We start from the raw sequence: 72089 nt of genomic DNA on the forward strand, positions 1-72089 counted from the left end.
GTGAGCCTACTCGTTAAGAAAGGGGCCAGTCACATTGCTGGCTGCTTCCTGATCCTGGAGTCAGCACACTCTTGTGTCTGGATAGGACTGGAAAGTCCAGCCCTCAGGTTTCACTGCTCATGTGGCAGGGAGCTCTCTTAGTCCTGACCAAATCTGCCTCGTGAAACCCGTGCTAAAGACTGGCATCCAAAATGGAACTCCCCAGCAGACAGGACTTGGACTGCACATAGTATCTTAGCCTATCCTGGTCAGGAGAACAAGCCTTCTTCAGAATGAAGAAATGGCTCCACCTGGATCCTTATAGGACTTTCCAGATTGGGAGCCACACGAGAATCCGTTGTATCTTTGTGATGGAGACACCCACACTCTAGAAAACGGCTCTTTCTGCAGTCTCAACATATTTCCAACAGCCTTCAGGACTCTGAGCTTGGATAAGGTAATGGAGACTGAAGGAGGAAAAGGGGTCCCAGCACAGACACACCTCTATTCCTGCACTTCCAAGGCCCTTTCCCTATTACAGGCAACAACCCCAGCTGAAAGCTGAAGCTGGAATAAAGAAGTTTCTTTATTCAGAGGCCTCCCTGAAAATGGGTTAAGCGTTCCATTCTCTCAGGGTAGAGGCTTCAGGAATTAACATGCATGTCTGGCAGTACAAGCTCCTTAAGCTACTCTCCTATGTCGTTGACCTAACAAAAAGGGCCATTCTTCAAACAATGCCATCCTATAGACTCAAATGAGGGAAAGATGTGGGTTCATATTTTAAAACTGACATTAGCCTGCAGCTGTTCAAAAAGTCAACAAGGAAGCACATAAGAAAAGGGAGAGATTCCTAAGCTTTCTAGACGCTGGTCCTTTCCTTCCAACCTCTGTCCCATATCCACATACTGAATTTAACAGACTTTATTTCGTTACATGGCCTTTTCCTAATAGGCCTGTCGCACAACACAGTAGCAGTCACACAGAAGCCACTGTGCCCCTCGGGCCTCTGCAAATCCTTGTCCTGGGAGAACGGCCAGGACTAAGACATGTTCTCTTTTAGACCTAACTCTGCCATCTACATCTTTATCACACAAAGGCAGCTTCTGGTGCCCATTTTAATTCCTTATGAGTATCAGCCCAAACCCCTGTGACTTATAGTCGGGAAAGACAAAAGGAACATACCCGAAGAGCCCAACCTAGAAAACTTGCAAAGCTGGGGGTCAGGGAACAGCAAAACTTTATAATTGCTGAAACTGTACCAGTGGGTCACATGGTCACATGGGTCAACCAAGACTCATTCTCCCAGGCTTTTTTTGAGTTCTTTTGTATAATTCCGTAAGGTGGGGAGAAGCATCCAAATTGTGAATGGAGCTTCTTGCTGGTGTCCAGAAAAATATGTTTACTTGGGCAAAATTATTGGGAATAATTTACTAATAAGGGAAGACATCAGGAGGACCAAGTCTTCACAGGGCTGGCAAAAAATTGTTAAAATACTCTTAAGACACAACTAACAGGATTCAAGGTTGACTTCTCCAGGCGGAAGCTGATGGCCCACACAGCATGCCTCTGCTTCACCTTTGGTAACAGTATCTTTCCTTAAAAACAGAGTAGGGTTGGGGCGGAAAGGAGATAGGGGACTAGATGCCATGAGAGTCAAAGTGACAAACCCATCCTAGAGCTCTTTTACCTTGTAAATAATGAATAATGAGTTCAGTGATGGCTCTAAGCAGAGGCTTAAGAACAGGTCAGCAGTGATTGAGTGACCCAAGCGACCCAAGGGACAGTAACTGTCACAGCCCTCCCCTGCTGGTTTACAACCTCCATTAGCCATCACAAGAGTTACCATAACCCAGTACTTTAAATCTGTGTTTTCTTGAATGGGGTTCCAGGCAAGGAGACATGGGCTTGGCAGCCACGGTAATCCGGTTCATTGCAGGAAAGCCCTGGGAGTCAAGGGAGCTGGGCCGAGAACTCTGATTTGCAACACCTGCTTCTTCCACTCGTCCCTCTTCTCATCCAGCTTAACGGACTCGATAAGTAGTTCTCCAGGTGCTCACTGCCCTTGGTAAGTGTACAGCAGGGTGAGAAGGGCATTCTTAACACCCAGATTTTCTTGGTCAGCTTATTTTGTTTAAACACACACAGCAGAACATTCCTGATAAAGGGAAAAAAAGATTGCAATTTCCTTACCTCAAAAAGCTAGTAATAATAATAATAGGAAACTGCTCAAAACCAAAGTCTGTAGAACAAAAGAGAAAGACTCAGAGGCTTGTAGAGTAAGACTGAGCACATTAGTTACTCCACTCACAGTGTCAAGTTAAACCACTGTCCCCCTTCCCCACTGTGCACCCCTCGCCCACCCCACCCCCCTCTTCAGCTCTGCCTCTTTGTGCAGCACTGTCCCCAGATGTGGGGACATACAAGTTCTCCTCAAAGCTTTCTGTCAGTTCAGTACTTCACTCCCGGAATAAATTCCTTGGCATCCGGGTTCAGGTTACTTTTGCTCTGAAAGAAGAACCAAGAGATAATAAATCCCACTTTCAAGGTTATTTTCTGCATGCTTCCATTATTACCAGGCTGTTATTGTTGGGCTGCTCTCAATGGCTCCTGACATATAAAGCCTTGACCAACCTCATTTTCTCCTTCCTGCTTTACACTCCTGTTCCCTTCATGACACTTTCATTAGAGGCTTGGAAGTCTGACTCCAAAAATAATTTCTCAATTCACTGACTACCTTAACTCGATGAAAATCAGAGTATTCCGCCAAACCAGTTTGGTTACCACAATCCCTTTATTTTCCCCCTCACTGCTTTCTCTTTGGTGATCCACTCTCTTGTGAAAGTCCAAAACCTGGGACCTGGGCAAACCGCGGGGCACAGTCATTTGGAACATGAGTTCTGGGAGAACTAAGCCACTCACAGAATTCTGACTTTAAGTAAACATGAAAGGCAGGAAATTGGTTTATCCAGTCTTCTAATTTTAAGTGGGAAATGGCCTCTTAGGAGTCATGTTCCTTCCGAAACGAACAGGCAATTTTTATAACCGCATCATTTGAAACTATAAATACAGATTTGAGGAACAGTAAAAGGAAAGAACAACAAGAGCAAATGCTAATTTGAAACCAAACCTCCTCTGTGTTCCAATTCTTACCCTTAATCCCAATTTTACTTTGAAAAGCCCACTGGGGAAAATAAAAGCTGGCGCTGCTGCGACAATCGTGTTTTCACGGCACTTTATGCGGCACAACGCATCTTCGTCGCACCCTCTTATGCGTGTCCGTGGGATGAGTGAAGAAACGGGGGCTCAGAGGCTCCAGAGATGGGCCCAAGGGTATAGGGCCCCAAGGGAAGTCTGTGACTCCAAATCCCATATTCTTTTCACTATGTCTCGTGTGCGTCTGCATATGGCTCTTACCAAAATGTCTTCGGAATCATGGCCATCGCTGACTGACAGTCCATTTAACTGCTGCTGCAACTGTCCCATAGCCGGAGGCAGATCTCGTGAGGGGATAAACCAGTCTTGGTCTTCTTCATCCAGCATCTCCTGGAAACAGCGGTCTAAGAAGTCTTGCTCCTGCAGCTCCTCCTCCACCTAGCAAGCAAAGGTGATGAGCTCAGACTTACCGTCCTGGTGGGACTTGCCCCTTCCAGTTTTCTGCCTCTTTCTTTCAGAGGTCCTTATTCTGCTATTAAGAATGATCTTGTATGAGGTCTACTAAGAATTAAGATGCTTCGAATGACTGGCCAGAGAAAATGTAAGTTTTGGTTTTTTTCAACCACATTCCATCAACAATAAGACTAAGGAAACAGTTATTCAGAATAGCAGAAAGTCAAGGTCTTCATACCTCTTCTAACATCTCAAATATGTGACAAAAATACTTTTCATTCAGACGGCGCTTACAGAAAATCATTTTAAAGTGTGAGATTCTTTTCTCAACCTTGTTAAGAAGCAATTCTTCTTAAATTTCCCATTTTATAAGTATGAAAAGGTACAGGAATTACAGAACTAGACCACTACCTGGGTAGTGGAGATTAAATCAAAACCAACTCCCAGCTTCTGGCCCACTTTTCTGGTAATGAGGCCCCTAAAGGAGAAAAATACTTTCAGAACCTTAGAAAGATATAAAGAACACTTTTTGGCAAACCAATAGAAAATGATGTCATCGATGTAGGTAGCCTTCCAAAGCAAGGAAAAATATGAATATCTAAACAACTCTGTATTTCTTAAAGATTGCCTTAATCTAAAGCAATATACATCTAGCATATTTTACACCTTCTTTGCAGGCATTGTTAACTCATAGTAAAGAGTATGGTTCACTCTGCAGATTAAGTGTGATTTTAACAGGTCCTGGGCTTCACATTTGGCTATCCCTTTCCCGTGGGCTACCCTACATGGTGACAGATTCACAGTTCACTAGCACCACCACCAGAGGGAAAGTCAAGCAAAAACAATCACCCAGACTAGCTCATACAGTTATTCATGAATTCAAAAGTCACCAGTAGCACAAGATGTAAAAATAGTGGCATTACAATTAGCCACACTTTGATCTCAAGTAAATTAGATAGTCTGAAGTACTTAAAGTAACAACAAGCACAACATATTTCCAAGCCATAAGATTTAACACGACTGCTCAAGATCTGCCCTGCCTCTACACAGGAGCATCACAGTGTGCTCCTCCCTATTAAATCTACCCTTACTCACTGGCGCAGCCACAAAAACAGTTACCTGGGCACAGGGATGTGACGGGCAGCATGGTCTATGTGCTGTTCACACAAATCATGACACAGTGAGCTGACGGGGGTGGAAACTGTTGGTTGCCCAGATAAACTTGTTTCCTTCTTTCCAGAGCACCAGGCTTTTCAGTTAAAGTCACATCCCGTCTCCCATGCTGGCGATGGCCACATTACTATTCATCATGTAACAGCCCCCAGAAGGGGTGTGAACACTTTGGCATCACTTGGTTAAAAGGAGATCTCTTCCTCGGCCTTTAGCTCTCCCCATTTCCCAGTGGCTAGACTTTCAGTTATCCTTCAGTTACTCAGCTGATAAATGCCCTGCTATGGCAGAGAAACACCACGGAAGAACCATGTGGTCACAGAATCACTGTCTACCTGGAATGCCTACCTTGGGCTATCAACATCACAGAGATACAAGACAACAGGTTACTGCTGAACCTTTGTTCAAACAGTCTAGCCTTTTCCTACCTAGCACACTTCTCCATCTCAGACACACATTCTGCCAGTCCCTGAATTCCCATGGGGGCAGGGGGGCATGCCAGGCTGGCCTGTCTTCACACAGCTGTTGTTTTGCAGAAGCCTATACCAGATCACCACGGCACGAGAGCCTCTTGTAATCAAAGTGAGAGAAAAGAATAAGGATCTTCCTCCAAAGTACTGTTACTCTGGTGTCTTACCAGCTGAAGAGGCTCCTTGGTCAGCCCAGACCAGGCCTCCATGCATTTTTAAATTATTCTAAAGCCGACAAATCCATTTCTTTCGTTACAGATGGATGGCAAGATATTAAAGCCGTTCCACTTCTTTCTTTACCTGTCTGTTGAAATCTTCTTCATTCTCCATCCACATGTACTCTGCAAATGGGTTTTCCTTCTCATCGTGCCCATTTAATCCTTGGTCCTCTTTGGATTTTACATTAGGTGATGTATTGGCTACACTGGATCCATTCATTATGATAGAATCTAGACAGGAGCAAAAAGCAGGACAAAATGTTACAAGGATCAAGGAAATGAAAATCTACAACATCCAGATTCTTCCAGAAGCTTCTGAAGTTCTAAGTCAAAGTTACTAACTATAGATGAACAGAAACCATTAGCCTGTAACTGTTATAAAATTAACCATATTCTGCAATTATCAACTATGCAGATGTAGAATTCTTAAAGAGTTAAAAGAGGTGCAACTGGGTGGCTCAGTCAGTTAAGCATCCAACTCTTGATTTTGGCTCAGGTCATGATCTCACAGTCATGAGATTGAGCCCCACGTCAGGCTCTGCGCTGAGTGTGGAGCCTGCTTGGGATTCTCTTTCTCCCCCTCTGCCCCCTCTTCTCTCTCTCTCTCCCTCTCTCTCTCTCTTTCTCTCTCAAAATAAATAAATGAACATTTTAAAAAAAGAGTTCAAAGAAAAAATGTCTAGGCTTAGTTAGCCTTTCTAGGCAAGTGAGGGAGGGGGAATCTTTCCAAGCCAACTTTTTTGCAGGTTCTAGAACCTAATTAAGGTCACACAGTTTCGTTAATGTTTAAGTAGGTAGAGAAAATGCATTTTTTTGATTATTTTATTTTATTTTAAGCAGACTACATGCCCAACATGGGGCTTGAACTCATGATCAAGAGTTGCATGCTCTATCAACTGAACCACCCAGTGCCTCAAAAAAATGCATTCTTAATGAACATTGTAAGCAACTGCCCCTTATTCTGATTCTCAAGCTGTTTTTCTATAAATCATATTTCTTTTTAAAAAAAATTTTTTTTAACGTTTATTCATTTTTGAGACAGAGAGAGACAGAGCATGAATGGGGGAAGGTCAGAGAGGGAGACACAGAATCTGAAACAGGCTCCAGGCTCTGAGCTGTCAGCACAGAGCCCGACTCAGGGCTCGAACTCACGGACCGCAAGATCATGACCTGAGCCAAAGTCGGACGCCCAACCGACTGAGCCACCCAGGCGCCCCTATAAATCATATTTCAAAAGGTAACACATATTCAGTGTCTTGATAAACAAAAAAGAGATAATTAAGGTTACCAGTTGTCCAACTATCCAGAGTTAAAGACTATTAACGATGTAGTGCATATAACCTCTCTGATGTCCCCTAAGTGTATGCAGGCACATATACGCACACACTTTCCCCAAGCATCCATTCTTAGAGTAACAGCATGATGCTCTATCATTTGCATTTTCTCATTTTTATGTTAATATCACCATACTGTCTTTTGGGATATTTACAATGTTTCCATGTTATAAAGGTTAGATGAACATCTTGTGTTCATCTTTTTCAATGACTTCCTTAAGATAACTCCTAGAAACTGCTATATTGGAAACGATGTGGTTTTTTAAAAATGTTTATTTATTTTTGAGAGAGAGAGACAGAGCATGAGCAGGGGAGGGGCAGAGAGACAGGGAGACACAGAATCTGAAGCAGGCTCCAGGCTCTGAGCTGTCAGCACAGAGCCCAATGTGGGGCTCAAACCCCTGAACTGCGAGATCATGACCTAAACTGAAGTTGGATGCTTAACAGACTGAGCCCCCCAGGCACCAATGGAAACTACGTTTTTTCTAAGGCCCTCAATTCATTGCCACACTGCCATAAGAATTTAAATTCCCACCAGTAGTAAGTATCCATTCCCCTGCATTCGTGTGTATTGTTATTATTTTTTAAATGTTTATTTACTTATTTTGTGAGAGACAGAGCATGGGTGGGGGGCAGGAGAGAGGTGACAGAGAATCCTAAGCAGGCTTTGAGCTGTTAGCGTGGAGCCTGATGTGAGACTCAATCTCATGAAACATGAGATCATAACCCTAGCTGAAATCAAGAGTTGGACGCTTAACCTACTGAGCCACCCCAATGCCCCAGGTATTATTATTTTTCAAACTGCTGTCAGTCTCATAAGAGAAAACTTGCCATTTATTGTTTATGTTTACATTTCTTTGATTTTTGCTGAGGTTGAATATTTTGAGATATACTTACTGGCCGTTTTTATTTCTTGTTTTGTCATTTTTCTACTAAAGTATTTTGACCATTTTTCTATCAGGATATATACCTTTTATTTGTTGTAAGAACTTGTATTACATTTGTCAAGATTTTTATTTTTCATAAAAGAATTTATAAATTAAAAATACTATATTAGTTTTACTTGCTTAATTTTTTTGGTGGCAGTTTTTGGTGGCCTTAATTTTTGTCTATATCTTGTATGTGTGTCTATGGTTTTTTTTTTGTTTTTTTTTTCAACGTTTATTTATTTTTGGGACAGAGAGAGACAGAGCATTAACGGGGCAGGGGCAGAGAGAGAGGGAGACACAGAATCGGAAACAGGCTCCAGGCTCTGAGCCATCAGCCCAGAGCCTGACGTGGGGCTCGAACTCACGGACCGCGAGATCGTGACCTGGCTGAAGTCCGATGCTTAACCGACTGCGCCACCCAGGCGCCCCTGTCTATGGTTTTTTAAAGTACATACGTATCTTTTTTAGTTGCTTATACTTGGCTTCCAAATCCACACTGATGTGTTTGCTCTCATCTGGAATGTGTCTTTTTCCTGTTCTTTATTTAAATCTTAACCATTCTTCCAAAAGCACTGCAGTCTTTACTCCCTGCTTCCTTCCTCTAAGCTCCTGCACCTAACGAGTGTTAATACTACTTAACGGTATTGTTTCATATGCATAATTTTCCTCTAATTAGAGTTTCAATTTGCAATAAGCAAGAGGGAGGCTCACAATCTCAATCTCCACTCCATCCCCACCTCCATCCTCCTTGGGGCATCTTTGAGTTTTATTTAACAACTTCTTTCTTCATTCATTTCCATCTTGGCAAGATTCATGAAAAAAGTCTTTCTCTATGTCTGGGTGCACTAAAAAATTATTGCTTACTCCCCTTTAAAGTTCTTGCAACTTTCTAACCTGTTATGAACACTAGAAAGTCTAATCTTTTTAAAAGACAAGGTAGAATTGTGAAGAGTAAAGAAGAGATGAAAAACCAACTCACTGATATCTCAAAAAGAATTTCATTTATGACAGAACCCGTTTAATTCACTGTTGGTTTAAAAAAAAATTTTTTTTTGTTTGTTTATTTGAGAGACAGAGAGAGAGAGAGAGCACAAGTGGTGGAGGGGCCCAGAGCGAGGGAGACACCGAATTGGAAGCAGGCTCCAGGCTCTGAGCTGTCTGCACAGAGCCTGATGCCTGGCTTAAACCCATGAACCATGAGATCTTGACCTGAGCTGAAGTCAGACGCTTAACCGACTAAGCCACCCAAGCGCCCCACTGTTGGTTTAAATAGGGTGCCTCGGGGCGCCTGGGTGGCTCAGTCGGTTAAGCGTCTGACTTCGGCTCAGGTCATGATCTCACAGTCCGTGAGTTCGAACCCTGTGTCAGGCTCTGTGCTGGCAGCTCAGAGCCTGGAGCCTGCTTCAGATTCTGTCTCCCTCTCTCTCTGGCCCTCCCCCATTCATGCTCTGTCTCTCTCTGTCTCAAAAATAAATAAACATTAAAAAAAATTTTAAATAAATAGGGTGCCTCATATGAAATACATTGGTTTAACATATTTTAAATAAAGACAAAAGAAATCAATGATTATTCCAAACACTGCTCTATAATAATAATTCTACAATGAAGGAAGGAAACCAATTCTTTATTTTGACCACCACCATTTGCAGCATAACAATGATAGAGGCAAGTCTGCTCTAAATGCCTGGGCAACTGCATAAGTAAGTAGGGTATTCCTAAGCACAGAGACTCTTAAAGAACCTGACCCTTGCTCGGTAGCAGGTTAAACAGTATTATATTTCTGAAGGCTCATTTCGCAGTGGGTTATAAGCAGCACAGCGATTTCTCCCCATCAGTACGGAAATCACTCAGACAGAACCAGTATTCAGTTTTCTAAAATATCTACCTTTCCCTAAAAAAATAAATCCTAAGTGCACATGACCATAAGGAAAAAGAGAAGGCAGAGAAACAAAGAATAGAATAACCTGTCTGACTCAAGAGCACGGTGGAATACAGAGAGCAAACTGCAGGATGCTCTCGCTCATGAGAAAGGGAATGGAAACATACCATAATCCCAACACGGGGAATGTCACCCAATTTAATGCAAATACTTTAGAGAAGTTGAAAACATTGAGATATGGGACTGTTAATATTAGGAAAATGGTTCTCAGTAGGCTATATAGAGTGTTTATTTGCATTTTATACCATTCTATCTGTGTTTTCCACACAATTGGAGAGTTTAGGTTTCTCTAAGTAGAAGGAATGCAACAACTTAATTTGTATAATGTTTAACAATTTATTAAGTACTTTCATATCTATACTCTGACTTCAGGTGCATAATCTGTCCAACTTCACTCTAAAAAAAAAAAAAAATCTAGATAGTGCTATATTTAAGACCAAAGAAAGTACCAGATTCAAAGGTTAAGCAAGCTGATTTGCCAGCTTAGCTCAAGAACACTGGTTTGTGGGCCCTAGTGCCTTAGTGCTTAATGTGCCCCTAGACTTTAGTAGTGAGGGGGGAATGGGGAGCTTTTGCTGGACACTGGTAACTCCTAGGTAAGGCACTTGGGGATACCTTCCAACTTGGGGAAGACACCAGGTAAGACAGGACCATTGCCCATAACTTCTCTGATTTTCCTGCTTCCAGAGTTTCATGTAACATTCTCTTTCTGTTCCCAGCTCCTCTTTAGCTCACCATCCACTATGCTTGCCCTCTAAGTGCACAGTGTTTTTCTAACCATCCTATTTTGACCTTTTATATCCATTATTTCACGTGATCCTCACCCACATCAAGGCACATCATGTGACATCCTAGTGTAGTGGGGACAAAGAAAATACCTCCAAAACTTCCAGAATCGGGGGAAATGCCTGGCTATAAAAGTAGGATCACTGGGGCGCCTGGGTGGCTCAGTCGGTTAAGCGGCCGACTTCGGCTCAGGTCATGATCTCGCGGTCCGTGAGTTCGAGCCCCGCGTCGGGCTCTGTGCTCACAGCTCAGAGCCTGGAGCCTGTTTCAGATTCTGTGTCTCCCTCTCTCTGACCCTCCCCCGTTCATGCTCTGTCTCTCTGTCTCAAAAATAAATAAACGTTAAAAAAAAAATTAAAAAAAAAAAAGTAGGATCACTAATCAGAATGGCTGCCATATTGTCAGCTGTGTTATGGAGAGGCCTATGTGACAAAGGAATTGAATCCTGTCAACACCATGTGAGTAAGCTTAGTTCATCTTCCCCCAGTTAAGCCTTCAGATGAGACAGCCATACTAGCTGACTACTTGACTGTAACTTCATGAGACACTCTGAGTTAGAGGCCCACCTAAGTTGCCCCCAGATTCTTGGCCCACAGAAACTGTGAGATAATAAATGTTTGTTGTTTTAACCTGCTAAGCTTTGTGGTAAGTTATCATGTGGCGATAGATAATGTAGGTATTTGATAAACAATGACGACTAGCTCCACCACACAAATCATCAGTTGCCACATTATTCCTCTTATTTAATCAGCAGACAAATGTGCAGTTTGAAGTAGGTCACTGCTTGAGAAATTCTTCAAGATTTAGACCTCAATAGCAGAAAAAAGAGTTTATGTCTGGCCTGGATCTATACTGCACTATGAAATCTGAGAACTATTTGACATTTATTCCCCCTCCACCTCAGTTTCCCTCTTAAACACATGACAAACATGCTGAAAATAGAAAATAAGAGTTGTCATTTGGGCTGAAGATGGGAAAGCACATAGCACCACACAGTCAAAATAGGGGTACTAAGGTCTGCTAAGCATTCACTTTAGCACTTTGCCATGGTCAAGGGTTCATGTCTAAAATATATGGCTTGAAATAGGGACCTTAGTTCCCAGCCATAAAGAACTTCAGGACTTTTAATGTACGTAGGACATTTCTACAACACGTGCTTCATCAGTTCAACACTTTGAACACTCACAACTTTCAGATCCAATGTGCTCATACCAAATACTAGCTATTTTTTGAACCTGAGATTTTTCAGAAGCTATAAACCTGCATTGTGCCCATGATAACAGCTTGACAGTGAAAAATACTTGGGACTTTCGACTGAATTATCTAGAAAAAGTCTATTGAGCAGTTGCTATAAAAACTAGTGTCTACTATTCTGTTTCCTAGAGTTTTGTGAACTTCCTTCAGTCTGGTTAATACCATTTTTTAAATTAAATATTGTGGATATTAGTTTAAATTCTTATTTTATTTCAAATATGTGACACTAGATTCAGCTTTGGTCCATTCTCAGTTATGTCTTAGCAACTCAGGTCATTAGATGCACTCACTCATTAGTTTTTGAGTGCCTATTTACCTTAGACACTGTACTTTACTGGTGCTTTGAGAGGGTATATGGTTTTCACCCTGGTGATATTCACATTATGACAGGAGAGAGGCAAGCAAATAATTAAGAATAATTATGATCCATGTTACAAAAGGTGAGGTAAAGGGGAATATCAGAAAACAACAGGGGGACCTAATCAAATCCAGGAGTGGGTGGTGGTTATGAAAAGTTTCCCTGAGCAAGAAACACTTTCTTTGATACCTGAAAAATATAAGTTAGCTAGCAATAGCGAGTAGAGGGTATGGGCCAAAGGTAAGAGCCCCAAGATAGGCCACTTTGGCATAAATATTATTTTGAGATTAAAGCACCTAAAACCCACCAGATTCAGGAAAAGCTCTTTAACTCCCCCTCAAGTGCCTAAATTTACCTTGGAAAGGAGAGCCTGTACCAGGAAGAGAGTTCCTAACAAAGATTCCTCTTTACCTAAGAAATTTAAGGTAACAAGGTAACCTTTGTTTTCCAAATAATCCCTCCTTCCTGCTAAAGGTCTTCCTCCCCTTCACATCCTCAGACTCCATCCTAATTCCTTAACTCAGAATGTCATGTAAGCTTCAAGCCACCTGTCTTTAGAATTTCATGTCTGTGTGGATTCCCATACACATGAAACTACATTTGATTTCTCCTATTAATCTGTCTCACATGAATTTATTTCTTAATCCAGCTATAAGAACCTTGGACCAAGGAAAATTTCTTCCTTTCCAAAGAGGAAAACACATGTGCAAAGATTCAGAGGCAGGAAGGAACTCTCAGGAACTACAGTAGGGATGCATACAGTTGGCAGGTCAAAGGAGAACCAGTGGGAAAATGGCAAGGAAGACAGATGAAGTAGCAGAGACAGATGGGGTCAGATCGTGCAGGACATTAAAAGCTACACGGAAGATTTAAAATTTTATCCTAAAAGCAATGAAAGCCTTCAAAAAGGGTTCCCGGCAGCATCACAATAGGATTCAATTTATATTTTGAAATCAGTCAGGCTGCCATATGGAAAATGGATTGGAGAGACTGAGAGTGGATAATAGGAGACCAGTGAGGAAGCTAATGCACTAATCCAGATGGAAAAATGGTGGCTGCTTAAGACTAAGATAATGGCAGTAAGAAGAAAGTAGGCAGATTCTGAAACTATTTTAGGTTGTTTTGGTGATGGACGTGGGGAAATAGAGTGAAGTTAATATCAAGGATAACTTTGGCGCAAGCAACTGGGTGGATGGTAATGTTATTCACTGAACTAAGTAATTCTGTGGGAAGCGCAAACTTTTCTTGGGTGGTGATGAGGAGTGGGGGTAAATGGGGTGAGGAGTTCTATTTTGAACACATTAAGTTTGTAATGCCTCTGAAACAGTCAAATGACTATGTTAAGTAGGTTGTCTATATGCATCAAGAATAGGAAAGTTCTGACTAAATAAAGAAATATGGAGTGGTCGTTTATATAAATTGTAATAGAAGTCACGGGACTAGAAGATATTACCTAGAAAGAGAGGGCAAAGTGAGATTAGAAGAGGATCCAAGACCCAACCTGATGCATGTGAACATTTTTAAAAGTCGGGTAGAGGAGGAGGAAAATACAGAAAAAGAGACTGAGAAGAAGCCATAGAGTTTAGAAGGAAAGCAGAAAAGTACGGCATCACACAAATCAAGGGAAGATAGAACTCTGTATAGTGAGTTGAATGGTAGCCCCCTCCCCCCAAAATATGTCCACATCCTAATCCCTAGAACCCAGGAAGTTACTTTATTTGGAATAAGGGTCTTTGCAGATGTGACTAAATTAAGAACACTGAGATAAGTAGATCATCTTGGATGATCCCAGTAGGCCCTAAATCCAATGATGAGTGTCCTTATAAGAAAAGAAGAGAAGAGAAGGAGGCAATGTGACCACGGAGGCAGAGACTAGAGTGATGTGCCACAAGTCAAGGAATGTCAGTAGCCACTAGAAGCTGAAGAGGCAAAGAACAGACTCCCTCTCTCCTAAAGCCTCCAGAGGGAGTGCAGTTTGGATGACATCTTGAGTTTTTACTTCTGGCCTTCAGGACTGCAAGAGAATAAATTTATGTTGGCTTAAGCTACCTGTTTGTGGTAATCTGTTACAGCCGTCATAGAAAACTAATAAATCCAGTAAGGTGAGCGTGTTGAAGTCTGCTAAAAGGTCAAGAGAAAGGCTGAGGAGTATCCACAGAACTCAGGACCATGGAGGTCTCTGATGACTTTACTGAGAGCAGTTTCCATGAACAGAAATGAGGAGGAAAGTCAAATGGAGGGGATGTGAGTTGCACATGACAAGAAGTATAAGATAACTCCTTCAAGGAGTCTAGCTGCCAAGGAAAGGGACAGGAATGGACAGAAACTAGAGATGTGAGAGGTCCCTGGAAACTTTTTAATGACCGGAGAGTCTAGAGCTTGTTTAAATGTTCATAGAAATGGTCTAATGAAGAAGAGGCTACAAAAGAGGAGAAAGAAGAAATGACTGATAGTGTAGGCCATGGGAAGGCAGGAAGAGATACTTTGAATAGCCAATACATTCCCTAATTCAAAATCTAAATGCCAGGGATTCTTAATTAGTAACAGATAGCTGCATGATGAACATATAGTCAGAACTGAGGAAAAAAGAGCAACAGGAGAGAGATTTTATCCATCACAAAGCCACATGAAACATCCTTACTATGTCGCAGGATATTTTACTTCCCTTGGTGGCAGGGATGCTTATGTACTTGTTGCGGAGGAAAAAAGTTTTCTCTACTTTTCAAGATTCTTATAGCTGGTCTAAGAATCAAATTGACACGAGACAGATTTGTAGGAGAAAATTGGAAGTTTAACACGTATACCTCTTGTAGACATGGGAAAGACCCAGGAAAATTCAGTAACTCACTGAAATGGCTAAAGCCATCACCTTAAATACCACCTCCAGCTAAAGACAAAAGAAATATTGAGAGTGGAAAGTCAGTTATGGAAGGTTACAAGAAAAGCTCAGTAAACACAGGTAAGGTTGTTACACAGATTGAAGTCTGCCTTAAGATTTAAGCCCATGCCTTCAGTCGTTCCCTTTCTCCTGGTACTGAGGGAGACATTCTTACAAATGGAGATTTCCCTTATACTAGTAAATGTCTCTACTTAGTTTTTAGAGCTTCTTCTGGGTCTGCAGTTTCTTAAAAAATAAAACAGTTTGAAACAATCAATATTCCATAGAGGCATATCTTGGGGTGGCAAAATTTGCTCCCCTAAATCCCCCTAAATACAAGTCTCCCTACTTGGACAGCTGCTGGATAAACTACCAAACGCCTTCTAAATTTTTTGCAGGTGGTGTGTGTGTGTGTTGTGCGTGTTTTATCTTAAATCTACATAAGCAATAAAAGAAATATTTCATAAAGCATTTTAAATTCATGTAGAACATATTTTTGTATACCATGTTATACTTTACGCTAAAATAATTTGTTGCCTTGTTCTACAGTCTTCTTTTTAAATGTTTGTGTATTTCAGAGACAGAGAGAGAGAGTGTGTGTGCACGAGTGGGTGAAGGGCAGAGAAAAAGGGGGACAGAGGATCCAAGTCAGTCTCTGTGCTGACAGCAGACAGCCAGATGTGGAGCTCCAACTCACAAACTGCGAGATCATGACCTGAGCCGACCGAAGTTGAAGTCGAACACTTAACCGACTGAATCACCGAAGAGCCCCTTCTTTTAATAAGTAAATAAACCCATCAGGTTTTCTCCATCATTTGGTTAAAGATCAAGGTGGAAAGAAGGCAGGATGAATAGTTCAGCTTTTTTGGGGAATGAGGTGGGAAAAACATGTAGAATATGTACATGGAGATTAAAAACAGGTTCCAAGTCAACCTCTAATTAGAATGATCTTGTCCCCTCTATTTCCGTTTCATTTGTTTTTGGAGAAGCTACATGGACTTTAACAAAAAATAAATAAGTAATCACCTTGCTAAGCTTTCCTATATTGACCTCAATACACAAATGCTCCATTAGTTATTTTTCCTTTGATGCAAGAAAAGGGCTTGCAAATAGAATGTCAATGTGCTTGTTAAGCACACAGAGAAGTGAACTTACCTGCAATTAGAAGCTGATGAGCTGCTTTCAAAAGCTTATTAGCATACTCAAATAGGATTAAGAATGCAGTTAGCAAGTGTCCAGAAGGCATATTCTTAATCAGTAGTTCACAATCTCTAGAGTACATTAGAATCACTGGGAAGCTTTTCCACATCATACCTTTTAGATATTATAATTTGTTAGGCTCAAACCAACGCCCGACATTTGTATTTTTGTTTGTCAACTCCCATAGGTGATTCCGAGTATAGAAAGACTAAAGACTAAGAACAATTCCTCCAATAAAGTGGCAAATTCTATGTGGAATAATCCAAATCCTAATTACCCTAATTCCTACATCAGCAGTTCCCAAACTGGTGAATGCTGTTTGCAAAAAACAAACAAACAAACAAACCAAAAATACAGCCAAGTAAATTCATTGCTCTGAGAAATCCTATTTAACTTTACTACCAAACATTTCCTTAATTAAATAATTGCCTTTATTATTAATTTATTACAATTTTAATCTAACACCTATTAACAACCCACAAATTTTTTGAAATAATACCTCAAGGATGCCTGTGATATTATCCAATTGGAAATGTCTAGAACAGACACAAAATGCACTCCATAAAGCATTTAAAGTCACTTCTAAGGTAGAATCAACAGACTTGCCTACAGTCAGTGGTAAGTTCTCTGAACCCCAGAGGTCTGCCTTCAAGTTCCACTTCCCCAGGTAAAGGCCATCAATTGTCCTCCCAGGATAACATCAAATGGTGGTCATTATAGGGACGCTGAATTCTCCATATCCAGCCAGCTCCGGATAGATATACACTATTATAAAGGCCTCTAAATGTCTTAGACTAATCTGATGATGCTTTAACTTGTCTTTTAAATGCACAGTAATATCAAAATACCAGTATGGAAACCTGAATACAATCTGTGCATAGTATCAGAAATGCCACTATAGAAACCTGAATATAATCTCTGCCTAAAGTCTCCCCTATTTCCACCCCCATTTTACATTTGATTATACATATACTCACGTAAGCATTATTCATTTGTTTGGGGAACAGTCTATTTATACCCTTAGACATTTTTGAGGGCAAGAATCAAGTCTTTACAGCTTCTAGCATGCCTCTGTGTGCCCATCAGGTCCTCAATAAATAATTTATTGACTCATTTTCAGAATGCTATATTCTAAATCTCATTTCCTAGGAAGGAGACCCATGTGCTTAGGGGCTACGATCTGTGGTTGAGCATTCTTCATTGAGTATTAACAGATATTGCCCACAGCCAGTGACAACATAACTCAGGAATCTGTTTTTGACAGGTTAAATTACTCTTGAGGGGGAAAAAAATCCCTACTTCTATTCTAGGAAATATTTTTATATGCTCTTGTTTACTATTTTAGCGTTTAATAACAGCAGGTGGTTATAATAGTCTTCTCAAGAGCTGTAGGCTAGGCATAAAAGCTTGCCATCATGCAATTATCTAAATTGGAAGAAATTCATACCATGGATTCTCAACAAATATCACCAAAAGGGACCACATGCTCATTTTATCTGATATATTTTTGGAAAAAAAAAATTGTCTGCTACAACAAAGTGGGAAGAAAGGAGACAACCACTCTAAATACATACATAATGAGGTTGAGAAAACTGTATTCACTAGAAGTCTTTTCAGGAAAGGTACCATTTTGGGTAGAGAAATTCCTTGAAAATTAATTTAAGGTAGAAGGACAGTTCTTGAAGCCTGCTTCAGATTCATGTTTCCCTCTCTCTCTCTGCCCCTCCCTGGCTCTCTCTCTCCACCCCCCTCTCAAAAATAAATAAACATTTAAAAAAAGCTTAGGAGCTGATGGATTTTTTGGTGTGGAAAGCACTGAAGAGACAGAATTTGACATCTATATTGTAAAGGCAGAGTAGAAATTAGTTGTGAATTGGGAAAGTACTTGAACAAGTTTTCCCAGACGTCTAAGGGAATAAAAGGGCACCACAGGACAATCAAGTTACAAGGAGGAAACAAGTAATCCATCCAAATACAAGGGGAAAAGACAAGAATAAAATAACAGCTGTTCTAAGTACTTCACTAATGTTCTCTCTTTAATGTTCACAACAATCCTATGAGATAGGTGCTGATATTATCCCTGCTTTTCAGATAAATTCCCCACCATTCAGAAATTAAACACCTTGCCTAAGGGATAATATAGTCAGGGCCAGAATCGGGGCTTAAGTTCAGGTCTTCCTATTCCCAAGGTTCACGCTCTTAGCTACTTCCTTAATACTCTTGCACTTCCCACTTTAGCTCCAGAATGCTTATGATATTAAACTCTGATTTTCCTCAAATATTGCTAATGGGAGTAGGGAAACCAGGCTGAAGAAAAATGCTATTTAACAAAAGGACTAGGTCTTTGGAAGGAAAATATGAACAAAGTAATGCTGGTGTAATAAATTATGTTCTCTACCATAAACATACAAAGCTCCACTTAATCTGAAGCTTGCCAGCCCTTTTAGGATGAGAAAGCAGACTCCCAAACACGTATATAATTCCTTATGCACAATTCCAAAATCCAAAAAGTTCTAGAAGCTAAAAATTTTCCATATGCTTTATGTCAAAACTCAGATGACATTAAGACTTGAACTGATGTGAAGCTATACATAGCCTACATTTATCCCACTTAGTGTGAATACTCCTGTTTTGCTCAGAAATACTAATGTGTGTGACTAAGGGTGCTGCAATAGATCACGGGGGCATTACGTAACACACAGAGAAAGCATCTCTCTAAAATTTGAAAAATTCTGAATTCTGAAACTCATCTAGCCAAAAGTTTTTGATCCTCTATGGATTTGTATTCCAAAGTATCTTAAAAACAATTTCCAAGAATGATTAGATCAGAGGTGCTTAGTCTTCAGGATCTCATAGGCCAGTAAATTTTAAAAAATATTTTGAAGATGACATAGAATTGCAATTTTTTTTAACTAAGGATGGTAAAAATATCCTTAGCATCATTTTATAAAAGGATATTTTCAACACCAAAGAACACAGGAAGGCCTTAATTCAATGCAAAAGACAATTCTTTAAATTGAATAAATTTAACTTTATGACAAACACTATGCGGTCCTAATTTTTCTTATTTCACCACAGTCGGATGGAAATTTACTGGAGACCAACACTGTTCTGGTCAGAGGCATAGAGTTCAGCTGGCGACAAAAAAATCACTTCAGGAAATTATTAAAAATGTAGTCCCTCAGGCTCCATCGCAGGAGAAGGTCTAGGGGTGAGCCACATTTATACTGAATTTTAGAAAACTTGTGGGTGGTCTCTGATGTCTCTGGTGTCTCTGACCAGCTTCAGAACCACTGGTCTAGTCTATAGGATCTAGGTCTACCTTTCTTTTCCTCACCCCACTTCTTTTCTGAGGGAATAAGGGGAACAAAACAGAAATGTTTCCAAATAGGGAGTCTGCCGAACCCACTGTTTGTAATACCAGTTATTCCTCCATAGTCAATGCTGGACCAGCTGGTCAACTTGCAAACTGAGGCTGTTAGCAGTGGAACAACAGAAATTAGGTAGTAGACAAGCAAGAAAAGCCTGCTGAAGCAAAACTCTGTGAAAAGGTGTGGCTTCCAGAGTTTCTTTCTCTTCAACTCAAAGATTCAGTGATGCCTAAGTTCAGCACAGGTACATTTGTCTTTGCTGAAAAAAAATAATTAAAAAAATATATGTGTGTATGAATATGTATTTATACATGTATGTGTGTGTGTGTGTGTGTGTGTGTGTGTGTGTGTATCTACCTATTCCTTCATAGCTGTCTTCTCTGTCCAGCTGTCGCTCCAGGTCTATGATTTTGACTTTCATTTTTCCTTAGGGGGGTTACAAAAATTAGTAATATTACATCAAACAACATAATGACAAATAACAAAAACAACTGAAAATCCACGGCATGCTTGATGTTTTATGCAGCAGGCTATATTCTCCAACATTCCAATAAGATAACAACTCATTCCAATAATTTCTTTTTTGGGGAAAAAAATTCTCTTATTCTCTTGTTACTATCTTTAAAAAATAGTAATATAGTAATAGTATAGTAATAGTAAGAATAAACATAGCTAACATCTTTAAAAACACACAAAACTTTCAATAAGCAATCAAAGTTCTGTCCCCGTTAAAAAAAATTAACAAGTAAGTAAGGCTAAATAGTAAATGATGAGGGACACAAAAATGACACATAAATAATTCTTATTCTCATGGGGTTAATCACTAAATCCTATTTGACCAGAATCCCTTATTCTCTAAGATTTGCAAATGAAACATCTCTCATTTGATGTTTGTCTAGGGCTTCAATCATGAAACAAGAATTATTTTATGTCCCTGTGTATGGCCGATTACCTGAATTCAACACTATGCTGGCAGCAAGAGGGGTGAATCTTTCAGGATTTGCTCCATAACCTATGTACTTCTTATACTCCCAAACCAAATTCAGCTTTCTTCTAGAGCTGGAATTCTAGTATTTAGTTAGCATACAGCAGTGGTTCCCAAAATATAGTCCCAGGCCCAACAGCGTCAGTAATACTTGGGAACTTGCTAGAAATGCAAATTCTCAGGCCCCACCTCAGACCTGCTGAATCAGAAACCCTGGATGGGACCCAGTGATCTGTGTTGAAATAAGCCCTCCAGGTAATTCTGAAGCAGGCTCAAGTTGTGAGAACCACTGCCGGTACAGCAAGTAAAAAAAAAAAAAAAAAAATGTGATTCCTCTGTTGGTCCAAAGCCAGGGGTACTATATATTCTATCTTGATATGAAATGAAGACATCCAACTAAAAGACATAATCTCCTCACAACTCCTACCCTCAACCCAACGTATTTTATTTTTGGGAGCTAAATAAAAAACCACACTGCAATCTGAGATTTAGTTGAAAATGTATACTTAATAAGCATCAGTTCCCATCCAGCTTGATTTCACACAATGCCACTTTTACATCTTCTTATATCTAAAGTTCCAAAAAAGAATTTTCATAATGTAAGCCTCAGACACTTCGAGAATTATGTAATAAAACATCATCTAGGTCTGAATATATCAAGCTTACTAGAGAAGAGAAGTGGAATTATTTGCTACATCTTAGAACTGTATTCAACAGGGAATTAAAGTTTAGGATTTTTCATCTTTATACTTCCAAGTTAACACAATTAAACCAGAACTCCCCATTCATTAAAAGATTCTAGCGAGGCAAAGTTTCACTGCATTACTTATTGCTTTCAGTGAGCATAAAGCAGAGCCCTGGGAGGCACATTTTGTATATCTGCAAGGCTGCAGAACTAAACAGTCACATCTGCTCGATACTAAAACAAAGGTCCCTGTAAACCCTCAGATGGTGAGTGTAATATTTCAGTATTAGCTGTGGTAATAAAAAGACACCAAGAACGCCACTATCAAACAAAAGCAATTACATACTGTTCTGTTTCTGTTTATACTAAAATCACTATGTTAAAACTTCACTTCCCCTAATATTGCATTTTAAAGAAGGGGGCAAGACCAGTCTGTAGTTCACAAAGCATCTACTTTCAAAAAGCAGATAATTTCCATGGAACTGTTTCAGAGCACAAATGAAGAAAGCCTTCTAATGATTAGTTTACAGGTAGCTCAACATATTAAACAGAACAAAAATAGCACAAAAGAAAAACCACAGATCGATTTCCATGCTATAACCATACACTTTTAAATAAAACATGAGTAAATAAAATCAAGCAAGTAATTAAAAAACAAAACAAAGCAAAACCAAACCCTGATCAAATAGGGTTCAGTCCAGAAATGCAAGGATAGTCTAAAATTAAGAAATATAAAAATGTATTTTTTCATATTAACAAGCAAAGGAAAAAAACTACATGAGCATCCCTATAGTTGTCAGAAATACACACACACACACACACACACACACACACACACACACACACACACACAATGATTCTACCGTAAAAAATGTTTCTATGCAATGCATAAAAACATTTGGGTAGCAAAATTACAGACCATTTTTCTTCATATTTTGTTTCCTAATTATTATAAAAAAGAATGCGGCTTCTTTTATATTAGGGAGGAATGTTTTTATTTATAAATATTTAAATCTCTTTCTTATTTTTCCTCATGTATGTGTGTCACACGTAGACTACGGGGCTTGAATTCCTGCCCCGTGAGGTTTAGCAGCCCACTTCTGGGATGTGCACTGGACAAAGCTGCCACTACCTTCATTATTTTTGAAGGTTCTCTAGTAGCAACACAGAAAAAACATAATTAGGTAAGCTAAAAAATAAGAAAAGTACGATTACAATTGAAAATCTTATGTATGCATTAAAAAACACTACAAGTGGGGCGCCTGGGTGGCGCGGTCGGTTAAGCGTCCGACTTCAGCCAGGTCACGATCTCGCGGTCCGTGGGTTCGAGCCCCGCGTCGGGCTCTGGGCTGATGGCTCAGAGCCTGGAGCCTGTTTCCGATTCTGTGTCTCCCTCTCTCTCTGCCCCTCCCCCATTCACGCTCTGTCTCTCTCTGTCCCAAAAATAAATGTTGAAAAAAAAAATTAAAAAAAAAAAAAAAAAACACTACAAGTGAACATGAAAAAGAAAGCAGCTACTTAAGCATGGGGTGACCACCTGGAAACATTGATTTCAGTTGTTTTATTGTGCTCCACGTATTTTTTAAATATACAAAATTGAGTAAAAGGAGAAAAAACAACCCTGCCAAACCGTTCTTGGGGCCACTCTTCCAATCTTTGCTACTATTGCTATGTATTCACCTGATATCCTCAGACTCTTCTTTCTCATAACTCCATTTCATTCACTCATTCTACTCAATTTTTTTAATGTTTATTTTTGAGAGAAAGAGCGTGAGTGGGGAAGGGCAGAGAGAAGGAGACACCGAATCCGAAGCAAGCTCCAGGGTCTGAGCTGTCAGCACAGGGCCTGATGCGGGGCTTGAACCCATGAACCATGAGATCATGACCTGAGCTGAAGTTGGATGCTTAACTGACTGAGCCACCCAAGTGTCCCTCTACTCATTTTTTTGAAAAGGTAACACAAACACGATTCAAAAAAATGTTTTTAATTTATTTTTTTTTAACGTTTATTTATTTTTGGGACAGAGAGAGACAGAGCATGAACGGGGGAGGGGCAGAGAGAGAGGGAGACACAGAATCGGAAACAGGCTCCAGGCTCTGAGCCATCAGCCCAGAGTCCGACGCGGGGCTCGAACTCACGGACCGCGAGATCGTGACCTGGCTGAAGTCAGACGCTTAACCGACTGCGCCACCCAGGCGCCCCAAAAAAATGTTTTAAATATACATAAAGGCATATGCCAAAATCCCATTTCCATTTGTATTTCTTCCATTGGTATCTTATACATCGTTTCAGATTTCTTTTTGCAATTATAAGCAAATATGAATGCATATTCTTACTCTACCCTTCTTTCTCAGCACAAAAAACAGCATTCTAAATACATGGTTGCATGCTGTGCCCCTTTTTTAAAAATCAAAATATATCTTAGAGCTCTTTTCCATCAGTACATAGTCTTCCCCATACTTTTCTACGACTGTATAATATTCCAGGGTTTTCATGTACCAGAGTTACTCAACTAGTTCCCTATTGACAAACACTGGAGTCATTTCTATTATGCTATTACAAACAATAATGCCAAGCATAACCACACACACACACACACACACACACACACACACCCCAAATTCATTTCTGAATTCCTTTGAGGAAGTTTATGAAATGGTTCAAGATATTAGATGATTACAAAGTCACACATTTACCAGACTGAGAAGTTAGCCCCTTTTCTAGTTCTCATTATATATAGCGTTATGTAGCAAAAGATGTAACAATTCTGTGAATCAAGCAATTGTACTCTTAGGGATTCATCTCATAAAAATAAAATGACTAAAACACGCATTTCTATAAAAAAATGATGAATGTGCACAAAAGGTATAAAATAAACCCATCAAAATGTGAACCACTGCCGTAGTATGGTGGATGTTCTTAAAATTTCTTTTAACGTTTATTTATTTTTGAGACAGAGAGAGACAGAGCATGAATGGGCGAGGGTCAGAGAGAGAGGGAGACACAGAATCCGAAACAGGCTCCAAGCTCTGAGCTGTCAGCACAGAGCCCAACACGGGGCTCGAACTCACAGACCTCAAGATCATGTCCTGAGCCAAAGTCAGACGCTTAACTGACTGAGCCACCCAGGTGCCCCAGTATGGTGGATCTTAGTATGAGTGCTCTATAGCTTCCCCCTTCTCCATTTTTGCCCATCAATGCTTTCTAATTTTTCAGAATTAATGTACTATTTCTGTAATATAAAATTAAAAACTAAAAAAATGTTAATTCAAATTAAGCTGGATACTTTGTTAGTCTGTCTTATATTTGTACAGTGCTTCAGAGTTTCTAAAGTACGCTTATGTGCATCATTTAATTCTTACACTAACCCTATGTATTTTCATTCTATCAAAACAGAAAAGGAGGCAACAGATGGTTAGGCAGTTGTGCTCAAGGTCATTCAAATAGAAACCTGGCAGAGACAAATTTCAAACCCAGATCTTCTGACTGCAAATTCAGTACACTATCAGAAACATTATTGCCATTTCCTTAATTTTAACAATAACTTGGAGTTAATTACATAATCAGAATTTGACAGATGAATTAAAATTACACAGTATAAGGCCTCAGCCCCTAAAGCTCATATAATCAGATCTTATTGAAGGGAGAACATTAGCATACAACTCCCAAAACTCCAGAGTTAGTATGCATATAAATAAATTACCTAACTGGCAAAATATACATCTAATATGGCCCAAAATGAATGCCTGATAAAAGTAACATCCTCTCACATTGGAAGATTCTTACTTTCAAGACACCCTTTGTCTTTGCCCTGCTCTAGTCTGGTCTCCACATACCTCATGGAAACATGAGGTATAAAATATGTGAATATAAAACATTTTTTTTAAGTTTGGGACTTACTGACCAAGATGACAATAAGTTGACTAGGATGTATTCTTTCTCCTCAATATCTCTCCTTCTTTCCTATAAAATTATACAGGTTGTTTTGCAATGCACATGGAGACGACTGATAAATCTTGGTTTGTTAAAGTACATTTTAATTCATCATTCCTCAAAATATGTCTCATATAATTCTGTTCCAAAAGATGATTAGATATGCTACAGAGGGGGGTGGAAAGGAAAGGCCATGGTTAAATACAATATACCCCTTTTGGAGATCCATAATTTACAGAGGACATTAATGTAATAAAGGCCCTAGAGAAGTCCTGCATCACAGAAACCTTTGTTTAATCCAGTTTAACAAAAAATTCTTCTACTACGGCATAACTATTCACATCTTTTGTTTAGAGAAACCGCTTGAATATAGTTATTAACTGTACACCCACAACAGATATGACAAACATGGATAGCTCTTAAATCTTTTTACCACAAAAATATTAATTCTTTAAAAAGTTTCTATGTTCAGTCTAGTGAACTCCTTCCTCTTCACCCACCAAAGCCTTGCTCAAATAGTATCTCACTTGAGAAATCTTCCCCAGTGCTCTCTATATTACTAACTACTCCTTTCTGCTGGTTTAGACAGCTTTTATTTATATCTCTATTATCTCACTTAACATGTGATAAATCAGTTCACCCATCTGTCTCCTTGATAGATGGTGAGCTTTTTGAGAATCAGTTTGTTTATATTTTCATCACTTTGAACAGTATGGGGCACATATGAACTTCATGATGGAAGTAAATAAAGTCACTATGGTAGAACAGTTTCCCAGAATTCAATTCTTATATTTCTAAGCTGTTAGTGATACCCTGCCAACAGCCCGAGAATACTATGCTCTCTCCCTAAAACTTGCATCCATTACTGAGCAACAGTGGTCATAGTAAACTCAGTTGTGACATGTCTTCTAGCCAAGCCCATTCAGTTTTTTCCTTAGGTGATCTTTGTTTGTTTATATCTCTAGGCCTTTGCACCTGCTGGTCCCTGCTGGTCATACAGTTTTATTCATCTGGAAAACATTCCTACTCACCCTTTAAGAATCAGTTTGAACAATACCTTCTTTGGGAAGCCTTCATATCCTCCCATCCTTTCAGGAAAAGTGGGGAATTCCTCAAGTCAAATATTTGTGCACCTATTACTATGTAAGATAAAGATGTGGACCCCACGTTCAAGAAGCTGACAGCCTAGTAAGGAAGACAGCCATATGAACAAATAACCACACTATAATAATATTAAATGCAATACCAAAAGGAAGATTTATGAAATATTCGACATGTGTTTACTTTGTTAGGTTCTTTATTAGACATTATCAATGATCACGTTAGATAGGTATTTGAATTAGACAGATGTCTACAAAGCTCTAAGGACTGCTATATTCTCAACTGTCTTCTGAAGAAACTGTCTCCAAGGGGTTCTTTTTATATATACTGAGGTCTGTGCAACAGATAATACATGAAAACACCCTACTTCTTGGGCCACAAGCACCTGGACTAGCACTCAGAGCCCTAACTAAGGACAATCTACAGGTTGAACCTGAGAGAGAGATCACCTAGGACATGGCTTGGCTCAAAATTCTGCCCAGAGGTGCCTGGGTGGCTCAGTCGGTTAAGAGTCCGACTTTGGCTCAGGTCATGATCTCACGGTTTGTGAGTTCGAGCCCTGAGTCAGGCTCTGTGCTGACAGATCAGAGCCTGGAGCCTGCTTCAGATTCTGTGTCTCCCTCTTTCTCTGCCCCTCCTATGCTCATGCTCTATCTCTCTCTGTCTCAAAAATAAATAAACATTAAAAAAATTAAAAAAAAATTCTACCCAATAGGGGTCCTCTATTTTAGGTGACAAACCAATACAATCAGTTTCTCTCTTGGAAAATACAAATGTTGGGTGAGCAAAGTAAAAGAAGGAAGGTCTCCAGAGCTCAAATCCTATTCTAAATACTGCTCAGTTACTATTTTTTAAAGCTTTGAAAGCAGTAGGGCCAAGGGACAATATGGCTGCTGAGATGACTTCCCATTTAAATTTATAGTAAACCCTCATCATCAAAGGTAACATGTGGGGGCACCTGGGTGGCTCAGCTGGTTTAGCGTTCAACTCTTGACCAGCTCAGGTAAAGATCTCACGGTTCATGAGTTCAAGCCCCACATCAGGCCTTCCGCTGACAACGCGGAGCCTGCTTAGGATTCTCTCTAAGTATGTGCTTCTTCCTTTTAACTGACAAGGGCCTAACACATCATATCACCACTTCTGAAATTAGGAAACAGGCTTAAGAGTTCTACAACTTGACCAAAGTCACTCAGTTGGTAGTTGGCAGAACCAGAAATCAAAGACCAAATCAGCCTGAACCTTCTAGAAAATCCTGCCAGTTACATGGGTAAATGGCCTCAAAATCAACTAATGACAAGTACAAGTTGACACAGGTTAATGGAGGGAGACTTAAGTCTTTTTTTTTTTTAATGTTTATTTATTTTTGAGAGAGAGACAGAGACAGAGACAGACTGCGAGTGGCAGAGAGGCGGAAAGAGAGGGAGACACAGAATCTGAAGCAGGCTCCAGGCTCTGAGCTGTCAGCACAGAGCCCAATGCAGGGCTCAAACTCACGAACTGTGAGATTGTGACCTGAGCTGAAATTGGATGCTTAACTGACTGAGCCACCCAGGTGCCCCTACAGAGAGAGACTTAAAAGGAAGAGTTTATGCACAGAGTAGAACAGAAATGTTCTGTAAGTCAATATGCTGGGGGATGTCAGGTGGTCAAGTTAATTTGTCATTCCAACCTGGACCTCTTCCCTGAGCTGTTAGGTGTCTATCTCTTTTACTCAAATATAATATCAGTAAGGGCAACAGCTTAATCTCTTTGTTCACCAAAGTATAAAAAAAGCCTAGCTTATAGTAAGTGCTTAATAAATATTTGTTGAATAAATGAATAAGTGAACAAATTATCAGAGAAAAGGAACATTCTACAGTGGACTGCAAGAAGGGTTATCAAGAAACAGACTCCATGGGAATGCAAGCTGGTACAGCCACTCTGGAAAACAGTATGGAGGTTCCTCAAAAAACTAAAAATAGAACTACCCTACGACCCAGCAATTGCACTACTAGGTATTTATCCAAGGGATACAGGTGTGCTGTTTCAAAGAGACACATGCACCGCCATGTTTATAGCAGCACTATCAACAATAGCCAAAGTATGGAAAGAGCCCAAATGTCCATTGATGGATGAATGGATAAAGAAGATGTGGTATATATATACAATGGAGTATTACTCGGCAATCAAAAAGAAGGAAATCTTGCCATTTGCAACTATGTGGATGGAACTGGAGGGTATTATGCTAAGTGAAATTAGAGAAAGACAAAAATCATATGACTTCACTCATATGAGGACTTTAAGAGAGAAAACAGAGGAACATAAGGGAAGGGAAACAAAAATAATAGAAAAACAGGGAGGGGGGCAAAACAGAAGAGACTCATAAATACGGAGAACAAATTGAGGGTTACTGGAGGGGTTGTGGGGGGGGTGGGCTAAATGGGTAAGGGGCATTAAGGAATCTACTCCTGAAATCATTGTTGCACTATATGCTAACTAATTTGGATGTAAATTTTAAAAAATAAAAAATTAAATTAAAAAAAAAAAAAAAGAAACAGACTCCAGAGGTCATTTACAAGTGGAGTTGATCCTCATTTTTTATGGATCCTGTATTTTTGAATTATCCCACTTGCTAAAATTTCTTTGTAACCACGAAATCAATACTCACAGTGCTTTCCTGGCCATCCACAGACATGCACAAAGTGCAAAAGTTTTGAGTCAGCCCTCAAACACACTCCCAGCTAAGGTGGAACTAGGGAGTGCTCTGCATTTGTATTTCCATGTGTCGCAGAGATGACTAAAGGACACAGATGGTAGGGGGCAGTGCAGTGTACTGCAAGAGGTTCTGGCTCTGAGTCCAACCAGACAGGGTTTGAATTCTAACTCTGGCACCTGTTAGAGGGTGGCCTCAGGCAAGTCACTTAATACTTCTGAACCTCATTTCCTCTCTTGTAAAATACAGAAAATATAATTTAACTGTATTTAGGATCTAAGATTATAATCCATGTAAGATGTATATATGTACATATTTTCCCTAGGAGCAGTGGTTCAGTATTTGCCAATTTAGCGTTCTAGGTGGCTTTATACACCAAAATTACTGCAAATAGTGAAAATCAAAGGTATTTATTTATAATAAAATAACCAAAAGATACAGCAAACAATTATTTGGATGGAGTGCAGGCCAGTGTCAGGCTTCAAGAGATTTTGCAATAGAACCTCACTAGGCATATGAGGTGTGGAAGAGGCTTTCAAGGAGCGAGAACAGCACCTACAGACAGAGACCCAAGTGTGTAAGATAAACAGGTTGGTTTAGGAAAGGCACATCAGAAAGTCTAGAGCAGGCGATGAGGCCAGAACACCGGATCACAGTGCTCCTCTGTGTCCTACATATACCCTGCACTGCAGAACCTCTCCCTCTGCATTTAATTCTTGGTTTACAGGTGTCTCTTCCATTAAACTGTGAGCTCTTTAAAGACAAAATCTCTAGGAAGAAAGCATAGTTATAAGCCTTTAAAGTTGCAAACGAGTATTTACTAAGCACAAATACACCTGAAAAGACTGCAAAATATAACTTCGGTTTTCAGTCGCAGCCTATATCAATGCATAATAGTAACCAACCCATCAATCTGCAGTTTTTCCAGGACTTTTCTTTGATGAATGCTGCTAATAATTCTGTAATTAATACTTTTTATTGTTCTCAATACCTGGGCATTTGTTAGAAAAGCTTTAAAATCTTCCCCTTTTCATGTGATTTATTAACAGGGCTCAAACATATGGTCTATTAGACAACACAATGCTGCCTCCTCAGAGTGAAGATTCCCTTTAAATCACTCTATGACTTATTTCTCTGTATACAAGGTACAGTCTTACCCCAGTAAAATACAAGGAGATATATATATATATATATATATATATATATAGTTTTCCTTATTTGTAATATATATATATGTTACAAATAAGGAAAACAATAAGAATTTTTCAAAAACTTGCAAAAAACAATGTACATATTAAACTAACTGCTTACATTTCACCTCTGTGAACTAAGAAAAACAATTCCAATTTATGTGAAGACTCTCTCTCATACACACATAGCCTAAGGGGCCCATCACGCTTATTCCAATACTTCAATCTCCTCAAAACAAAACTCTTACTGTCCAATATGTAAATTGATATTTTCAAAACTCTAAAGTGACAAGTTACTTTTTCCCCATAAATTTCTTGGCATAATTTTATTTAGGCACAACGCAGTTTGCACTATTATCTTGAAACATATGGCTAGAACCAATATCATTAAAACACAAACTGATATACTATGAATGTAAATACAAATACTCTGTGACTGGGGAATAGAGAATATTGTTTTTAAACAGATTCAATGCCATATTATCCATAGTCTGGTTGTGATCAATCCCACTGAGCCACACAGCTAAAACATGTTGCATATTTTATGATAAATGAGGATGGACAGGCCCTTACACTGCAAACTCTCTGCCACTCCAGTTAAGCCAAAGTATAATGCAAACTGCCTACTTAAAATAATAATAAGACATTTTCAATTTCTTGTGGCCAGGAAACCCTTCTCGCCTGCATTTCCAGAAACTATCATCAGGACTGTCCTGGGACAAAGATTCCAGAGAGGATATTATGATCGAATGCCATTTTAAGGAAGGCAAGAACAGTTTACCGTTAACAAAACTGATTAAAATTCCCAATCTTGCAAAGCTCCCTGTACTATGTATCCTGCGTCTCTTGCATTCACCTTCCAGCTGCTTGGAAGGAGCAAGTGGAAAATGTTAGTTTCCATGAGAGATGTAGATGAAATTCAGGTGGTGGAAGGGGTAAAGGCTCACTCGCAGAACGGAAGCAAGAGACAAGTGGCCAAGGTTCCTAACTCAAATAAGGTATTAAGAACGAAAGCTGGGGTAAAGCGGGAGGTGGAAGGAGTGGAAGAAACACAGATAACGCACCCAGGCCCGCGAATGGGGGAGGGGTGAAAATGTGCAACTCCTCCCCGTACCCGCCTGGGGAGGGGACCAGGGGATGCAGCACTGGTCACTTTCCCTCGCGGTGTTGCGCTGGGGTAGTGAGGGGACTCGCTTCAGTCCGAAGGAGGCTGAGGAGGCTCAGGGAAGTTGAGGGGCGGGGGAGGAATAGCGTGCCTGTGCGGGGAGAAAGGGACTAAGGACCCTCTAACGACCGCAAGGGGCAGAGGGTAACCCCCACGGACGCCCCTTCCTTGCGTATGGCCGCGACGTGGGACCGGCCGTCTTACCCTCCCCACAGGAGCTCGGACGGGCGCGTGTCGCCCCTCGCAGCCCGGACGGCTGCGGAAAGGGAGGCGCAGGGCGCCCCCAGAGCCAGGAGAACGGCGCTTACCGCGGGTCCCCTCCCCGGCAGCCCGGGTGCCCGAGCCCACCTGGGCTGACCAGAAGCCCTTCCTCCAGACCGTACTCCGTCACTCCTCCGAGAGCCTCAGCCGTCGCCGCAGAGGTCGCCGTCGCCAAAACAGTCTTGGCCTCCAGTACCAAAGCGTGAGCGAGCCACAGCACGGGAAAAGCGCCGCTGCCACTCGCCAGGTTATCTCTTACAGCACACTGGCTATTTACTCCGCCCCCGAACCCAAGCCATTGGTTGCTGGGCACCGCCCCATTCGCCTATTGGACTGAAGATGATGCCGCTCATTCACCTAGAAGGGCATGTGTGGTGCTTATTGGTCTAAATGTGAAGCAGTTCCCGCCCACTCTCTCAGAAGTTCCAGCTTCCGATTGGTATGAACATCTGTCTTTTTGCTCCCTTCGTTCTTTCTCTCAGGGTGGAGCGCCTCCTTTCGGGAGACACCGGCTCTGATTGGCTGAAAGGATGCTACGTTAGTCCTGGATAGGCATTGGGCCAAGGGTGCGTCCGGCCCCCACGTGGGGGAGGAGCCCAAGGCTCAGCACAGCTGGGTTTGTTTACACAGGCTCTTGTTCGCGCTTCCTTCTATTGGCTGAACCAGCGGCCCCTCCCACCGGGTTGAGCCATTCAATCTAGCAAGGAGGGGCAAGGGGCGGGCCTCAGTGGGATTTTCCCAACTGTTCATTACCAAGGGAGGAGCTTTGAGCTAGGTTGGGTTAGAAGCTGGCGCCGCGCTTCGCCGTCGGGAAGTTGGGGAGTTGGACTCTTTGAAAGGGCTGGAAGGGAGCAGGGACTCTCTCACATTTCTAGAAACAAACCTAAATTCTGGAGTGCTTTTAAAAAAATAAAACCGTTTTTCCCACTTAAATTAGGACGTCCCATTTTTGCTTGCTAAGGACTTTGAATTTTATCCTTCGGGAAGCGGGGATTTCTTTATACATCTTTGTCTCTTCCCACCTCTCATGCTAACTATATACGTAACACAAAGTAGAGGCTTAGTAAGTGATTACACAATGAGTAATAAATGATAAAAATGAAAAGGAAACTTAAGTAAGATTAAATAGCATAATAGTTAAATGTGTTAAACATACATTTAATATAAACAATGTAATAAAGTTAATACATAAATAAATTCATTCAACAAATATTATTGAGCATATGCTATAATGTTCCAGGCTCTGATCTAGGCTGTGGTATATGATATGAATAGGACAATGAAAATGCACCATGGTGCTTATTCTCTAGTGGAGGAGATTGACAATAAACAAGTAACCAATAAATAATAGAATGCCATGTTGTGATTAAGTGCTACAAAGAAAAATAAAGCAAAGGTTAAAGAATGGTTGAAGAAATGGCTATTTTAGGTAGAATGGTCAGTTTAAGAGCTGTTTGAGGAAATAGCATTGCACAGGAATGTGAATAATGTGAGGAGTGGGATGGAGGCTGGTAAGCAGGGCCACTACATTGCACAACACCATCATACTGCTTCATGTATTTCCAACTTGTGTTTGTAGGTATAGATAATTTTAGGATCATCTGCTCTGGTTTAAATTTGATTTGGTTAAATAATGTAAGTGGATCCTACAAGAAATACTTACCTTCTTTAGGAAAAAAATCTGACTCCAAAATAACTTCCCCACCCTCCACTGCTTCTTTTCCTAAGGTGACCCTCAGGTGTTTCGTGACAGTGGTACCTACATGATCTCAAAGCTTTGAAAAACAGGGTCCTCAAGTCCATATGGTGTTCTTGCATAATCAGAAATACTCTTCAAGGATGAAGATATACTACAGGATAGCAATGGGATCTGAGGAAGTGTTGGTAGACTCCTGTTGTTTCCCTCCCTACCACTGACACTGCTCATAACTTTATGACTGGGTATAACCAACGATAAAGAGAAAACCTTAAAAGTAGAGAAAAAAGGTACTTTGCATACAGAGGTGGGGAGGATAAGAATTACAGCAGACTTCCTATCAGAAATTATGGAGGTCAAAAGACAATGAAGGAGGGAGGTAGCCAGGTGGATATCTGATAATGGCTTGCAGAATAAATAGGCATCCAAAGTGAGAGAGAGTAGACAATAATCAATCATAAAGTTATAGGGGATGGTGTCAGTTGGAGAGAGGAAAACAAAAGGAGTCCACCAGTCCTTCCTGCACATTCCATTTCTGTCATGGTGATAAATCATCCTTGAAGAGTATCTCTTTTACTTTTACCGTGGTAAAAAACACATAACATGAAATTTACCATTTTCACCATTTTTAAGTATACAGTTCATTACAATTCATAAGCACATTCATTGTTGTGCAGACATCACCACTATCCATCTCCAGAATGTTTTTGTCATCACAAACTGAAATTCTGTACCCAGTAAATAATAACTCCCTATGTCCCCCTCTTCTGTTCTCTGGAAATCACCATTCTACTTTGTGTGTCTGTGAATTTGACTATTATAAGTACCTCACATAAGCAGAATCATAGTATTTGTGCTTTTAGGTCTGGCTTATTTCATTAGCCATGATGTCTTTAGGTTCATCCATGTTGTAGCATATATCAGAATTTCACTCGCTTTTAAAGCTGACTAGTATTTTGTTGCATATACATTAAATCTTTTGTTTATCTGTTAATCCATCAATGAAATTTGACTTTTGTGAATAATGCTGCTATGAACATTGGTGTACAAGTATCAGTTCTAGTCCCTGCTTTCGATTCTTTTGGGTATATAGCTAGAAGCAAAACTGTTGGATCATATTGTAGTTCTACATTTAATTTTTTGAGGAACTTCCATGTTTTCCACAGCAGCTGTACTATTTTACCAACAGTACACAAGGATTCCAATTTCTCCACATCCTCACCAACACTTGTTATTTTCTTAAGTCATATATATATATATATACACTCATTAGAATAGATATTACATATATATCTATATTACATATGGATATATATATGTAATATGGATATATATGTAATATCTATTCTATAATAGATTCTATAATATAATATCTATAGTATAGATATAATATAGATATATATGTAATATCTATTCTAATGAGTGTGAAGTGGTATCTTGTTGTGGTTTTGGTTTGCATTGTCTTAATTATTGGTGATGTTGAGCATCTTTTCAGACTCTTTGAAGAAATGTCTACACAAGTCCTTTGTACATTTTTTAATACTGTAGGCAGTAGCATAATCAAACTAATTCCCCATATTTCAAAGCAGAAAAGTGATGGACAAAATAGTCTAAAACTTAAAAAATTCTAAGAATAAACATATAACCAAATTTTTAACATATGAGAATAATATAAAAGAAATAAGTACATACACACATACATACAAAATCAGTAAAAATGTTGGAAAATGTTGCTGCAAGGGCCAAGGAGGAGACTGGTGATTTTTATTAAGAGCTTGTTTTTTGTTGTTTTCTTTTGTAAGCCAGATAGGGGCACCTGGGTGGCTTAGTCAGTTAAGCATCCAACTTCATCTCAGGTCATGATCTCGCCATTCCTGAGTTTGAGCCCTGCATCAGGCTCTGTGCTGACAGTTCAGAGCCTGGAGCCTGCTTCAGACTCTGTGTCTCCCTCTCTCTCTGCTCTTCCCCTGCTCACACTCTATCTCTCCCTCTCTCAAAAGTAAATAAACATTAAGAAAATTTAGTAAAAAAAAAATAATAAGCCAGATAAAACCAAATGATTTTGTAAAACATGTGCAGGCATATCTTTAAAGACATGTAATTAGAAAACCCTAAGGTGTGAATGTGGGACCCTGTTGATGGAGTTTCTATTTGTAGCATTCTCCCTGCTGGTCTTTACTCTCATGTTCCCCAGCTCCCTGACCTTGTCTCAGGATCTTATTACTTGTCTCTGGCTCCTTGCATGATGACTGGATTGGCTAAGTTCCTCAGTGTTGGCACCCGTCCTTGGACATGGCTTTGGTATTTGTCCTCCAGCTGCAAGTCTGGGACTCTGGGTGTCTAAACCTCTCCTGTCAGAAGGGGGCCAGATAAGGACTAAAGCCAGATTAGTCAGATTAGGCTTCGGTGGGTTCCAGGCATAGTATGTGGGCAGAGCACCTCTTTCCCATGTTTATGTGGCCTGGAGCCAGAAAGCAGAGAGCAGAATCAGAGGCAAAAGCGGAGATCATACACCAGGAAGTTCATCCTAGGGGCAATGGCCCCTGGATAGTAGGGGCCAGGTTGTAGAGCCAACGTGGAATGAGTGAACATGGGTGAAGGAATGGAAGTCTTCCAATAACAAGGAGTGACAGAGAGACTAGAGTGAGCCTTGAGTAAGTGTGACAAGCAAATGGGCCCTAACAAGTGGGTCCTGACTGATGAACACATTGGCTATGAAGGTACAGACAGGGGCTAATATGGAAAATGACAGGTAAGAGCTTGGGTCAGAAACACATGAGTAAGCACTGGGAGGATGCATCAAATCCTCAGGATTCCCAGGCATCTCCTGACTTCAGGGTGGAAGTCACATGTAGTGGCAATGAGCAGGATGTCAATTTTTATTCTGTACTTTGTAGACCATATTCAGGGCTAGTTAAATCTAGTCAAGAAGCATGGTGACAAGGCAAAAGCCTGAGCACATGCTCCTTGAACTTCAGGAAAGAGTGTTTACCTGGCAGTTTTGGCTGTCTGGAGTGTATGAGATTGAAAACTCAAAACACTAAAAGAGGCAGCCTGCCTGGTATGAACAAAACTTTCCTGCATGTGGCAGCTGCTACAGGCTGTGATGGGATAGGTGCCCCACCCTCAGATGTGGAGTCCCTAAACAACAGTGCCCGAAAGCTGATTTTAGGCTGGAATTCCCATTCCCTGGGATGGTATTTGACCTTCACTGGGGTCACCTTCCATGAGAAAGGGGCACAGGGTTAAGGTACCAGACCTGATGTCCCTCTGGAATAGAGTTGCCTGTATAACTTTGTTATAAGAGACTATAAGATTCCAGACTGGCTCAGATAAAGTTAGAGTGGAGATAAACAAAGACTACAGCCTCTGTATTATAAAGCAACTTCCATGGACCTAACAAATCACCTTGCCTTCTCAATGAATCAATTGTGGTGCTTTCAGAACATGAATGGAGTAAATGAGCATTTGTACTATCCAATGCCTCCAGATATGATGATGAGCTATGTTGAGGCTGTGGTAATCATGGTAGGAGTTCTTTACAAAGGTCAGTGGGGTCTCACTGGGGAACTGATGTTGTGGTTAATGAGAAGAGCTTCAGGCTAGAAGGGGAATGCAGCTGCTTGGCAAGAACTCAGGCTGGGCACATGTTCATCTGAACACTTGTACTAGGGAGAGGGGGGTGATAATAGGGCAGCTCCTCAGCCTCTCTGTAGGTGGTATACATCTGAAATATCTGGCATTGAAGTGGCAGAGGAGCTGAAGCTCCAGGGGGCCCAAGCCATGCTGGTGGGTGGCAGGCACGAGTCCTTCAAGGGATGCTTTGGTTGTCGGCCCTCAGTCTGGAGAAGCCAAGGAACAGCTTGGGCAGCTGGGACTAAAAGAAGTGGCTCTGGGCATTTTGCTCCCAAGAACAGCTAGAATGAAGTGGTCCTCGGGGTCAGTGCCCTTCCCTCCATTTCAACCTCAGGAACATTGCTTCCTTTCTTCTTTCCAACACTTAAAGAAGAGTTGGGTCTAGTTAACTGCAAGTCTTTGTTTTCCTGAGTCAAGTATGCAAGTGGTATGTGATCACCTACTGTCTTTCTCCATGCCTCTCCACACAGTGTGTAACTTTTCCTTTAAAGAAACATTGAACAAATATTCTTTTTTTTAAAAAATTTTTTTAACGTTTATTTATTTTTGAGACAGAGAGAGACAGGGCATGAACAGGGGAGGGTCAGAGAGAAGGAGACACAGAATCCAAAACAGGCTCCAGGCTCCGAGCTGTCAGCACAGAGCCTGATGCGGGACTCGAACTCACAGACTGCAAGATCGTGACCTGAGCCGAAGTCGGCCGCTCAACCAACTGAGCCACCCAGGCGCCCCTGAACAAATATTCTTTAAGTTTATTTATTTTGAGAGAGAGAGAGAGAGAGAAAGAGAGTGCACCATCATGGGAGGGGCAGAGAGAGAGAGACAGAGGGAGAGAGAGAGAGAATCCCAAGCAGGCTGCACGCTGTCAGCACAGAGCCAGGGTGGGGCTCGAACCCATGAACTGTGAGATCACAACCTGAGCTGAAATCAAGAGTCAGACACTTAACCGATTGAGCCACCCAGGCACCCCTAAACAAATACTCTTTAAGCATTGATTTAATGGAGCATCAAATAATTAGCTTCCTTGGGCACCTGGGCGTCCTGAACTGGCCCTTCTCCACCTACCCTAAAAAGGAAGACTCTATGAATGTACAGCTGAAATGCAGAAAAACTCTTCTTTTAGTTGAGGTCTGGAGAACGACACCAAACCTGTAGTTCAATGAAGCATCGATCTGAAGATGCCAGATGGAGAAACAGGAGCAGAAATGAAGCCATCGAAGTGTGTTCGGCCACAGCAAAGAGAGGGCAAGATAAATTTCCAGGTCTTTAGAATCCCTAAATGCTAAATGCAAAAATGTCCCATTTCCCTAGATGAGGACCCCAGTAGATGTCCAAGGCATAGCTTGCCCAATGTTGGCACCGGTTTGGTCAAATAGGGTATAACAACTGAAGGAAAGAGATCCAGAGGAGGGTCCAAAAACTGTCCAGGAGACAACTGAGGCCAAGACTGCAGAGGCCAGTGGTGTCAGGTTGGAAGGGTAACAAAAAGTAGGTAAAACTAAAAAGTTGGGAGCCAGCTGAAAGAAAGTGAAAAACAAAGGCAAAAAAGGGGAAAAGGGTCTAGCCAGGGCTTGTAAAAAGGGCTGAGATACCCAAAATTTCTTTGTGTTAGGTTATAACCTAACACATGATAGGAAGGGATATTAGGCAATTAAAAATGTAAGTGATACCAACAGTAGTTATTTAATGGTAATGGTGATTTCAGTGATCTTTTAAGTAACAAGCTAAAACAGCTATAAAATATATTTGGAACAGATAGGAAAATATAAATGTGTACTGGATATTATCACAAGGGAATTATTGTTCATTTTGTTGGTCTAATGGTATTATGGTTAATAAGGAGAATATTCTTAACTTTTTACAGCTACAACATAAAATATGTAAGGATGAACTATCATAACCGACATAAACTTTGAAATGGTTTAGTAATACACACGTATATACACAAAGATAAAGTCAATATGACAAAATGTTACCCAGTTTTGGATCCAAGTAATGAGTATATGGCTGTTTGGTGTACCATTCTTTCTAATTCTTTCTTATTTTGTTTGTTTAAATATCTTTCTTTAAAAAAATTTTTTTGAAGTTTATTTATTTTGACGGAGAGAGAGAATGAGGGGGGTAAAGGCAGAGAGAGAGGGGAGAGAGAGAATCCCAAGCAGTCTCCATGCTGTCAACACAGAGTCCAGTGGGAGCCTCCAACCCATGAACCATGAGATCATAACCTACCGAGATCATAACCTGAGTCGAAATCAAGAGTTGGATGCCTAACCAACTGAGCCACCCAGGTGCCCTTTAGCTTTTTTTATTTTTATTTTTATTAAGAAAAATATTTAGGGGCTGTGCACTGACAACATGGAACCTGCTTGGGATTCTCTCTCTCTCTCTCTCTCTCTCTCTCTCTCTGCCCCTCCCCTGCTCATGCTCCTTTCAAAATAAACTTGAAAAAAAATTAAAAAACGAAATCATTAGCTTTTATAAATAGACCAATTAGAAACTAAAATACAGCTATGTAATAAATTATTGATTATACTAATGAGAAATCAAGACTTATGTGGGTGAAAATGTTATCAACTCTCAGTGTTGACCAGAAACCTTTGGCCAAAAGCCTTTAACATAGACTCTGCACATTAAATCTGATTAGAGCTGAATGATAAAATAGTTTCTGAAGTTCTCCAGCAGTTTCCCAGGTGTTTCCTGATTTCAATAACCTAAATATTCATTTGCAAATTCATCTATCTTAAGACCATTGGGAGCAATGATTTCTTTCTTCTTCCTGAGTGCTGTTATGTGATCCTTATCATTTTTTGCCTAGCACTTTTAATTATGTCATTGTGACTGCCTGGTTTATTCCTCAATGAAACTGCCACTTCTTTAAGGGTCAAATTTCAGAATTCTTGATTTCTCTACCCGATATGCATCTATCCCCAAAATATATATTTATGGAAGGACTTTAAAGATTCATGCTGTGATGTTTGTAGAACCCAGAAACTCTACCACCACTACACAATTTGTTTTGCAAACCATTATTTTTATAGTAGCTTGCGTTCTGAAAGCAAAGCTCATCCACGTTTCCAATGATCAGATGGGTTCCACTGCACTTTGGGAACCAAAATTCCAAGAATGCCTTCAGGTTCCAAATTTACCCCTCCTGTAATGGAAAATCCAGTGCTGACCTCTCCTGCTGAGGTGGTAGTTTTTGATTGCACAATATTGTTTTCCCTTCTCAGGGCTTCAAGAGCCAACACTCTTTGAGAACCTCTCTCACTAGAAACACAGACTGTTCATTTAGCAATTAGAGCTGTCAGCACAGCAAGCTGGCAAGAGAGCAGCTTATGTCCCTGGGCAGGGAGCCCTTGGCAGAGCCAGGTCCTCAAGGCCTAGGGAAATAGGTAGGACAGTGACTCTAATTTGTTACTTCCCCAGCACTTACTAATTTGCATCTTGTATCCTGGCAAATGACATATGTTTTAACTGCACCTATATGGCAGAGAGGAAAGTTAGACAGGAAGGGTAGGGAGGAAGAAGAGGAATGGTCTGTGAGTCTCCAATGGCTTGAATCTTGATGCTGCTGCCCCATCCATTCATCCCTCCATTCAACATGCATCTGACCATCTGCTCTATACTAGTTCCTGCGATTTGTGCCAGGGATTCACTGGTAAACATGACATGGTTCCTGTCTTTGAGGGACACACAGGGAGTGACAAAAAAACAAGCACCAAAATATAAATAAGAGCAACAGGTTTCAGATTTTATGGAAGAGAGAGACGACACACAAAAAGGAATGGAATAAAATGTCGGTCTCCAGAGTTTCCACTTGCCCCTTTGCCCTAAGGAGCCAAATTTCCTAACCATTTTGGCATACTAATACTTTCCAGGTTCTTTTTTGAGGTTTTCTATCATCTGACCAGGAAACCCTGAAATTTCTCAAATTTTTATGGTACATGCTATTTGTGCATTTTATTTTGTCCTATAAAATGTGTCAAGCCTGTGATAGCTATCTAGGTATTGCATGTATATAAATCTTGTCTCCCTGAGGCCCCTCACTTGATGATGGTGATTATCTTGTATTTTATTATATAGCTACTCAATATGCATTTTTAATTGGACAGCTACTGAGCTGTTAGAAGGACCTTCATCTTTCTATCAGCTGCTACATGTGAAAAATGAAGAGAATTGCCCTGCCTCCTTAACCACCCCTCCCCCCCCCCTAGAATTGATGATCAAGGGCTCTGAAGAATGAATATATTCTAAAAAAAATTTTTTTTATGTTTATTTATTTTTGAGAGAGAAATAAACAGAGTGTGAATGGGGGAGAGGGAGAGAGAGAGGGAGACACAGAATTCAAAGCAGGCTCCAGGCTCTGAGCTGTCAGCACAGAGCCCGACGCGGGGCTCGAACTCACAAACTGCGAGATCATGACCTGAGCCGAAGTCCGATGCCCAACCGACTGAGCCACCCAAGCGCCCCACAAATTAATACATTCTTGATAGATAAGGGTGAATAATTAGTGTCCTCCCTTTCATAATTCAAGATACAAATGTCAGGGAAGGATCAAGGATAGTGCCCCTTGCTACCCAAGACTCTTTAGGTATAACTAACAGAAACCCAATTCCAATTCCCTTAAGCATTAAGAAAGGGAATTTGTTGGTTCAATTAACCGAAAAGCCCTAGGATTGGTATTATCTTCAAGCATAGCTTGATATAGGTATTTAAACAATGTCATTAGGCCTTATTATTCCCTCTCTCAGCTCTTCTCTCCTCTGTGGTAGGAAACAATGACATGTGTATCTTTTGACTTTATGATTCTCAACAACGTTCAATTCTAGAAAAAGAGCCTTACTCTCCAACCATATTCTAGCATATCTCACGTAGTGACTCTGATTGTCTGTAACTGTGTCATATGCCCATTCATTTGACTACTGTGGACAGTAAGAGGAAGCATTACAACTATCTAGGCCTAGGGCACTTTTCCACCTCTACCCAATGATGTTGGTACGGCACTACTTGATAATACTACCGCAACTACTACGGACAGGGAAGGGATGTTCTCCAGTGGAAAAAGGGATATTGGGAAGACAACTGATATCCACAGGCTCCTTGATCATTCTTACTTAGTCCAGAAGCAGGGAGAATTCAAGTCCATGTATGGTCAGTGGAACCTACTGAGGGACCACTATTTATCCTTTGGTGGATGACTACATCTTGACTTCCCTTTCCAAGTGCTGGCAGCATCTAATTGGTAGAAAGTAAACTAACTGTTTTAATTTGTTCCTTACTAGTTCTCTCCTATTCATAGAGAGGAAAGTGTCCTCCAAATAGGTTGTACTCCTTGTCACAACTTGTGGGAAGATGTGGCTTATTTTATAGGTAGGTCAAGGCATGATACATGGCCAGGTCACTTCAGAGTAAAGAACAAGGGGCCAAGTATGAAACAGATTACAGGCTCCACGTCTAGATAGGAGCCATAGTGCATAGTGACTGCCTTAAAGCCCAGTTATAGACTGGGCTCATCAGGGATGCAATTTTATGGGTGGGGCTTATCAGAGATGCACCATATGAGCAAAATAAATTCCCCACCCCAGCTACTGGTGCACTGGGAGTTACAAATATTTCCCCAGCCCTTCCAACTCCTCCATCCCTTCCCTAGCAAAGAGAAATTTCTGAATTGATTGATTAGATTAAAATGCTAATTAGGCCTTGTTCATTAGGTCTTGTTCAATGATCAAAATCTTTTGGGGTTGGAAGATTCATTTACATCAATAGTAGTTGATGCAGGCTCAGTTGCAGCTGTCAACTGGAGTGTCTTGGCTCTAATAATTCACATGATTTCTCCATGTGGCTTGGGCTTCTCCCACCATAGTAACTGGGTTCTAAGAAGCAGTATTCCAAGAAAAAGGGAGAGGAGGTAACCAGTTCTCTCAGGCCTGGATTCAGAAGTCCCAGAACAACATATCCACTTCCATCTATTGGTAAAAGCAGTCACAGGGGCAGCCTGTATTCAATAAGAGGGACAATAAACTTCACCTCTTGATGCAGAGAGCAGCATACACATAGAGGGAAGGGAAGAATTTTGTTGTTGTCGGAGGTCCTCTTTGGAGACTAGCTACCAGAGTTTGGGCCTTACTCTTATATGATAACATCACAATGTTTTTAAACTTTTAAAATATTTTAAAACATTATCTTATTTAACTTTGCATATCCTTAATTACTAGTGAGGTTATGAAAATACACACACACACACACACACACACACACATATATACAGTTGACCCTTGAATAATGCTGGGGGTTAGGGGGATCCACCCCCCATGCAGTCAAAATCCTTATTTAACTTGTAACTCCCCCCAAAACTTAACTACTGATAGCCTATTGTTGACTGGAAACCTTACCAGTAATAGTTGTTTAACACATATTTTGTACATTATATGTATTATATACTGTATTCTTACAATAAGAATGTTATTAAAAAATCATAAGAGGGGCACTTGGATGGCTCAGTCGGTTGAGCATCTGACTTCGACTCGGGTCATGATCTCACAGTTGAGGTCAAGTCCCACATCAGGCTTGCTGCTGTCAGCCTGTCAGTGTGGAGCCTGCTTCGGATCCTCTGTCCCCCTCTTTCTGCCCCTCCCCCCTCAAAAAATAAATAAAACATTAAAAAAAGAAAACATAAGAGAAAATATATTTACAGTACTTTACTGTATTTATCAAAAAAATCCACATATAATCCACATATGTATATGTATATATAGATATTTGAATTTTTTCTGAGAATTGTCTTCACATCTTTGTTCATTTTCTCCTTATGATAGTTTATTGATCTTTAGGAGCTGTTTATATCTCATGAATATTAACCCTTTGATGTTTGTTGCAAATACTTTCTTCACATTTTTCTTTTAACTTTATTCATTCTGCTATTTGAAATTTTAAAAAACTTTATGTTTTTTGAAACAATCTATCAGTGTTTCCCTTTAGGTATTCTGGGTTTCATGTACTCCTTGGGAAGGGCTTTCTTATCTTAACATCATAAAATACTGTCATCCATCTTTTTTACTGTGTATAGTTTTCAAATACGTATCTATAGAGGTATTAGGTTTTCATATCAATTATAGGAGTTGTGTATATATTAAGTCCTTATTAGTCATATTTGCTACATATGTATTTCAAGTGTAGCAAATTAGTGATATAATTTTGGATTGACTACAAAATTTTAATTTTCATAGAGTTGATTTGCTGACTAGATTCATCCAATGCATTCATGCTTAGAAGAATTTTCCTTCTGTGATCTGATACTAAATTCTGTTTTATCTCATTACTTTTAAATATATTTTACTACTTTTTAATATTTCCCTCTTTCATTCATCTGTAGGTTACTTTGGGCCACTTATTACAGTAACATTTAATAAGTCATCCTCATTTGGGGCACCTGGGTGGCTCAGTCAGCTAAGCGTCTGACTTCAGCTCAGGTCATGATCAGGTCACCTTGTGAGTCTGAGCCCCACATCAGGCTCTCTGCTGTTAGCATGGATCTGCTTCTGTTCCTGTCTCCCTCTTGTTCTGCCTGCCCTTCCCTAGCTCGTGCTTTCTCTCTGTCTCAAAAATAAATAAAAACATTAAAAAAAATTTTTTTTAAAAGTCATCCTCATTCACTTATTTCAGTGGTGTCTCTTTTTGTCACATACTAAATCCTGACATACTTCTGTGCCATTCGTCATAGTCCAATTTATACAAGTATACAAGTATACCAATTTATACAAGTCATTTTGATTACAGTTGCTCTGTTGTACTTCTTAATATCGAAGAGGGTTAGACTCCCTTCTTTGCTATTCTTTATGTTTTAGGATAGTCTGTTTCTTTCACTTAATTATTCTTACTGATGTAAAAGTTGAGCGATATGCCAAGAGTCCAGTCAACCAGGGTTTCTAGAACGGCTCTAGAAATGGGACAGGAGATTATGTACTTCTACCAAAAGGAGTAAGATACAACTCAGGGGCCCAAACGTATGATAGGGGTGGGGGTCAACATGGGCTTGAGGTACAGAGGGAGAAAAGGGAAGGGAATGTCACAATTTTAGTGCTATATGAAAATCCGTCAACAGGGATGGGATATGTTTATTTTTAATTAATGAAAACACTGTTTTAATATTTTTTCACTTTTTAAAAACTAAAAACTATTTTATGGTCAAAATTATAGGTTGTATTAATAAACAACCAATGATTCATAAAAACATGAAGAGGAAGGCAGTGTGTCCACAAATAACATTATCCAGAGATAACCACTATTAATAGTTCCTTCCAGATATACCCCTCTCTTTATTTAGCCACACACACACATATGCACAGGCAGGACCTTGTACACATGATGTTCTCTAACCTCTTTTTTCATTTGAAAAAATATTGTGGGTATCTTTTCATGTTAATATATCTAGGCTAACATCATTTTTTTAAATGTTTACTTATTTTTGAGAGACAGAGAAACAGAGTATGAGCAAGGAGGGGCAGAGAGAGAGACACACAGAATCCGAAGCAGGCTGCAGGCTCTGAGCTATCAGCACAGAGGCCCACGTGGGGCTTGAACTCATGAACCATGAGATCATGACCTGAGCCGAAGTTAGATGCTTAACTGACTGAGCCACCTAGTTGCCCCATAGGCTAACATCATTTTCAATGTATGTGTAGAATTCCATTGTTTGTATGTATGTCATAATTTATTTACCAGATCCCTATTAATGAACTTCTGTTTTATTTACAATATACAAATACTGGTATTAACACTCTTGCAAATGTATCTTTAGAAATTTGTATTATTCATTCCATAGGATAACTTATAGAAGTAAGGGGCACCTGGGTGGCTCAGTCAGTTGAGTGTCCAACTCTTGATTTTGGCTCAAGTTATGATCCCAGAGATGTGGGACTGAGCCCCATGCCAGTCTGCACTGAGCGTGGAGCCTGCTTAAGATTCTTTTTCCTCTCCCTCTCTCTCTCAAGTTAAAAAAAATTTTTTTAATAAATAAATAATTTATAGAAGTAAAATCCTGGTTAATTTTCTCCCTAAAGGTTACCATTATATAGAATTTTGTGCTAATCACTTCTCATTTTTCTTTATAATTTACCCCACCTGTAGTTACTTCTAAATGACAATGTAGAAGCTGTTTAAATTCTTGTGTAGGTCAAACTTATCTATTCTCCTTTATGATTATGACTTTTGTTTTATGTTTAGAAATGTCTCTCTCATTTATATATTCACTGTATTTTCTTTTAGTACCAGTTTCAATTTTTTTACATTCAAGTGCAAAAACAATCTGGAATTTATCTATTTGATTTAGGAACTGAGATAGGAAATTCAACCAATTTTTTTTTTCCCCGGATGGTTAACTAGTTGCCCCAATAGCATGGGTTAGAATAATCTGTATCTTAAGAAGGATAATACAACTCCGTTTCTTGTTCCCTTGTAGAAACCAAGGAAGATGTGGTTCTGGGCTAAGAATGTAATCCAGTCACTAAGAGCATTATAGTAATCTTCAGAGCCTTGGCCAAGTCTTTGTGCAACTGAGGAAAGACCATAAAGAGCCACTGGGCTTCTTTTTCTCAGCAAGCCAAAATGAGCACAATCTGTGAGCCAAGAAAGGGCAGAGGAACTAACAGCGCTCTGCATAATAATGCGAGACTCTGACACCAGTGTGAGAGTGCTCCAGATGCATAAGTTAAGAAATGCTGTTCCTATTTAAGAATTTATACTGAATCAGGAGTCACGCGTGCCTCGTTTAAATGTTCCTTCTTTTGTCCATTCATTCATTTATCCACAAATAACTTATTGAGTGCATACCATGTGTCATGTACCGAGGCTGGATTTCAAAGCGCTATTTGTCCCTCGGGACAGAGGCCCTGGGCAGGGAGGACATCCCTTGGAAGGTGACACTTGAGCAAATGTCTGAGGTGAAGGATAATATAGGAAGCATTCTAAGTAGAGAGAATAGCAAGTGCAAAGGTCCTGAAATGGAAATGTGCTTGGCATATTTAAGGAAAAGCAAGAAAGGCCCACATGGCTGGAATGAAGAAATCAAGAGGGAGAGAAGCACCAATGAGTTAAGTGGGAATGTACACCATGTAGCATCTTGAAGGCCATTGTAAGAACTTTGGCTTCTAGTCTGAGTGAAATAACCTGACTTCATTTTAAAAGGATTTCTTCCGTTGCTGGGCAGAAATAAACTGTAGGGGAAGTGGGGGCACGAGAGGGAGACCAGTAAGATGGGGATGATGGGGGCCTGGACCCTGATGGCAGCACTGAAGGTGGTGAGAAGTAACTGGATTCTGGATATATTTTCACGGCAGAACTGACAGGGTTTGCTGCTGGATTAGATGTGTGAGGTGATCAAGAGGAGTCAAAGGTGACCTCAATCTCGGTGTGGGAGATTGGAGGGATGAAGTTGCCCATTTACAGAGACGGGAGGAGAAAGTCTGGGGAGAAGACTAGGATTTTGGCTTTGCACATGTTAAGTTTGAGATGTCTGTTACTCATCCAAGTGGAGACAGGTAGATAGATTTATGAGTGTGGATTCCAGGAAAGAGGTCCAGCTAGAGATATTATTATGGGGGTTGAAAATATATAGATGATGTTCAAACTCACAAGACTGGATGTGGAGAAGTGAAGCAGAGAAGGCAGACAATAAAGGATGTATTATCGCCAAGTCATCACTGTGTGTAACTGGAGCTTAACCCTGCAGAGGAGCCCTGAATCTCGAATACACCCTGAGGGGTGTGGTTGCTGAGATATTAATATACCAACTCCTGTTAGTCACTAAATAAGGGCTGTTTGAGGGTGTGTTAATTTGTAGGTACTCCTCCTAGCCTGATGGACCCACTCACCCATGGTCATACCATGTTCTGGCTTCTAAAGAAAGTCAATAGGCAAAAAGATGCAGGTCCTGACAATTAGAAGTAGGATGGTGTGCACTATAAGGCCCAAGGTATAAGGGTGGAGCCATAACACCATCTTCTACACCATTGTATCTCCAGAACTTAGAACTGTCACTGATACAGAGAGGATACTCAATAAATACATTGTCAAATAGACATTGTTCACATGTGACATAAACATCATAGGGCTTTTCTGGGAAAAAAACGTATTTTGCATACAACTCTTAAGTTCCCCTTCCTACATCATGATTTCCTGTCATTTTCCCCAATCCTTCAGTAGAGTGAAATACACTTGGGCAGCCTTGTGCGATTGTGATGTGGGCCCTGAAGGAGCAGAATCTGTGGGGGATATGTCCAGGAGCCCCAGGCAGAGAAGGGAAGAGCTGGGAGGAGCATACACAGAGTAGATAATTCAAGGGGAAATAAGAGGGATGTCTGACAAATGCCTACTTTTCCAATGCCTACTAGACAAAGCTGACTCTTAGATGAGTGTTTGGGCATCTCTCTTTTCCCTCCCACTCATATGTCACATATTACATTCCATTGTATTCTTGTATCTATTCCTGGATTCTATTTTGTTTGAGGGATCCTTATCTCTATTCTTTTGCCATTTCCAAAATGGGATTTAACTCTTTAAAACCACCTGTTTTGTTTTAGTTTGTTTTTTCTTGCTTGAAAGCTTATAGGACTATTCCTTTTTTATTTACGCCTCCCTAAGTCTGCCTTCAGTAACTGACCCTTGAGGTAACTCTTAAAGGAGGTATAGGAGTGTGCAGGTAGAGGAAGCAATAGGTGCAGAAGACAGCAGCCAGAAGTTTGTGTCACTGGAGCAAGGAGGTCAAGGAGAGACGACAGGTGGGGAGGGTGGGCTTGTGGGCAGGGTTTAGTATAGTTTGTGTGGCAGATTGTATTTTCCATAGATGTCCAAAGTATCTCCAAACTCATATACTCATCTACAGTGTGAACTGATACTCTTTCAATTGAGAGGTAAAGTCTATGTCCCCTCCCCTTGAATCTGGACAAATTTGCCTGTGACCAACAGAATGTAAAGTGACACTGTGTGAACCCAGAGGTTGACACAAATGGCCACGTAGCTTTCCACTTTGTTTGCTGGAGCACTTGGACTTGGAACTCTGAAATGTCATGTAAGACATCAGGCCACCAAGCTATGAGGAAACCAAGCTGGAAGGAGAGGCCACACATACGTGCTCTAGTCAGCAATCTGAATCTTCTCCACACAGCCTGTGAGGCAAAGAGCCTTCAGATGGTCCCAGTCACCAGCTATGGAGACACCCCTAGGTAAGGCCCTGGACAAAGGAGAGAGACAAACCGTTCCTCCTACACCCTATGCGAATCTCTGACCCACAGAATCCACAAGTCTAACAAAATGGTTAGTGTTTTACCCTGCTATATTTAGAGTAGTTTGTTACAAAGCCATAATAACTAGAGCAGTGTGTTGGGGTTTGGGCTTTATCCTGAAGGCAACAGGGAATCAGGAAAGTGGTTTCAGGCTGTGGAGTAACCTAGTCACACATAGGATTAGAAGGCATATTTCAACAGTAGTGTGTACAAAGCCTCAGTGCTGCACAAGTCCAAGCTGCACCAATAATACAGGATATGATGTAATGACAGTGCCTACATCAGGCAGAGTAGCAGCTCCTGCTGCTGTGGAGGAACTGTCAGCAGCCAGAATGAGAAGAAAGTGAGCTACAAATGAGGCTTATGTAATAATCCAGGTAGGAGAAAAGGACGGTCTGAGTTAGGGTCAGGGACACTTCAGAAATGTTTCAGACGTAGATCCAGTAAACCTTGGGGCAGATCCTAGGCGTGAGGTAGCAGAAGTCTGGAATGACTCCCAAGCGTCTGGCTCACAGAGGATGGTGGTGGTAATTCCCTGGGTTGGAGACCACAGGAGATTTCATAACTAAAGCCATGGAGGTAAATGATGTGGCAGTTGGAGAAGTTATAGAATGAGAAGAAAGAAGGGCCTAGGACCAAACGCTGAGGAATGAAGATAGTTAAGGGACAGGCCAAGGAAGAGTAATGTCTGAAAAGCAATTACTGGAGAGGTGGTAAGAGAAATAGAAGTGTCTGGTGTCAGAAAAACCAATAGAGGAGAGAATTTTGATATGAAAAGAAAATGGCCAATAATATCCCATATCTGAAAGAGCAAGGAGGATGAGGACTGAAAAGCGGCCACTGAATCTGGTAATTATAATGTCGTTGGTGCCTTTAGAGAGAGTAGCTTCTGTGGAGTGGTGGGAATAATGGACAACGGGCAATGTACAAGGACTTACTGCAGAGTGAAAAGAAATATGAGTTCCCTAAACATGCAGGGAAAGAGAAAAGAGCATTGAAATCTAAAATGGCAGGGAGAGGAGGGAGAAGGGGTGGATGAGTGGGATGACTCAACCTTTTGTCATTTATACTGCAGGCCTTTGTCCCTCAGAGAGGCAGGACAGTACAGTGGTGAGTACAGGCTCTGGAGCCAGCGTGCCTCTCTTTGTAGCCCAGCCTCACCACCACTTACCACCATTTACCAAAGGAAATTTGGGCAAGTTAACTTAACTTCTTTGTCCTTAGTTTCCTCATCTGGAAAATATAATTATGACTGCTTCTTTGTTCTTGTGAGTGCTTAGAATAACGCATAGTAAATACCCCACAAATGTTAGCTATTAATATTATGAATACTATTCTCATCAACAATTACTACATTTGTAAATTCTGGCTTTCTCTCTCAGGAATATCCACTGCTCCTGCTGTAGGGCAGTGATTTTCAAACTGTGGCCCAGGGACTTCTGTGGGTCCCTGGAACCTTTTTTTTTTTTTAATGTTTATTTTTGAAAGAGAGAGACAGAAAGAGAGAGAGAGAGACCATGAGCAGGGAAGGGGCAGAGAGAGGGAGACACAGAATCCAGAGCAGGCCCCTGGTTCCGAGCTGTCAGCACAGAGCCTGACACAGGGATTGAACTCATGAACTGCGAGATCATTATGTGAGGTGAAGTCTGATGCTTAACTGACTGAGCCACCCAGGTGCCCCTCCCTGGAATTCTTTCAGGGGGCCTGGGAGATCAAAACTATTTTCATGAATGAAAACCTGATTTGTCATCTTTGCTGTCATCCACTCACAAGCATAGAATGCTGTTTTATAGAGGTGACTTGATATGTGATATTGCAAGGGATTGATGCAGAAACAGATACAAAAATCCAGCTGTCTTCTATCAAACCAGACGTTAAAAAAGATTTTCAAAAATGTGAAAGAGTGCCATGCTTCTCCCTTATTTCCGTTGTGTTGTGAGAAATATAATTAATTTTCATAAAAATATGCTATTTTTGTTAATTTGTTTATTATTATTTTAGATGATTCCAGACTAAATCTTTTAAAAAGTTACCTGTTTGAATTTCTAAACCATAAACATTCAAATGATATTATCAACATAAACAAAAGCTCTTTCAGGTCACCACTAATTTTTAAGACGGTAAAGGGAAACTGATACCCAAAGTCTGAGAATTACTGGTGTAGAAACTAAATAAGAATCAGAATAGGAGAGCAATCCCTATCAAAATAACACCAGCATTCTTCATAGAGCTAGAACAAACAATTCTAAAATTTGTATGGAACCAGAAAAGACCCTGAATAGCCAAAGCAATCTTGAAAAGGAAAACTGAAGCTGGAGGCATCATGCTCCCGGACTTCAAGACCTATTACACAGCTGTAATCATCAAGACAGTATGGTACTGGCATAAAAACAGACACTCAGATCAAAGGAACAGAATAGAGAACCTAGAAATGGACCCACAAACGTATGGCCAACTAATCTTTGACAAAGCAGGAAAGAATATACACCATGGAATAAAGACAGTCTCTTCAACAAGTGGTGCTGGGAAAACTGGACAGCAACATGCAGAAGAATGAACCTGGACCACTTTCTTACACCATACACAAAAATAAACTCAAAATGGATGAAAGACCTAAATGCAAGATAGGAAGCCTTCAAAATCCTCGAGGAGAAAGCAGGCAAAAACCTCTTTGGCCTCAGCTGCAGCAAGTTCTTACTCAACACATCTCTGGAGGCAAGGGAAACAAAAGCAAAAATGAACTATTGGGACCTCATCAAAATAAAAAGCTTCTGCACAGTGAAGGAAACAATCAGCAAAACTGAAAGGCAACCGACAGAATGGGCGAAGACACTTGCAAACGACATATCAGATAAAGGGTTAGTATCCAAAATCTATAAAGAACTTAGCAAACTCAACACCCAATAAACAAATAATCCAGTGAAAAAATGGGCAAAAGACATGAATACACACTTCTCCAAAGAAGACATCCAGATGGTGAACAGATATATGAAAAAATGCTCAACATCACTCATCATCAGGGAAATACAAATCAAAACCACAATGAGATACCACCTCACACCTGTCAGAATGGCTAACATTAACAACTCAAGCAACAACAGATGTTGGCGAGGATGCAGAGGAAGAGGATCTCTTTTGCACTGTTGGTGGGAATGCAAACTGGAGCAGCCACTCTGGAAAACAGTATGGAGGTTCCTCAAAAAATTAAAAATGCAACTACCCTACAACCCAGAAATTGCACCACTAGGTATTTATCCAAGGGGTACAGGTATGCTGTTTCGAAGGGGCACATGCACCCCAATGTTTATAGCAGTGCTATCAACAATAGCCAAAGTATGGAAAGAGCCCAAATATCCATTGATGGATGAATGGATAAAAAAGATGTGGTATATGCATACAATGGAGTATTACTCAGCAATCAAAAGGAATGAAATCTTGCCATTTGCAACTATGTGCATGGAACCGGAGGATATTATGCTAAGCGAAATTAGTCAGAGAAAGACAAATATCATATGACTTCACTCATATGAGGAACTTAAGACACTAAACATATGAACATAAGGGAAGGGAAGCAAAAATAATATAAGAACAGGGAGGGGGACAAAACATAAGAGACTCTTAAATATAGAGAACAAACAGAGGGTTACTGGAAGGGTTGTGGGAGGGGCGGTGGGCTAAATGGGTAAGGGGCATTAAGGAATCTACCCTTGAAATCATTGTCGCACTATATGCTAACTAACTTGGATGTAAATTAAACAATAAATAAATTTTTAAAAAAACAATCAGAATAGGGGATGTTAACTAGTTTTTACTCCTTTCTCTGATCACGCAGGACAACTTACTTTTCGCTAAGGAAATGATTTATGTTCACCGGTCTGAATCTTTACTGGTGCTGTTCCCTCAGTTCGGAATGTCTATTTTCCTTTCTTTGCCTGTCAGAACTCTGCATGTCCTTAAAGGCACCTATACCCCAACTGTACCGGCTTATAGAGACATAGGTACTCAACTTCCCTTCTCATAGTCTTTTTTACTGTTTATCAACCACAAACATAGAAATAGCTATGTGCCAATCTCAGGAGAAGCAAGAGGGCCTTGTCTCCTTCATGGTGGCCAATATCCCCCATGAGAACCCTTCCTCCCCATCGAGGGTCCTACGCTCCATACTCCCAAGGCAGGAACTCTTGAGTTGAACAACTGCACTATCTCTTGGCTTCACTTTATAGTTGTAGCCATGCTCCAATCTAAGCAGAAGTGGAAGAGTAACCCTCTTCCCAGTTCTTGGTGAAACTTTGTCACCTGGGCCCCCACACACCTTTTCTTGTTCACTAACTCTCACAAACCTGCTACTTTAGCTTTGCTCAACAAGTCCCCTTCTATCAGAGTCAGACATAGTCTGGGCCTGATTGAGAAATGTGATACCTTGTTTTTTGTACTTTCATCTTTCTTGTACTCCTCAGGGGGTTCAAGCACTAAATATAACTTCTTCACAATAGTAGCATTTCTGCCAGGTTCTGAACCTTAATTTAAGCTTAGCTGGGATCCCCTGTTGTCGTTGTCATTACGATTACTGTCATTATTCTAATCCTCACATATGTTCTGATTCTCACTGTAATTCTGGAAGGAATTGTTATCCCATTGTACTAGTTATCGGTTGCTATGTGACAAATTAGCCCCCAAATTTAGTGTTTTTCAACAATACTTATTATCTCTTAGTTTCTGTAAGGTCAGGAGTCCAGGCTGGCTTAGCCGGGTCCGCTGCTACACAGGCTGCAGTCAAGGATCAGATAGGGCTGTGGTCATCGCCAGTCTCTACTGGGAAAGGATTTGATTCCAGGCTGACTTACCTGCTTGCTGGCAGGATTCAGTTCCTCTCTGGCTGTTGGCTGGAGGCCTCTCTCAGTTCTTTGCCACGTGGGACTCTCTAACATGGCAGCTTGCTCCATTTAAGCACATAAGCTAAGACGGTCATAGAGAAAATTCAGGAGAGAGGTCAGTCTTTTGAACCCTCATCATGGAAGTGACATCCCATTACTTTTACAGTGTTCTCTTTGTTAGAAGTAAGTCACTAGGTCCAGCCCACATTCAAGGCAGGGGAATTATACAAGCGCATGAATACAGGGTCCTTGAGGGTCGTCTAGAAAGAGAACTGTCACATTCATTCTCCTGGAGGGTGATACTGAAACTCAATGAGGTTCAATAACTCAACCAAGGTCACTTGGTTCATAAATAGCAGAGCTGAAAGCCTTGAACTTAAGCCTTTCTGACCCCAAAGCTTACCTCTAGTACTTATTTCATATATTCTTACATTGCGTTTGTCATGGTAGTTATCTCCTTCATTCAACTACAGCCTTATTAAAGGTAGGGGATGCTTATGTCCCCTGGAGTGACAAAAATCTTGGTGAATAAATGGATGAATACATGAATCAATGAAAATAGTCCAAATGTTGGAACCGTGCATACAGAAATTGCTAAATGAAGGTTTATAATAAACAGAACTGTACCATAGAACTTGGGTCAAACTGAGAAGGGAGGAGTAGAAGTGAACAAAGGGGCAACCCAGATGCACTGTTGACTCCATGGAGCTTTTCAGATTTCTCTTCCTTCTGTGTGAAACACAGACTAACGCTTCAGTGAGCAGAGACATATCCTGTGGGTAGCCAGAATTTAGACAGAATGGCCAAAAATGCTCAAAACGTATTCTGGATAATGCTAGATCCACTTCCCACACCAAATGTATTTAAACTTTGTGTTTATGTGTATTTAACCCAGAAAATCCTAACCTATGTCACTGAGCTGCTTTAAAGGGAAAAAAAAAAAACAAACTGGTAGCAGCCAAAATACTTATGCTAAAAGAGATGGAGAGAGCAAAAAAATTTCATGTAAATTTGGATGTTGGGTTATTCCTTCACTTCACAATAATTGGCTTATTAGTATATTAATAAAATACTGGGGAGCCTGGGTAGCTCAGTCAGTTAAGTATCCAACTTTGGCTCAGGTCAGGATCTCATGGTTCGTGGGTTCGAGCCCCACATCAGGCTCTGTGCTGTTAGCATGGAGCCTGCTTTGGATTCTGTCTCCCTCTCTTTCTGCTCCTCTCCCACTTGTGCACTTGCTTGCTCTCTCTTTCTCTCTAAAATAAATAAACATTAAAAAATATATATATACATATTAATAAAATATTGCCTGCAAAAGGTAACATTTCTAATAACCCTGATTTTATCAGTGGATACTTTTTTTTTTCTTTTTTTCAACGTTTATTTATTTTTGGGACAGAGAGAGACAGAGCATGAACGGGGGAGGGGCAGAGAGAGAGGGAGACACAGAATCGGAAACAGGCTCCAGGCTCTGAGCCATCAGCCCAGAGCCTGATGCGGGGCTCGAACTCACGGACCGCGAGATCGTGACCTGGCTGAAGTCGGACGCTTAACCGACTGCGCCACCCAGGCGCCCCTATCAGTGGATACTTTGATGTACGTTTTGTCCAGGCAGCTCTATCATTCCTGCCTTTTATGGGGCGTCTGTAAGATGGTTTCAGATATGATGTTACGCTATGGAAAGGGGCTTGCCTTCCACCACTCTTACCAGTTAAGTGACTGAGAAATAGTTGCTGGACGTATCACTTTCTTTCTTCCACTGTACATTTAGATTTTATCTTTTTTGGTCAGGGTCTCATGGAAGGCATGACTGAAGCACTGAGCTAAAGCAGTAACAGTGCAGCCTCCTTTATGCAGGGAAGAGAATTTGGAGTCAAGAAGTCCAGACTCTGTGATTGTGTGTGATATTCTTAGAGTTGGCCCGACAGTATTAATCCACTTCACACAGCAAATCATCAAGAGCCCTTTCTGGAAAATAGGAATGGGATTAACAACACTCCTGAAAACATAAATCTTTAAAGCTTTTTGTTGACTAGATCAGTGAAATATAAAAATCTGCTCTGAAGAACAGTTGCCTAATAGTGGTACTCGCTTTTTTGGTTTTCCTAAAAATATGAGCATAGAGGCTCAGGCACAGAATAGTACCTAGCAGAGCAATCCCTCCAGAGCCCGGGCACCCAAGGGACATAAATTTAGTGGCTAAGCCCTGGGGGTCTAACTATCTGACTATCCCATTGTACTTTCTAGTTCTGTTAATTCAGTAAGGCAACTTACAGAACATTATCACTGAGGCCAAAAATCCTACACTTCTAGAAATCCAGAAAATCCTACACTTCTGAAAATGTTTAGATAGTTCTGTTAGGTCCTGTACAAGCTTGCTGATATTACACTGCTGAGAGTTGTCAGCTGGAATTTAAGTCTTAGAGGAAGACAGTGAGGATCTCTAGAGCGTATGCATTACACAAGTAGTGGCTTCATGATTGTGGAGCTGTGTATTTTTTAACTTTCTCAATTGTCAAACAGTAATTTTTTTCCTGAAACTTTTGCTTAAGTGTCTAGGTTGTTGCTGTTTATAGGATTATGTGGGTCATTTGCTGTTGTCAAGTAGCATTTGCAATTGTTGAGCAAGGCTCCCTTAGCCATAAAACTATGCTAACCTCTCCAGGACATTCATTCCTCAACTCTGCTGACAGTACACAAGTTATCATATAGCCTGCATGGGAGTATGAGGTACAGTTCTATTTTCGGCTCACCCTCTGGCTTGCTCTATAACCTTGGGAAAATCACTTCTAGGCCTTGTGCCACAGACCTGCCATCTGTAAATTAGGGCTGGTTAGTAACCCTCCTCTGGCGAAGTCAGTGGAAGTCATGAATTCTGGAGTTGGGCAATGAAGAACTTCAACATGCTCACTGACAGTCACTTATGCGTTAGTTCTTTTGAACTTTTCACACAGCCCAGTCATCTTGTCCATGTGATCATATTTTTTGCTCCAGTAACACTTTAATGTAGAACACATAGAACAATTTTTCTATGACTGGACAGCCTAACTACCTCAGGCCCTGCTGCTAAGAGAATAGGTGTAAATTTTTCCATTTAATACGTTCATTTCCATTCCCCCCAGCCATTATTCAGGGTGTACCTGAACATCAATTCCACTGGATTTTGCCATGGCAGGGGCTTAGCCAGGATCCATTCATTCTGTTTTAGTCTGTGGATGGGAATCAATATTTTTAGAACAAATAAGCAAAAAAAAAAAAATCATACATTTAAGCCTGTCACAAACTTAAAACACCTACATTTACTTCGTGTTACTTTCCCATCCTTTATGTAAGGCAAATGTCAGCCGGAGCTTCCCTTCCCTTTGTAATCTCAAGGAGATTAGCCTAAACATCCATCCTTCCCAAAATTACCGATAATTTCTGAGGGGCTCATTTTCTTGTCTTCTCTGGCCGTGAGTCCATGTATCAATGGCTGCTGTCTTTTCACTATTCCAACTGCCTCATATTCAGCCTCTTCTTCAGTTTCTACAAAATCACAGACAACTTAAGCGAGATTTTAAGATTTGAGAAAACAAGTTAAAACTTACATATTAGACATGCCTGTTCTTTACATGTTTGTTTGTTTATTTTTGAGAAAAAGAGAGTGCATGCCCAAGTGGGGGAAGGGCAGAGAGAGACACACACACACAGAATCTAAAGCAAGCTCCAGACTGTCAGCACAGAGCCCCACGCAGGGCTCGAACTCACAAACTGTGAGATCGTGAGATGAGCTGAAGCCGGATGCTTAACTGACTGAGCCACCCAGGTGCCCCTGGTACTCCTGCTCTTTAAAGTCCATTTTCCCACCCTATCACCAGAGATTTCCCACTAGCCCTTCACTCTGTGCAGCGACCAGACTTGTCCTCCTAACTCCTCTCTCCCACCCACCTTTCCTTGCATGGTCCATCTCCTGTCACCACTCTCTTCCCCTCTCCCAAGAGCAAATATAAATTCCTCCAGTGTTTACGTGCAGAGCAACTTTCTTGTGTTGCTAAGGCTTTTAATTACATCCATGCTTTTTTTTTTTTTTTTTTGAGTCTCACTTTATACCCGAAACAGCTTATCAAGTTATTTTTCCAAATGAAATTTCTTTCTAAAAGGAATCCTGGTGCCATTTAATACATTTCCTCCTCATCATACTCAACAATGTACATTTATTTATGTACCCTCATCAGCGTTTAAAAACTCATTTGAATTCTACTTTTCTCATTATTTTGTTTGTACTTTCCCACTTACTAATGCAGCCCATGTTTCCTACTTTAATAAACACCCTTCAAATTATCAGGCATTTGAGGTATTTCCAGTTTAGTTTTGCCTTATAAATAGTGGTGCCATAAATATTTCATTTTTCTCACTTGGATTGTTCTGAGGGAATATTCTCCCAAATAAATAGATTATGGGGCAAACATGAATAATCTCATAGATTCTGTGCTTGCCTCAGTATGTTCATTAATAGTTGTCCTAATAAATAATTTTATCAACTTATGAGTTTGGCCATTTTGCTTAGCTCTGCCAACATTCTCCTTGTTTACTTTTCAATTAATCTCACGGCAAGGCTAATAAATTCCCCAAAATATACTTTTTTGAGGTTTTTCATGTATGAAATATTTGGTCATATAACTTTGACATCTTGCCCAGTGAAGTTTGCATACTGATTTTGTTTTAACACGCTTATTGTGATACAATTCACATACCATACATCCATTCACATACCATCCATTGAACGTGTAGAATTCAGTGAATTTTAGTATATTCACAGGGCTGTGCAATCATCTCCACAATAAATTTTAGAACACTTCATTACCCCCCAAAGAAACCCTGTATCCCTAGCCTTCACCCCAAATCCCTCTATCCCACCCCAGACCTAGGCAGCCAGTAATCTGTGTTTTTTTTTCTTAAGATTTTATTTTTGTTAAGTAGTCTGTACACCCAACACAGAGCTTGAACTCACAACCCCGAGACCAAGAGTCACATGCTCTACTGACTGAGCCAGCCAGGCACCGCTAATTTTTCTTTCCATTCCTCCCAGCCATTATGTAGGATGTACCTGAACATCACTTCCACGGGATTTTGCCATGTCAGAGGCTTAGCCAGGATCCATTCATTCTGTCTTAGTCTGTGGATGGGGATCAATATTTTTAGACCAAATGAGGGGAAAAAAAAAGCATACATTTAAGCCTGTCACAAACTTAAAACACTTACATTTGCTACATAGATTTGCCTATTCTGGACATTTCACATAAATGGAATCGTATAGGGGTGCCTGGGTGGCTCAGTCGGTTAAGCATCCAACTTCAGCTCAGGTCATGATCTCGTGGTCCATGAGTTCAAGCCCCGTGTAGGGCTCTGTGCTGACAGCTCAGAGCCTGGAGCCTGCTTCAGATTCTGTGGCTCCTTCTCTCTCTGGCCCTCTCCACTCGCACTCTCTCTCTCTCAAAAATAAATAAACATTAAAAAAAAACTTATAGGGGCGCCTGGGTGGCTCAGTCGGTTAAGCGGCCGACTTCGGCTCAGGTCATGATCTCGCGGTCTGTGAGTTCGAGCTCCGCGTCGGGCTCTGTGCTGACAGCTCAGAGACTGGAGCCTGTTTCGGATTCTGTGTCTCCCTCTCTCTGACCCTCCCCTGTTCATGCTCCGTCTCTCTCTGTCTCAAAAATAAATAAACGTTAAAAAAAAAACCTATAAATGGAATCATATAATATATAATCCTTAGTGACTGGCTTTTTTTACTTAGCATAATGTTTTCAAGGTTCATCTATCTTGTACATGTATAAGTCCTTTATTCCTTTGTATTGCCAAATAATGTTCCATTATATAGATATATCACAATTCTTTATCCATTCACCAGTAGATGGGCATGTGGGTTGTCTCCACTTTTTGTCTATTACGAATAATTTTGCTAAAAACATTCATATACAAGTTTTTATGTGGACATATGTTTTGGACATACATGTATATGTAGGAGTGCAATTGCTGGGTCATATGGTAATTCTACGTTTAACTGAGGAACTACCAGACTGTTTTCCAAAGTGGCTGCATCATTTTACATTTTACTGGTCCCACCAGCATTGCATGAGGGTTCCAATTTCTTCACATTCTTGCTGCATTAGTTTTCAAGGGCTGCCAAAACAAAATACCACAGACTGGGCGGTTTAAACAACAGAAATGTATTTTCTCATACTTCTGGAGGCTGGAAGTTCCAGATCAAGATGTCAACAGGTTTGGTTTCTCCTGACATTTCTCTTCTTGGCTTACAGATAGTCACATTATTGTTATGTGCTCATATGGTCTTTTCTATGTGTATCTATCTATATATATCTCTGATGTCTCTTCTTTTTTTTTTTAAGGATACTAGTCATATTAGATTAGGGCCCCAACCTTATGACCTCATTTCACATTAATTACCTCTCTAAAGACCTTATCACCAAATACAGTCACAGTGGGGTAGGTTAGGGGCTTCCACATATGAATTTGGGGGGACAAAATTCAGTTCATAACACTTGCCAACTGCTGCAGAGTAAAATGTTTACATCTCCAAAAATTCATATGTTGAAAGCTAATCCCCAAAGTGATGCTATTTAGAGATGGGACCTTTGGGAGATGATTAGGTCACACAGGTGGAGCCTTCACACATGGTATTAATGCCTTTTATTTTATTTTATTTTTTTTTTTTTTTAAATGTTTACACATCTTTATTTACTTATTTTTTTTTTTGAAGTTTATTGACAAATTGGTTTCCATACAACACCCAGTGCTCATCCCAAAAGGTGCCCTCCTCAATACCCATCACCCACCCGCCCCTCCCTCCCACCCCCCATCAACCCTCAGTTTGTTCTCAGTTTTTAACAGTCTCTTATGCTTTGGCTCTCTCCCACTCTAACGTCTTTTTTTTTTTTTCTCCCTTCCCCTCCCCCATGGGTTCCTGTTGAGTTTCTCAGGATCCACATAAGAGTGAAACCATATGGTATCTGTCTTTCTCTGTATGGCTTATTTCACTTAGCATCACACTCTCCAGTTCCATCCACGTTGCTACAAAAGGCCATATTTCATTTTTTCTCATTGCCACGTAGTATTCCATTGTGTATATAAACCACAATTTCTTTATCCATTCATCAGTTGATGGACATTTAGGCTCTTTCCATAATTTGGCTATTGTTGAGAGTGCTGCTATGAACATTGGGGTACAAGTGCCCCTATGCATCAGTACTCCTGTATCCCTTGGGTAGATTCCTAGCAGTGCTATTGCTGGGTCATAGGGTAGGTCTATTTTTAATTTTCTGAGGAACCTCCACACTGTTTTCCAGAGCGGCTGCACCAATTTGCATTCCCACCAACAGTGCAAGAGGGTTCCCGTTTCTCCACATCCTCTCCAGCATCTATAGTCTCCTGATTTGTTCATTTTGGCCACTCTGACTGGCGTGAGGTGATATCTGAGTGTGGTTTTGATTTGTATTTCCCTGATAAGGAGCGACGCTGAACATCTTTTCATGTGCCTGTTGGCCATCTGGATGTCTTCTTTAGAGAAGTGTCTATTCATGTTTTCTGCCCATTTCTTCACTGGGTTATTTGTTTTTCGGGTGTGGAGTTTGGTGAGCTCTTTATAGATTTTAGATACTAGCCCTTTGTCCGATATGTCATTTGCAAATATCTTTTCCCATTCCGTTGGTTGTCTTTTAGTTTTGTTGGTTGTTTCCTTTGCTGTGCAGAAGCTTTTTATCTTCATAAGGTCCCAGTAATTCACTTTTGCTTTTAATTCCCTTGCCTTTGGGGATGTGTCGAGTAAGAGATTGCTACGGCTGAGGTCAGAGAGGTCTTTTCCTGCTTTCTCCTCTAAGGTTCTGATGGTTTCCTGTCTCACATTTAGGTCCTTTATCCATTTTGAGTTTATTTTTGTAAATGGTGTGAGAAAGTGGTCTAGTTTCAACCTTCTGCATGTTGCTGTCCAGTTCTCCCAGCACCATTTGTTAAAGAGGCTGTCTTTTTTCCATTGGATGTTCTTTCCTGCTTTGTCAAAGATGAGTTGGCCATACGTTTGTGGGTCTAGTTCTGGGGTTTCTATTCTATTCCATTGGTCTGTGTGTCTGTTTTTGTGCCAGGTATTAATGCCTTTTAAAAGAGACCCCAGAGAGTTACCTCACCCTTTCTGCCATGTGGTGAAAAGACAGACATTTTTGAACCAGGAAACAGGTCTTCATCAGACATAAAATCTGCGCAGTGCCTGGAGTCTGGACTTTCCAGCCTTAAGAACTGTGAGAAATAAATGTTGTTTAAGCCATCCAGACTAGGATATTTTTGTTATAGCAACTCAAATGGACTAAGATACCAACATTTGTTATTATCTGTCTTTTTGATTACAGCCATTCTGGTGGGTGTGAAGTTGTACCTCATTGCAGTGTTGATTTTCATTTTGTTGATGGCTACTGACACTAGAAACTTCTTTTCATGTGCTTATTCGCCTTTTGGTTATCTTCTTTGGACAATTATCTGATAATATCTTTTGTTCTGAATTATTTCTTTATTGTAACATATTATTTTTATTGTAGCTTATCTGCATTATAGATTAATCATATAGATATCAAACATACTAGAAGGAAACATGGGAGAATTTTTCTTAATTTGGGGGGTAGTGACAGCCTTTCTAAGATTAAAAAGAACTAGAAACATAAATAAAAATCAATTAATGTGACTACATGAAAATAAAAAAATAATTCATTGCAAAAAACAAAGCCAAAAGAGGGAAAGATAAACAATTTATTCACAATGGACTAATGTTATTTATATAGAGAAAGGGATAGATAAATATCTCTTTTTCTATCTGTCTATCTATCTATCTATCTATCTATCTATCTATCTATCATCTCCAACAATAAAGAAAAAAAAAGACCAACAATTGAATAGGAAAATGGGCAAAGGGGTGCCTGGCTGGCTCAGCTGGTAGAGCATGAGACTCTTGATCTCAGGGTTGTGAGTTCAAGCCCCACATTGGGGAATAGAGCCTACTTAAAAAAAAAAAAAAAAAAACAAGAAAAAAAAGAAAAATGGGCAAAGGATATGAACAGACAGTTCACAGAATGGCAATTTTAAAAACTTATGTTTGATAACATAATGTATAGAGATATGTGATGAAATGGGCACCCTGATAAATTGCTGTGGGAGCATAAACTGACACAAACTACATGGAGAGCAATTTGGCAACATTTATCAGAATTTTTAAAGTCCCTACCTTGGGATTCAGCATTCAACACCTACGTATTTAGTCTAGACAGACATTTATTTGTTCACATGCCAAGTGGCTACAAATAAGAATATAACTACTGACTGCAGCATTCAATTATTTGATGAAATACTATGCAATCATCAAAAATGATGTCCAAAGTATAGTGTTACATGAAGAAAAGCAAGGTGGCAAAACTGTGTACTGTGTGTATGTGTGTGTGTGAGAGAGAGAGAGACAGACAGACAGACAGAGGGAGAGAGAGAAGAGAGGGAAAAGACTGGGGGAAGAGGAGCACCTGGGTGGCTCATTCAGTTGAGCATCCGACTTCAGCTCAGGTCATGATTTCATGGTTCGTGGGTTTGAGCCTAGTGTTAGTCTCTGTGCTGACAGCTCAAAGCCTGGAGCCTACTTCAGATTCTGTGGCTCCCCCTCCCTCTGCCCCTCCCCCACTCACACTCTGTCTCTGTGTCTCAAAAATGAATAAACATTAAAAATTTTTTTAAATAAAAAAATACTTGGAGAAGAGTTTTTATACATATATGTAATATTGTAATAGGTAATGTTACATATATGTTATATATATGTGTATATATATATATATTTATTGCACTGAGTGTCTCTGAAAGGACATACGACAAATCCGTTAACTGTGATACTCTAAAAGGAGAGAAAATTGGGGGAAGGAGGAGGGAGCAGTGGATAATGGAAACTTTCTTTTCAATGCATATCATGTATTTTTGGTGTTATTGAAACATTTAGCTGTTGTGCGTATTACATGGCTGTCATTAAGAAAACAAGAAGACGAAAAAGATGTATATGACCACAAGTATTACAGGGTAACAAGCCTTTTGGTTCTCTCCTGGCAGAAATCCCCACCACCACCCTACATCCCCCTGCTGCAAAACATGACTTTTGATTTTGGAACGCGTCTCGTGAGGACTCTCCTAGTCACCTGTTTACCCATCTGCTCCTCCGCCTGACTGATTGGGATATCCTTGAAAGCAGAGGCTGTTACTCATTCCGCGCTTCCCCAAACAGTGTGGCTAGTGTTCTGCAAACAGCAGACGAAGTCTAAAACGGGAAGAAAGAGACCCCGCAAAATCACAAGCGTGTCCTCAACATCTCAGACTCTCACAGATCTTTTATTTGGGGAATGTGCGTCCCCTGGTCCCTCCACACTCACCTGACACACACGTTTCCAAGGCAGGTGACTCTTAAGCCCGTACAGCTCTCCACGGTGGGCGAGGACCTCTGAGCCCGCTGCGTCGCGGGGCCGCCTGGCCGCTCCGGCTCCGCCCCCAGCTTCCCGCGCTCCGCGCCCATTGGCCGTCCTCCGGAGCGGGTGGGGCTTTCCGCGTGGTGCCCCGTGCCCTGGGGCCAAAGGGGAGGCGTGCGCCCAGCGCCGGGAGCCGCGCGGGTGCTGTGGGAGCAACCGGCGATGCCCCGGGACCCGGTTCCCGCCGGGGCCGCAACCCGAGCTGCAGCCGGGGCCGTGGCGCCGAGTTTAGTCTCCGCGACTCCCGCAGCTCGGCGGGCTTCGGACCATCTGAAGCGGTGAGCGCTTCCTTTGCCCCCTGGGCTCCCTGCCCTAGTCCGTCCTCCGGAGCTACTGGCACTGGGTGGGCTGGCAAGGGCGGGCGGGCCAGCGGGGTCCTCGCCGAGGCATACTCGTGTCGCGGGGTGCGGGTCCAGATTCCGCTTCCCTTCCTATCCCCCCGCCCCGGGCCTCCCGCTCCCCCGTAACTGTCACTCCTCAGTAGGCCGGTCTTCAGCACTGTTCAAGTTGTGTGTGCGGAGGCGCCAGCGGGTCTGCGAATAGCCGTGGGAAGCCTCACCGGCACTTGTCGCTCGGCTTTGCGGTCCCAGCAGCAACCCCCCCCCCCCCCCCCCGTGTCTGGACAGGCTCTGTGGACGCGGCGCTGTGCGGGCGAGGCTTGGGAGACCACTCTTTAGTAAATGGTCCTTTACGCTTCAGGGCACCGGGCGGTGGTGAGGAGTCTTCCAATAGCATGTGGTGTTCGCTTCTCAATCAGAGAAACCGCGCGGACGAGCTCCGGCTCTTTTAAAAGGTTGCTCTTAAAAAAAAAAAAAAATACGTTGTAGAATTGCATAATATTCTGTATCTCCGTCCAAAATTAGTTTTTGATATTAGGGTAGTAGTCATTTGAATGCAACATTGACACTTTTGTTTCCTAAATAGTAAGTTTGAGCTTTTTTATTTTAGAGTAATAATTACTTAATGAAAGGAATTTCTCAAAGTACAGAAAAATAAAAGAAACCATACATAGTGTTTTGAGTCATCAATTTTTTTTTTTTTTGAGTCATCTGTTTTGAGGGATTTTGGTTTTTCAGTTTGCTTAGGTTTGCTTTCACCCACAACTGCATACCCAGGTTCCAGACTTTGGAATGGTGTAAATAGCGAGTGCGGTCCCGCCCCCAGCCCACTTTGATAGCAGAGGGAAATCGGCCACGCCCCGGAGCCTCGCTTGGCCTGCGGACTCCGGGCTGTCCCCGAGCCGAGAGGCTGTCGCGCCGCCCCAGGAGGGCGAGAGGACGCCCGCCCCGCCGGCTGTTTATTGCAGCGATTTGTACGTTCCAAGAGTCTCCAGAGAGGCGCGCTGCATACCTGTTAGGACACTGTTCACGTTCCAGCCTTGGGGGGTGGGGTGGGGCTGCTCTTCGTACCAGTATCAGCTCTTTTCTCCCTGTGGCCTGGGTCGGCCTCCGGTCCTCTCGCTGGAGCAGGTTGAACGGACGCTTAGTTTTTAGGTGAATTGTTCTGACAACCCAGTACCAGTACTATACTGCCCTCTCCCAATCTTTGTGGCGTTTGTGCGAGTTGATGGGAGTCGGGAGTGGAGAATGATTGACATTTTGCAGAACTGAACGTCCAGTGTTGTCATGCTTCTTGGCACTTTTTTCTAAGTCCAAGTTCTGGTGACATTGTTTCAGCTTGCTTTGCTCTTTCCCAAGACACGGTTGGTTAGTTTGAGTTGAAAAGGCGTGTCTATTTCTTATTCCGTAAGGATTAGGAAAAAGGAATTCCTGGCTTGATATAAAAGTGCTGGAATTTAGTGTGCTGTCTTCCAAGGATTATGGGGTTTTTTAAAATGAGGGCATATTGGAGATTGGAGAATATTGTAATTATTGTTCTTTTTAGGGGGTTGGAAAATAAAAATACCTCTATTTTATTTAGTAATTAGGAAAAGTGCAAGTACTTTAAAGAATCCTTTAAAATTGTGAATGATACTGTGAATTGTCTTGTAAAATCAAAAGGCATCCTTAATTCGTCTTTTCTGTATATCTGTTTTTGCATATGCTTTAAAGACTTGGGTAGTGTTTTGCTGTCCCTAGTCATCGGGATTCTTAGGGACTTCTTATTTTAACTTTAAGTGTATTTTATTTTATTTTATTTTATTTTATTTTATTTTATTTTATTTTATTTTATTTTATTTTATTTTATTTTATTTTATTTTAGAGAGGGGAAGTGAGCGGGCTATCACATGCAGTAATTCTTTACCTTTTGCATCTGGGGATGTTTTGTTGTAGTGAACAAAACTTATTCAGTTCTGATCTATGAGAATAGTATGGTTTATAGAATTTGTTGGGGTTGCTCTTTTTTAAGAAAGTTACATTTTGTTCTTATGATTTCTAGAATTGTATAATATGATCTATCTCATCCAAAAATACTTCTTGATGTCAGGGTGATAGTTTGAATGCAACACTGACCCTTTTGTTTCTTAAATAATAAGTTTGGGCTTCCTTAATTTATGTTTATATACTTTCTTTTATTAAGGAAATTTTGCAAAATATAGAAAAGTGAAAGGAAAACCCACATATAGTGTTTTGAGTCATCGATTTGGAAAGATTATTTTTTCTCAATTTACTTAGACCTACTTTGACCCACAACTACATGTTCAGGTTCCAAATTTTGAATGGTGTTAAATTATGGTGTTGAATATACAACTTCAGGGAGTGGGGGCTTATAGGTTGTATTAAAATGTTAACTTTTCTCCATTGAAATGTCAACACCAACAGAAACTATTATGGCATTTTCTCCTTCAAGATGTGGATGTACTGATAAAGTGCTTTAATAATTTTGACTATTATAACTACTAACAGTTAATATGATGGCCTTTTAAAATGACATTAAATTGGAAAGCTTTGAGAACTTGCGTCTGCCATTTTTCAGTGATGTGTCATTGCTAAGAGTTCTTTTTCCTCTTTCTCTGAAGCCTTTACATTTCTTGCAGCATACATGTGAAAGCTATGGTTTTAATATCAAGGTTCATCACCCTCTTTTTTTGTTTTACTTTTTCGCATGTTACCTGTGCAACATTTTACAGTTTGAGATTTGGGGCTTCATTGGGGGGTACCTGAAGACTCACAGATTGAATCAGTTAAGTATCCTCTGTCTTTTCCCTTAAGTACCTTATAAATATAATTTCCCATTAACAGTCACGTAGGTTTTTGGAGGGCATTTTGCCCATAGTTGTTACAATTCTTGAATTTTTAGCTACATTTTGACCCAGGAATCCTACCTCTCAGAATTTATTCTAAGGAAATAATAATGGATATGTACATAGGGTTAGTTACTGGGATGTTTGTTGTGATTTAGCTTATGATGGTGAAACTTTGGAAACACTCAATGTCCCAAAATAGGGAAATGGTAAAATAATTTAAGTCAGAGAACATCGATACAATGGAATAATTAATATATAATGTATTAATATATTAATATAATGTTAACTTATGCAGCCATTACTAATCATGTTGTAGAAGAAATCTGACAAAATCAAAAGATGGTCATAATATGATAGGGTAAAAAAGAATATTAAAAGGTATGAATATTTTCCCCTTTTGGTTAAAAGAAATATAAGAAGATTCTGGGGTGGCTGGGTGGCTCAGTCCATTAAGCATATGACTTCTGCCCAGGTCATGATCTTGCAGTCAGTGACTTTGGGCCCCCGTCGGGCTCTGTGCTGATAGCTCAGAGCCAGAGCCTGCTTCCGATTCTATCTCCCTTTCTCTCTGCCCCTTCCCTGCTTGTGCTCTCTTTCTCTCTCAAAAATAAACATTAAAAAAATAAAGAAGTATAAGAAGATTCTGATGTGTAGTAAAAATTATGTTTGATTGAATATTCAGCCTTGTCAGTTTGGGAGAAAATCTCCTGCACTGTAAAATTTAAAAACCCTTGAGCTAGGTTTAAAGAAGGAAGAAAGCAAAGACTATATTTACATACCTAGGCATTGAAACCATTCTGTCTTTGAAATAATCATCAATTCCCTAGAGTTGAATGGGGATTATCCATATGTCCCTGCTTATCCACAGGTTTACTCTTTCTATCTTATTTGGCCTTTGTAATCTTAACATAGGTTAACAGATTTATTGTTTTGATGATTAAAAGCCTGGTAATTAACTTTCAAGTTGGCATGTAAACGTGTGCAAGTTCAATGTGTGATAAGATTGTAATTTTGTACCAATAAAAAGAGGTATGACTTGAGGGGCGCCTGGGTGGCGCAGTCGGTTAAGCGTCCGACTTCAGCCAGGTCACGATCTCGCGCTCTGTGAGTTCGAGCCCCGCGTCAGGCTCTGGGCTGATGGCTCAGAGCCGGGAGCCTGTTTCCGATTCTGTGTCTCCCTCTCTCTCTGCCCCTCCCCCGTTCATGCTCTGTCTCTCTCTGTCCCAAAAATAAATAAACGTTGAAAAAAAAAATAAATAAATAAAAAAAAGAGGTATGACTTGAAAGTAAAAAAAAATTTTTTTGAGTAGGCAATGGTTTTATAGGGTTGAAGATCAAAATGTAAAAAAAAGGTGTACAATGGAAAGTCTCCCTCTTTCCCCTGTTCCTTATCAACTCAATTCTCATTTCTCCAATTCACCTACCCTGGATAAGCATTAATACTAGTTTACTGCTTATCATCCTAGAGATATTTTATGCATATCCAAGCCATAACAGATCTACATTTTTCCCCTCTTGGATATAGTGGTCATTTTTTTTTTCTTTGCTTTTTTCACTTGACAGTGTATCATGGAGATTTTTTCATACCAGTACATAGAAAGCATCCTCAACAAAGGGTTTTTTCAAGAAAGTGCCTAGAACATAAAGAGAGTATAAAGAGGGGCGCCTGGGTGGCTCAGTAGGTTAAGCATCCGACTTCAGCTCAGGTCACGATCTCCCGGTCTGTGAGTCCGAGCCCCGCGTCAGGCTCTGGGCTGATGGCTCAGAGCCTGGAGCCTGCTTCCGTTTCTGTGTCTCCCTCTCTCTCTGTCCCTCCCCCATTCATGCTCTGTCTCTCTCTGTCTCAAAAATACATAAACGTTAAAAAAAAAAGAGTATAAAGAAAGAAGTACTTTATTCAAATCAATTAAGAGTTTTCTTATTGGTTGGGTGTTGAGCACAAGGTGCTCTTGCTGAGTGAAGAGGAAACAACGTAGTGTACTTGAACTTGGCATATGGAACTGTAAAAGCTTCCGGTTTAATTATCATCGAATTGTTTTTTAAATTTCACTTTAAAATCAAAACAATACATATATATCATTGAACAAAATAAAGTAATTCTTAAAAATTTGCCACAAAAATATGAGACACACGTTCATTCCTCCTAAGTCCTTGTTTTTCTCCTTTGGGGCAACTACTTTCAGCTCTTAATTTTTTCTTCTAGTATTTACCTCTTCAAGTCTTAAAGTGTAAGTATACTTTATAACTACTTCTTGACTTAAATGATTTAGATATCATTTAATGTTTTTATAAAATGAGAATTGATACATTATGGTAAGGATTTAACTCCTATACTCTCTATTTACTTCTACTTCCTCCATCATCTCAATTGAGATTTTATCTCAGTAATTAGTTAAATCAATAGGTTTTATATTATTGTGATTAGGTAAATATGATTAGCCTTTGAGCCAAAGGGTAAGATTGCTTTTTTCATTTACCTAATTTTCTATCAATCTGTGGTTTTTCCCAAGTACTCAAATGCTGTTAAGTGCTCAAGCAAATGCAAGAATCTATCAACTTCATTTTTTTCCCTTAAGACTTCTTTCTCATAGGTCTCGTTCTTCACATACATCTGCTCTGTTTCTAGGTTTGCAACCAACCTAAAGATTAGTATTTTTAAAGAGATAAAAAAAGGGGATTGTACCCATAAAATAGGATTTGGATGCTATGGAAAGAAACAATTAGAGAACAAGAAAGTGTTCTATGAAATTGGAAATATGATAGCTAAAATGGAATTCTGAATAGAAAGACTAGAAGATAAAGTTCTTTAGGTTTAGTGTATAGCTGTAGTCCTGTTTCCCCTCTCTCCTGGTTTGGATCCTCTTACCTAGGTCCTGGTTTGGTTGACTCAGTCATTTTACTCAAGCACTTAGTCCATTTACTTTCTGAGAAAAGGTACATTTTCAACGTCTTTGCATATCTTAAAGTGTTTTTCTTCATGGCTGAGGTGTTGAATTGCAGTTTGGCTGAGTATGAATTTCCTCAGAATGGTTAAGATTTAATTTTAAAGTGTCTGTTGTCAGTATTACTGTGAAGGAATCTGATATCATTATGTTGTGTATCCCTTTATGTTGTTTTTCCTTTCCAAAAGAAAGCTTTTTAGAATCTTCTCTCTGGTATCCTGAAATCTGATGATTTGGTGACGTTGGGGTGATTCCTTTTTTCATTCACTGTGGTCTGCACTTGGTGAGCTCTTTCAACCTGAGGCCTCTTTTTTGTGTGGTGTGGTGAAATTTACTTTACTAATTTCTTTCTTTCCATTTATTCTGTTCTCTCTTTTTTTGGTTGGATTTTGGATTGATCCTTCAGTCGTCTTCTTTCTTTTGTTTTTCATCTCTTTCTCTCTTTTTTTACCCCTAACTGCTCTGGGCAGGTTTTCAACTCTATCTTCTAGCCATTTTTTCAGAATTCCATTTTATTGGATTTTCTTCCTTATTCTCTGATTTCTTCTTTTTATAGCTTCCTACTCTTCATAAATGCAATATGTTTTCTTATTGTTTTAAAGATATTAATTGTAGTTTTACTTTTGGAATTTCCTTTGCTTTTTTCATTGTTTCTACCCTTTGCAGTCCTTTTTTTCTCTTCATTTTTCAGTTTCTTCAGGGAGAAGTCTCCAGTCCTCTGCAGTGTGGGATATAATCCTGGGTTTTGATATTCTGGGAGCAGGGCCAATGAAGGGGACTGTGTAAAGAGTCCCCAAGATCACCTCCAGGTTCAGTGATTCACTAGGAAGACTCATTGGACTCAGCATATGGTCATGCTCACAGCTATGATTTATTTCCATGAAAGGCTTTAAAGCAAAATCAGCAAAAAGAAAAAGAACATGGCGTGAAGTCCAGAGGAAACAAGGCAGAAACTTCCCAGAATCCTCTTCGAGTGGAGTCAAGCAGGATGTGCTTAATTCCTTCATTATGGCATTGTGACATGTGTGAAGTTTTGTCTCACAAGGGAGCTCGTTAGAGACTCCATGCTCAAGGTTTTTATTGGAGACTGCTTACATAGGCACCGTCTGCATAGCAGTACCAAAATTCCAGACTATCAGAAGGAAAGCAGCTGTTCAGCATAAACTGCATTGTTTGTGCAGACTATGTTCAGTCATATTAAACAACTCTTATCAGTTATGGAATGGTGGGAACCTTCCTGAAATCAAGATTCCCAGATACCAGCTAAGGGTTAACCTTGCAAACAGGCCTTTCAAAGGATAGCGGTCTTAGGCCTGCTATGAGAATTCTTTTGTTTTGGAAAATATAGCTATTTTTCCATAAAAATAATGGGTTTAGGACTAATAAATATTTCTATTAGGACCCCAGTAGGACTAATGGGGTAAGGACTAATAAATATC

General features: G+C 40.4%; 1 protein-coding gene across 2 annotated transcripts; it reads right to left on the reverse strand.

Moving 5' to 3' along the window:
* Window positions 1-2350: 2350 nt before the first annotated feature.
* Window positions 2351-31755, reverse strand: PAIP2B (poly(A) binding protein interacting protein 2B). 2 transcript variants are annotated; one of them, XM_047069073.1, is made up of 4 exons: window positions 31553-31755; window positions 5526-5674; window positions 3394-3570; window positions 2351-2484 (listed from the first exon to the last, which is right to left on the reverse strand). In XM_047069073.1, exons 2-4 carry the CDS (start codon window positions 5661-5663, stop codon window positions 2428-2430), a joined length of 372 nt encoding a protein of 123 aa, XP_046925029.1. In that variant the 5' UTR covers window positions 5664-5674; window positions 31553-31755; the 3' UTR covers window positions 2351-2427. The 2 variants fall into 2 exon arrangements, with proteins under 2 accessions (XP_046925029.1, XP_046925028.1); XM_047069072.1 differs by having other exon boundaries at window positions 31593-31753.
* Between the last annotated feature and the right edge of the window lie 40334 nt (window positions 31756-72089).

Source organism: Lynx rufus, unplaced genomic scaffold (genome assembly GCF_022079265.1).
Source record: "Lynx rufus isolate CCGP_SWC_20201006 ecotype Redwood Valley unplaced genomic scaffold, mLynRuf1.p SCAF_8, whole genome shotgun sequence".
In the NCBI taxonomy this organism is placed as follows: Eukaryota; Metazoa; Chordata; class Mammalia; order Carnivora; family Felidae; genus Lynx; species Lynx rufus.

Bases quoted from the DNA above. Each gene is read 5' to 3' on its own strand.
- PAIP2B (XM_047069073.1), bottom strand. From the start codon at position 5,663: ATGAATGGATCCAGTGTAGCCAATACATCACCTAATGTAAAATCCAAA. The intron at 3,571-5,525 runs GTAAAGAAAGAA...TTTGCTTGCTAG, and splicing joins AAGAAGATTTCAACAGACAG to GTGGAGGAGGAGCTGCAGGA. The intron at 2,485-3,393 runs GTAAGAGCCATA...TTCTTCTTTCAG, and splicing joins ATGATTCCGAAGACATTTTG to AGCAAAAGTAACCTGAACCC.